This window comes from Mirounga leonina, unplaced genomic scaffold, assembly GCF_011800145.1.
Source record: "Mirounga leonina isolate KUSES-001 unplaced genomic scaffold, KU_Mleo_1.0 Mir_91, whole genome shotgun sequence".
NCBI classification, from domain to species: domain Eukaryota; kingdom Metazoa; phylum Chordata; class Mammalia; order Carnivora; family Phocidae; genus Mirounga; species Mirounga leonina.
Window position 1 is genome coordinate 10,038,874 of NW_023270839.1, and position 72,089 is coordinate 10,110,962.

The following is a 72,089-nucleotide window of genomic DNA, read 5'->3' on the forward strand; positions in this document are numbered from 1 at the left end:
GAAATGTTAAGGAGAATTCTTTTAATGGAAAGGAAAGTCCATAACTAGCAGTAAAAAAAAGTATGAAAGGAAAAAATTTCACAGGTAAATGCAAACACAGAATAAAGGTAGTAGATTAATCATGTATAAAATCAGTAAGGAGGTTAAAACACAAAAGCAGTAAAAATCAATTATATTGATGTATATTAGTATATTAGAGATTCATGAAAGGATATAAAAATTTACATTATATACATAAATGGTGGGGGAGTTAAAATTTAGTGTTTTTAGAATGTAATTAAAATTAAGCAACCATCAACTTAATACAGATGGCTGTATGCCTAAGATGATATATATAAACCTAACAGTAATCACAAATCAAAACTTGTAATAGACATACACCCAAAAAAGAGAATGAAATCCAAGCATAATAATAAAGAAAGCCATCAAACCACAAAGAAAGAGAACAAGAGAAGAAGGTACAGAGAACAATTACAAAAACAACCAGAAAACAAGTAACAAGGGCTTATGACAATAAGTACATACCTATCAATAATTCTCCAAATGTAAATGAACTAAATGCTGCATCAAAAGACAAAGGGTGACAGAATGGATAAAAAAGCAAGACCCATCTATATGCTACCTACAAGAGATTCACTGCAGACCTAAAGACACATGCAGATTAAAAGGGGATGGGCATTAAGGATGGCCCTTGAAGTAATGAGCACTGGGTGTTGTATGCAACTGATGAATCACTAAATTGTACTGCTGAAACTAATAATAAGTATATGTTAATTAAATTGAATTTAAATTAAAAATTAAAAAAAGTAAAGGGATGGAAAAACATTTATTATGCAAATGGAAGTGAAAAGAAAGCTGAGGTAGCAATACTTATAACCAACAAAACAGACTTTAAAGTAAAGACTGTAGTGAGAGACAAAGGACATGGAGACAGTGGACAAAGAGATAAAGGAAACATTCCAACAAGAGGATAGAAAAATTGTAAATATCTATGCATCCCACATGGGAGCACCTAAATACATAAAGCAACTATTAATAGAGATAAAGGGAGAAACTTATGCTAATACAATAATAGTAGAGGACTTTAACACCTTACTTACATCAATGGGATAGATCATTCAGACAGAAAATCAACAAGGAAACAAGTCTATCTAGTCTTGTGTCACCCAAAGCCAAACGGACATATACAGACCACTCCACCCCCAAACGGCATTCCATCCCCAAAAAGCATTCCAGTGCACATGGAATATTCTCCAAGATAGAGCACATGTTAGCCTATAAAACAAATCTCCATAAATTAAAAAAGATTGAAATATTAAAATCTTTTCTGACGACAGTGGTAAGAAACTAGAAATCAGTTAAAGAGAACATTTGGAAACAAAACAAATAAATGGAAGCTAAATAACATACATCTAAATAATGGATGGGTCACCCAAGAAATCAAAGAGGAAATAAAAAAAAACACATGGAGACAAATCAAAATGAAAACACAACCATCTAAATTCTTTGGCATGTGGCAAAAGCTGTTTTAAGAGGCAAGTTTACAGCAATATAGGCCTAACTCAAGAAATAAGAAAAATCTCAAACAACCTAACCTTATACCTAAAGTATCTAGAAAAAGAAGAGTAAACAAAGCCAAAGGCCAGTAGAAGGAGGGAAATAATAATGATTAGAGCAGAAATAAATGAAATAATGACTACAAAAACAACAGAAAAAAAATCAATGAAACTGGGAGATGATTCTTTGAAAGAAATAAACCAAACTGATAAACCTTTAGCCAGACTCATTAATAGAGAGAGGACTCAAAATCAGAAATGAAGGAGGAGAGATAACGAACACCATGAAAAACAAAGGGTTATAATAGAATATTATAAAAAATCATATGCCAACAAACTAGATAACCTAGAAGAAATGGACATATTCCTAGAAACATAAAACCTTCCAAAACTGAATGAGGAAGAAATAGAAAACTTGAACAGACCAATTACCAGCAATGAAATTGAATCAGTAATCAAAAAACTCCCAAGAAACAAAAGTCCAGTACCAGATGGCTTCACAGATGAATTCTAGTAAACATTTAAAGAAGAGTTAATATCCATTCTCCTGAAACTATTCCAAAAAATAGAAGAGGAAAGAAATGTTCCAAATTCATTCTATGAGGCCAGCATTATCCAATACCAAAACCTGACAAAGACACTGCAAAAAACCAAAAAGCCAAAACCAAAACCCAAAACAAAAAAACCCTGCTGGCCAATATCTCTGATGAACATAGATGCAGAAATCTTTAACAAAATATTAGCAAACTGAACCAACAGTATATCAAAAAATCATTCACCAGGATCAAGTGGGATTTATTCCCAGGAAGCAAGTATGGTTCAACATTTACAAATCAATCAACGTGATACATTGCATTAACAAGGGAAAGGATAAAAATCACATGATCATTTCAATAGACACAGAAAAAGCACTGACAAAGTACAATATCCATTCATGATAAAAACCCTCAACAAAGCAGGTTTATAGGAACATACCTCAATATAATAAAGGCCATACTGAAAAAGCCACAGCTAACCATCATAATGGTGAGAAACTGAGAGCTTTACTTCTAAGATCAGGAACAAGACAAGAATGTCCACTCTTACCACTTTTATCCAATTTATCTTGGAAATCCTAGATGCAACAATCAGATAAGAAACAAAAGGTATCCAAATTGGTAAGGAAGAGGTAAAACCGTCATTACTGGCAGATGATATGGTATTATATAGAGAAAACCCTAAAGATTCTACCAAAAAGTACTAAAACTAAAATTCAGCAAATTCTCAGGATACAAAATTAATACACAGAAATCTGTAACATTTCTATACACTAACAATGAAGTAGCAGAAAGAAACATTAAGAAAACAATCCCATTTACAATTGGACCAAAAAGAATAAAATACTTAGGAATAAACTTAACCAAGGAGGTGAAAGATCTGTACTCCAAAAACAATAAAACACTGATGAAAGAATTGAAGAACAAATGGAAAGATATTCCATGGTCATAGATTGGAAGAATTAATATTACAATATCCATACTCTGCAAAGCAATCTATAGATGCAATGCAATCTCTATCAAAATACTAAGCATTTTTCACGGAACTAAAACAAAAAATACTAAAATTTGTATTGAACCACAAAGGACCTGAAATAGCCAAAGCAGTCTTAAAAAAGAATAACATATGCTGTCTATTAGAGACTCATTTGGAAACTAAAGATACATCCAGACTGAAAGTGAAGGGATAGAGATCCATCTTTGATGCCAATGGACCTCAAAAGAAAGCTGGGGTAGCAATTCTTATATCAGACAAATTAGATTTTAAACTAAAGTCTGTAATAAGAGACACAGAAGGACACTATATCATTCTTAAAGGGTCTATCCAATAAGAAGATCCAACAATTGTAAATATCTATGCCACCAACATGGGAGCAGCCATCTACATAAGCCAACTGTTAACCAAAATAAAGAGTCATATTGATAACAATATGTTTATTGTAGGAGACCTCAATACTCCACTCTCAGCAATGGACAGATCATCTAAGCAGAAAATCAACAAGGAAACAAGAGCTTTGAATGATACATTGGACCAGATGGACCTCATAGACATTTACAGAACATTCCACCCTAAAACAACAGAATACTCATTCTTCTCAAGCGCACATGGAACTTTCTCCAGAATAGACCATATACTGGGTCACAAATCAGGTCTCAACTGATACCAAAAGATTGAGATTATTCCCTGCATATTCTCAGACCACAATGCTCTAAAACTGGAACTCAATCACAAGAAAAAATTTGGCAGAAATTCAAACACTTGGAAGCTAAGGACCACTCTGCTCAAGAATGTTTGGGTCAACCAAGAAATCAAAGAAGAACTTAAACAAGTAGAAAAATCTTGAATTCACCAACTAAATTTATATCTTAAAGAACTAGAGAAAAAGCAACAAACGATGCCCGAGGCATGCATTAGAAGAGAAATAATAAAGATCAGAGCAGAGATCAATGAATTAGAAACCAGAAACACAGTAGATCAGATCAACGAAACTAGAAGTTGGTTCCTTGAAAGAATTAATAAGTTCAATAAACCACAGGCCAGACTTATCCAAAAGAAAAGAGAAATGACCCAAATTAATAAAATTATGAATGAAAGGGGAGAGATCACCACTAACACCAAGGAAATAGAAACAATTTTTAGAAATTATTATCAACAACTATATGCCAATAAATTGAGCAACCTGTATGAAATGGATGCCTTCCTGGAAACCTATAAACTACCAAGACGGAAACAAGAAACTGACAAAACCAGTAACGAGATTGAGGCAGTGATCAAAAACCTCCCAAAAAACAAGAGTCCAGGGCCTGATGGATTCCCTGGGGAATTCTACCAAACATTCAAAGGAGAAATAATACCTATTCTACTGAAGCTGTTTCAAAAACAGAAACAGAAGGAAAGCTTCCAGACTCATTCTATGAGGCCAGCATTACCTTAATCCCCAAACCAGGCAAAGACCCCATCAAAAAGGAGGATTTCAGACCGATATCCCTGATGAATATGGATTCCAAAATTCCCAACAAAATCCTAGCTAATAGGATCCAACAATACATTAAAAGGATCATCCACCACGACCAAGTAGGATTTATCCCTGGGATGCAAGGGTGGTTCAACATTCGCAAATCAATCAATGTGATAGAACACATTAATAAGAGGAGAGAAAAGAACCATATGGTCCTCTCAATTGATGGAGGAAAAGCATTTGACAAAATACAGCATCTTTCCTGATTAAAACTCTTCAGAGTATAGGGATAGAGGGAACATTCCTCAAGTTCATAAAATCCATTTATGAAAAACCCACAGCAAATATCATCCTCAATGGGGAAAAGCTGAAAGCCTTTCCCTTAAGATCAGGAACACGACAAAGATGCCCACTCTTGCCACTATTATTCAACATAGTACTAGAAGTCTTAGCAACAGCAATCACACAACAAAAAGAAATAAAAGGAATTCAAATTGGCAAAGAAGAAGTCAAACTCCCTCTCTTCACAGATGACAGGATACTTTATGTGGAAAATCCAAAAGACTCCACCCCCAAATTACTAGAACTCATCCAGCAATTCAGTAATGTGGCAGGATACAAAATCAATGCACAGAAATCAGTTGCTTCTCTTATACACTAACAATGCAACTGTAGAAAGAGAAATTAGAGAAACAATTCCATTTAAATAGCACCAAAACCCATAAGATACCTTGGAATAAACCTAACCAGAGAGGTAAAGGATCTATACTCTAGGAACTACAGAACATTCATGGAAGAAATTGAAGAAGACACAAAGAGATGGAAAAACATTCCATGCTCATGGATCGGAAGAATAAACATTGTTAAAATATCTATGCTACCCAGAACAATCTATACCTTCAATGCCATCCCGATCAAAATTCCAATGACATTTTTCAAAGTGCTGGAACAAACAATCCTAAAATTTGTATGGAATCAGAAAAGACTCCAAATCTCCAAGGAAATGTTGAAAAAGAAAAACAAAGCCGGGGGCATCATGTTGCCCAATTTCAAGCTATATTACAAAGCTGTGATCACCAAGACAGCCTGGTACTGGCACAAAAACAGACACATAGACCAATGGAACAGAATAGAGAACCCAGATATGGACCCTCAACTCTATTGTCAACTAATCTTCGACAAAGCAGGAAAAAATATGCAATGGAAAAAAGTCTCTTCAATAAATGGTGCTGGGAAAATTGGACAGCCACATGCAGAAGAATGAAACTCAAACATTCTCTAACACCATTCACAAAGATAAACTCAAAATGGATGAAAGACCTCAACATGAGACAGGAGTCCTAGAGGAGAACATAGGCAGTAACCTCTTTGACATCGGCCACAGCAACTTCTTTCAAGATACATCTCCAAAGGCTAGTGAAACAAAAGCAAAAATGAACTTTTGGGATTTCATCAATATAAAAAGCTTCTGCACAGCAAAGGAAACAGTCAACAAAACAAAGAGGCAACCCACAGAATGGGAGAAGATATCTGCAAATGACACTACAGATAAGGGGCTGGTCTCCAAGATCTATAAAGAACTTCAAACTCAACACCCAAAAAACAAATAATCAAGTCAAAAAACGGGCAGAAGACATGAACAGACACTTCTCCAAAGAAGATATACAGATGACTAACAGACACATGAAAAAATGTTCATCATCATTAGCCTTTAGGGAAATTCAAAACAAAACCACATTGAGTTACCACCTTACACCAGTTAGAAAGGCAAAAACTGACAAGGCAAGAAACAACAAATGTTGGAGAGGTTGTGGAGAAAGGGGAACCCTCTTACACTGTTGGTGGGAATGCAAGTTGGTACAGCCACTTTGGAAAACAATGTGGAGGTGCCTCAAAAAATTAAAATTAGAGCTACCCTATGACCCAGCAATTGCACTATTGGGTATTTACCCCAAAGATACTGGTGTTGTGAAAAGAAGGGCCCTATGCACCCCAATGTTCATAGCAGCAATGTCTGCAATAGCCAAACTGTGGAAAGAGCCAAGATGCTCTTCAACAGATGAATGGATCAAGAAGATGTGGTCCATATATACAATGGAATATTACTCAGCCATCAGAAAGGATGAATACCCAACTTTTACATCAACATGGATGGGATTGGAGGAGATTTTGCTCAGTGAAGTAAGTCCAGCAGAGAAAGTCAATTATCATATGGTTTCACTTATTTGTGGAACATAAGGAATAGCATGGAGGACATTAGGAGAAGGAAGGGAAAAATGAAGGGGGGTGGAAATTGGAGGGAGAGATGAACCATGAGAGACTATGGACTCTGAGAAACAAACTGAGAGTTTTAGAGAAGAGGGGGGTGTGGGGATGGGTTAGCCCGGTGATGGGTATTAAGGAGGGTACGTACCGCATGGAGCACTGAGTGTTATACAAAAACAATGAATCGTGGACCACTACATCAAAAACTAATGATGTATTGCATGGTGACTAACATATCATAATAAAATAAAATTTAAAAAAAAATAACAAAGCTAGAGGTATTACAATCCCAGACTTCAATATATACTACAAAGTGGTAGTAATCAAAACAGTATGGTACTTGTTAGGTAGGAAGCTAGGCAAGAGCAATAGAAGATGGACTACAGATGTTCTGACCGAGAGCCCCAACAGAGGAGTGCCTGGGGAACACCCCATTCTACCCATCTAGCAGTTGATTTGCAGTTACAACATCCCAGCAGAAGCGGAGTTAAATTTGTTGTGCTTATTGCACTTGGGCAGGAAGCAGCCTCATGTCCTTATTTGACCTATGTCTCTAGAATAGAAATAAATGTAGTTTCCTACCCTGTGCAGGCATTTTGAATACATCTTGGGAAAGGAAAGGCATAGTTGGCTAATTATTATATAATCCACTCCTGTCACTCAGTTGTTGCGACCCTAAGACCCAACCAAAAGAAAAAAATTGATATAAACTCACACCCCAGAGTTTCTAGGGCCTTTGTCTCTCTTGATTGGCCTGCTCCTCCCTTGAAGTGTACTTTAATAAAACTTTGCTCCACTTTACTTTCGTTTCATTTTACTTTCATTTCTTTGCTGTGGCAGTCAAAAGAACCAAGGCTTCTATGTGGTATATACGATGGAATATTATGCAGGCATCAAAAGGAATGAAATCTTGCCATTTGCAATGACGTGGATGGAACTAGAGGGTATTATGCTGAGCGAAATAAGTCAATCAGAGAAAGACATGTATCATATGATCTCAGTGATATGAGGAATTCTTAATCTCAGGAAACAAACAGGGTTGCTGGAGTGGTGGGGGGTGGGAGGGATGGGGTGGCTGGGTGATAGACATTGGGGAGGGTATGTGCTATGGTGAGCGCTGTGAATTGTGTAAGACTGTTGAATCACAGACCTGTACCTCTGAAACAAATAATACATTATATGTTAAAAAAAAAAAAGAAGATAGTAGGAAGGATAAAATGAAGGGGGGGGAAATCGGAGGGGGAGATGAACCATGAGAGACTATGGACTCTGAGAAACAAACTGAGGGTTCTAGAGGGGAGGCGGGTGGGGGGATGGGTTAGCCTGGTGATGGGTATTAAGGAGGGTACATACTGAATGGAGCACTGGGTGTTATACGCAAACAATGAATCATGGAACACTATATCAAAAACTAATGATGTAATGTATGATGATTAACATAATAAAATTAAAAAAAAACTTTAATGCATGATTATTCCATTATATGATTCTTCCAGTAATCAAGATTTCTTTTGGTGACAAATTACCTTTGCCTACCAAGAGTAATTTTCCAACTTTGAGACATTGAACACTGGGGTATAAAGGTGGGAATATTTCCATATTCAAAGGAGCAATTTTTTGCTACTTAAATGCTCCTTCAGACTGCTCAAAGGTGTCCTTCTCCTAAGGCTAGTCCCAGTTGTGCTCTTTCTCTAATGAACACTGCTTCATCATGAGTGTGTATCCTCACTTTAAATAGCAAAGACACACTCCACAATCCTTGCAACTTTGGGAAAAGTCAGCTCAACATTTTAATAACTCGCACTGCAAGTAGACGGGAGTATCCAATCCCTCAGCTCCTAAATGTTGCTGCTTTCTAGAGGCTTTTATACCAGGACTGGGAAAAACATATATCCATACTCCTGGCTTCTGATGCTTACTAAGGACCATGGTGATTTCAGTAGGCTTCTGAATCTTGAAGGATGTAGTGTTTTTGATTCCTGATGTATAGCTGGTAGGTTAAAAGCTGGAAATAATATTAAGGATCTTGAGAAGCAGTCATGGTTTGTGTTCATCAGGTGGCAAAAACAAGTCATTTAATAATTCCATAAAGCAAATATAATGAAAGGGTAGTAAGGAAAAAATATATATAACTTGAAGACATAAAGATGGATGATTTCATTAAATAGGTATTAGAGATACCTTTCTGGAAATGAAAGGAGAAAAAACCTGGCAACTCTTTATTCACTTATAATGAATACACAATATATTCATCATATATACATATATGTGTGTGTGTGTGTGTATTAGGTATAATAGTTTGCATTCTCATTATTAATTACATTATTAAGTTAGGAAAATAGAATATTCAAATGAGTGAGGCTGAGATTTTTAAAACATCAAGGTACTCATAATTTTCATTTGGAATTAAGTAATTTAACTTCAAAAAGATGAAATGATTTTATAAGCACATATCTGTTTCTAAATCCCTGAATTAAAACTAGATTTATTTATTTTTTTTATTTATTTGACAGAGAGAGACACAGCGAGAGAGGGAACACAAGCAGGGGGAGTGGGAGAGGGAGAAGCAGGCTCCCTGCTGAGCAGGGAGCTCGATGGGGGGCTTGATCCCAGGACCCTGAGATCATGACCTGGGCTGAAGGCAGACGCTTAATGACTGAGCCACCCAGGCGCCCCTAAAACTAGATTTTAATATTTTTACTGCAATTATTATTATTATTAATGAAATAAAACAAGCTGATTATTTCTGAGCAGTATTCTTAAATCTGGATTTTGAAACCTAGAGAGTTCTTGAATGTTGTCCAGGAGATATGCTTTATACAGGCTATCTAATTTAATTCTCTCAGGTAAAGACGTCAAATCTTACAGAGGCTACTCAGGTATGATCAAGGTCACACAGCAGGTTAAGGACACCTTACCCCTTTTAACTACTTGGCCACAGTTCAGTTGTCAGATTTCTGGAATATTGTTCTCTGATAAATTTTACAAATATTTATCAATATTGACAGAACAGCAGCGCCTGGGTGGCTCAGTCATTAAGCGTCTGCCTTTGGCTCAGGTCATGATCCCAGGGTCCTGGGATAGAGCCCCACATCGGGCTCCCTGCTCAGCGGGAAGCCTGCTTCTCCCTCTCCCACTCCCCCTGCTTGTGTTCCCTCTCTCACTGTGTCTGTCAAATAAATAAATAAAAAATCTTTAAAAAAATATTGACAGAACAATTTGAGTATGTGCAAATAAATGAGGATGAAGCCAAATTTTTCTCTAATGGGAAAACAGGAGGTTGCTTAAATGAAAAACATCACAGAAGGTATTTGTAGCACTTACGATGTGCTGCAAATAAAAAACTCAATTTTCAAAAATGAATCTGAGTCCTGAAAGTGTCATTTTCTTCCCCCAGTGGCTCCTGTGTCACTATGAAATACTACCACCTAAGTGGGTTTTTTGTTTGTTTTGTCTTGAGCATCTTATATTCTGGTATTACAAGATGCCCAACACTCATCTTGTATATTTCCTAACTCAGTCCTAGAATCTATTTTTTTCCTAGTCGAAAAAAATAGCTTTGTTGGAATATCATGAGATGTAAAGGAGGGATATTCTCTCTTTTTTAAATGGTTCTTTGAGATCATAAAATAAAATCGAGAATAACTCATATGTTTCAGGTATACCTTTTAGTTATCAATAGTTTTATGGACTTAAGAAATTTATATATTACATATTAAAAATAATACTTATCAATAGTGACAATACAATTTGAAAATTTGCAAGTGAAGTAAGAATGGAACTGGATTTTTCTGTAGCTTTTAGACCACTAAAATAATCATTTATTACCCTCATAGGATATTTAATGGGTCTTCTGAAATTGTTATGTTAAACTATTAGTTACATCCAGCATTCAACAATAATGGATTTGACATAATTATATTTTTATTGTTGTTGTTTAACAGAAAGTTTGGAGATTTCAACCTTCATTTAAACTTTTATATACCTGACTTATTAAGTAGGGCACATTAACTTAGTGTAATCTTACTCTATAAACATGGATTATATAACTCCTTTAGTCAGTATTCAGAATGGGAATATTATTGTGTGGGTATATGATAAGTATAACCCAAAATGTACTGAGATGTTGGTCAAAACCAAGAAGTTGTCCATCTGAAGTGCTGATAGCAAATGTTAAGTTTGTTCCAAAAGGAAAAATATTTACTGAGATAGTTATAGTTGGCTTTTAGGTAATCAATGTTCTAGTGAATTATTAATTGATATCATAACTCCTTCATATGTAATTATAAAAGTGTCACATTTTCTATTTATGTCATTTTGTCTTATTTTGTCATTACAGAGCAGTCTGCAGAACAATGGAGGGGTTCAACCATTCTAGAGTGTCTGAATTTGTGTTACTTGGACTTACTGATTCTCCTGAGCTCCAGACTTTTTTCTTTGTGATCTTTTCTGTTTTCTATTTGATAACTATGTTGGGCAATGGCCTGATTTTGCTCACAGTTCTATCCACCCCACACCTTCACTCCCCTATGTATTTCCTCCTCAGCAACCTGTCTCTCATTGACATGTGCCTGTCCTCCTTTGCCACTCCAAAGATGATCATGGACTTCTTTGCTGAGCGTAAGACCATCTCCTTTGAGGGCTGCATTTCCCAGATCTTCTTTTTGCACCTCTTCACTGGGACTGAGATTGTCCTGCTGATCTCCATGTCTTTTGACAGGTACATTGCCATATGCAAACCTCTCCATTATTCAACAATTATGAGCCAAAGAGTGTGTGTTGGGCTTGTGGTAACCTCTTGGACAGTGGGCTTCCTGCATACAACGAGCCAGTTAGCTTTTACCCTCTGTTTACCCTTCTGTGGTCCCAATGTTGTAGACAGTTTCTTCTGTGACCTTCCTTTGGTCATCCAGCTTGCTTGTATAGATATATATGTTCTTGGAATCTTCATGATCTCTACCAGTGGTGTGATTGCTCTTGGAAGTTTTCTGCTTTTGCTCACCTCCTATATCATTGTTCTTGTCACAATCAAGGACCACTCCTCTACAGGAACATCTAAGGCTTTTTCTACCTGCACTGCACATTTCATAGTTGTGTTAATGTTCTTTGGGCCCTGCATCTTTATCTATGTGTGGCCTTTCACCAACTTCCTGGTTGACAAAGTTCTGTCTGTTTTCTATACCATCTTCACCCCCCTTCTGAATCCACTTATCTACACCTTGAGAAATCAGGAAGTGAAGACAGCTGTGAAGAAGAAACTAAATAATCAAAACTTGAATCTTGGGAAAACTATTCCACGATACCCAGTGCAATGAATCTCCTGTCTGAGATTTACATCATCAGTTTAGTCCTTATAGCAATGGAAAATTAAACTTAGAATCTTCAAGTCCTTTAGTCTAAACTCACAAAAATAAGAAACCAGGGTTGAGAGATGCGAAATCTTGCCTAAAGTTTATTGAGATGTTTGCAAGCCTTTTGAGATTATAGATACATTTGAAAATCTGTTGAAATCTAGAGGTTATTTTCATAGAAAAATGCACATATCATCAAAACATAAATTCAGGGCTTCATATATCCCTGAGTCCTATCAACATATCTCAGTCAACTTAGAGAAGCCTGAGATAAAATACTGTTCTCTTGTCTTCTAACCCAGAATATTCCCACCCAGTGGCAGCCTTGTGGTACTCTGATGGTGTCCACTTGTAGAACTTTAAGGGTGTTGGGCATAGTGAGGTTTTTTTTTCATATTTTTGTGGGGAAATTCATATTGTGAAGAGATTCTTCTGAATAAAGCTGAACAATCCTGATTTATTACATCCAACTGTTTTGAGTTCTGAGTCAACTTTGAACAAAACAGAACAGTTTGGAGGATCTGAAATTTAACAGTATGGTTTGTTAAGAAGTGTACACATCACTACCACACTTGATACTTAATATAGGAAATAACTGATTAATGGCCATTTGTGAAGTTTAAACTGTAGAAAGTAAACCACTCAAGTCTGATTAACTTTTAAAACCTGGCTGAATATCAGAGATATGATGAATTCATTTAATATCAAGACTAAATGTTTGGAAAATTAACTATTTAATTCATGACAAGTTTGTCATTTCCAAAATAAAATATTCCAAAATATTATTAGTCTTAGTATGAGTTTTGTTTCTCATTTTCAATATAATGTAGCCTATAGGAAGAAAAGATGAAACTAATTTAAAAAATATATAGCACAATTCTCTCTATTCTGGTTTATCACTGATTGTGTTAAAGATATTTTTTATTACAAGATGGTCTTTGGAAATCAGCTGACCAAATCATTTCCCTAACAGCTGATGGAGAACCTAAGATGCAGAGAATTCATACAGCTGGTTCAAGACTGAATCACTGTAAGGGGCAAAGATCATTTCTCTAAAAATACATACACCTCAGAATTAAATTTTGGATCTGTCATTTCCTAGTTGTGTTATCCTAGGATATTCACTTTATCTCTCTACCCTTTTAAATTTCTATTGTGAAGATAATAATAATACTGTTTGTTGTGACTATTTTATGGAAAGTAGATGGAATAGACTAAAAATGCACAGACTCAGACTGAAAATGCATCTTATTTGTAAGTAGTATGCCTTTACACTTGAAAGAATAACTGCATTCATGTGAAACCAGTAGCTCACAAAATTTGATATTCTAGTTTTAGGATGTCTTTTTGTGGCTTCTTAAGACATATGGCAGAAAAACAAAAGAACACTTTCCAATTTTCCATTGCTAACAGGGAGGGTAGTTGGAAAAAATTAGATTAGATTGCCAGATACTTTGTGATTTTTATGAATAACAATATACTGATAGGCTGTATCTCTTTGAACTGACTAAAGTATATGAAAATAGTTTAGGAAACAATCTGTTATGATGCATTTAGACACTTTGGCATTACTGGTATTAATAGCTTCTTACATTTATTCTGGATTTTTAAAGTTTCAACATGCTTCAACACAATCTCTAAGCCATATATTTGATATATGAAATTAAATAATGTGGCAGAAGTTTATGAAGAAATGTAGTGTTGGAGTTAGGTATAAAACCATATTCTAGTTTAAAATACTAGTTCATTTTAAACCAAATCATAAACTCTTCCTTCTTGCCTCAGGGTCAATCAGACAAATGAGAAAAATTTAAGGTAAAAATGTCCTTTTGTCTCAATTCCATTCTTCAGTAAAAATTATCATCTTTGTTTCAATTTTTTAATTTTAATTTAATTTTATTTTAGATTTTATTTAAATTCAAGTTAGTTAACATATAATGAATTATTAGTTTCAGGGGTAGAATTTAGTGATTCATCAGTTGCATATAATACCCAGTGCTCATTACATCACATGCCCTCCTTAATGCCCATTACTCAATTACCTCATTACCCCACTCACCTCCCCTCCAGCAACCCTCAGTTTGTTTCCTATAGTTAAAAGTCTCTTGCGGGGGCGCCTGGGTGGCTCAGTTGGTTAAGCGACTGCCTTCGGCTCAGGTTATGAACCTGGAGTCCCGGGATCGAGTCCCACGTCGGGCTCCCTGCTCAGCAGGGAGTCTGCCTCTCTTTCTGACCCTCCCCCCTCTCATGCTCTCTATCTCATTCTCTCTCTCAAATAAATAAATAAAATCTTTAAAAAAAAAAAGTCTCTTGTGGTTTGTCTCCCTTTCTGTTTTTATCTTATTTTCCTTCCCTTCTCCCATGTTCATCAGTTTTGTTTCCTAAATTCCACATGAGTGAAATCATATGGTATTTGTCTTTCTCTGACTTATTTCACTTAGCATAATACACTCTAGTTCCATCTACCTCGTTGCAAATGGCAAGATTTCATTTTGTGATGGCTGAATAGTATTCCATTGTATATATATATACCACATCTTCTTTATCCATTCATCTGTCAATGGACATCTGGGCTCTTTCCATATTTGGCTATTGTAGACATTGCTGCTATAAACATTGGGATGCATATGCCCCTTTGAATCACTGTGTTTGTATCCTTTGTACAAATCCCTAGTAGTGAAATTGCTAGATTATAGGGTAGTTCTATTTTTAACTTGTTGAGGAACCTCCACATGTTTGTTTTTAAATACGAACCCTACTTCTGAAAACTCTTTAGTTCAATAACTATTCATTGAGCACCTACTCTGTTTAAGGTCTTTTCTGGGTGCTTGTGATACATTAATGTACAAGATCTGTTCCTCTGTTTTTAAGAAATATATATCTAGCAATTAGATGGGACCAGTCTGTTGTAGGTGGAATTCCAGTCTCACCACTTTCTTGTTGTGCAACTTTGAGCACATATTCTTAATGTTTCTAAGACTGTTTTTTCATCTATAAAATGTGGACTTAGTATTTAACCACTAGGAATGTTGTAAAAATTAAACAAAAGGACATGTAACATAATTAGCAGTGCTTGGCACTCATTAAAGTTTTAATGGATGCTAACTAATAATATTATTATTTTGCCATTGTGTTAGACATACATAAGTGACAGGGTAAATGGAATGGAAATAGATATGCTTACCTGAACTTCAAGAACATGATTTTAAGACTATTAGGATGTGTCAATTTACCTAACATTAACTAATGTTAAAATATTTGATTAATTAATAATTGGCATTATTAATTTTTGGTGCATTGATGTAGTTAATGTCCTTTGTAGGTCTGTGTTTTTCAAAGGAAGTATTATATTTTAGAAATTTCTTATTAATTTTAGAAATATATACCAAGATGGAATGAAAGGGGAAAATAATTAATAAATTGTTTTATCACAATGTTTTTAAGTAAAATTTATGATTAAAAGTGATAAAATATTGTTCACATATTTTGTCTCTCTTTATCTTTTACCCATTCAAAAGACAGTAGTGAAATGCTTAAAATTCTTATTTAACTAGATTTATTACAAACATTAACTGGGAAATGAATGGTGACAATTACCTATTCACTTTATATTTAGCACATTAATAAAGTTACAACTACAGGCAGAAAGATTTTGTCCACATTTATGAAAATATAAGGGAATAGTTTATTTAGAGACTTGGTAGAAGTATTGTTTAAGAAACTACTGAAATTGTAACCACGCAATTATAGCATCAAGTCAGACATTTCATCTGGCAAAGATATCCCTGAAGCTGTAGGATAAATATCTAATTTCTATCTGGGCGTTTATGTGGTAAAGCACATTCCTGGGGAATCAGTTAAACCCCAAACTGTCTACATAGCACATGATAACTATAATTCAGTGTAATTGGTTTTCCTTATGCTCCTATGTATTTTAGTTTGTGTGTTTGCAATATTATTCTAATGAGGAGGCTGCGAGCTTCACTGAAGCTCAGAGGGGTCTGTGGTACACACAAGACTACGAACTCTTAGAGTGGGGACTGTGAATATCACCAGTGAAACCTGGTTGTCTAATCTGAACTCAGCTCTATACTACTTACTAGGCTTCTGGTTTGGGGCAAGTTTGGAGCAACTTCTATCCTGGTTTTCTCATCATTCTTTTTTTTTTTTTTAAGATTTTATTTATTTATTTGACAGAGAGAGACACAGTGAGAGAGGGAACACAAGCAGGGGGAGTGGGAGAGGGAGAAGCAGGCTTCCTGCCGAGCAGGGAGCCCGATGTGCGACTCGATCCCAGGACCCTGGGATAATGACCTGAGCTGAAGGCAGATGCTTAACGACTGAGCCACCCAGGCGCCTTTCTCATCATTCTTTTAGCAGAGTTTGCAAGTCAACAGACTGCATTCCCAACATGTTTTGTCTTTCCTCAAAAGTTTATAAAGAAATCAAACTAATTTAATAATATTAGATAATGGGAGATTTCATAAGAAAATACAGCTTGATAGATTTTTTTAAAAAATGAAAGAAAAACAAACCTGCCAACATTAGGCCAGAATTCTAAGCTGTAGATGAATTTTTAGATTGGGCTAATACCAGAGATCTCATCTGTTTTGTCTTGCACACTAGTACACTCCACTTATGCATATTACCCCAGCAGTTTCTGATCCTTAATAAAGAAATTAAGATGTATATTATGCCTTTTCCATCACCACATCTGTCACTTTCCTTCCAGCTCTAACCCTCACCTTGACACAATATACTTTTGTCCCTAACTTTTGATGGTTCACTCTCAACAAACATAGCATTCATTGTATCTCCTTAGATCATTGATATTCCTACAAATTATTCTTATATGAGGATTTAAGCCAAACTGGAATATTAAAAAGTCAGTTATACTTCTTCTTCTTCTTCTTCTTTCTTCTTCTTTTCTTCTTCTCTTCTCCTTCTCCTTCTTCTTTTTTAAAATGCCTTTCTTCTCCTATATCCTGATTTTTCTTTTGACTGTACTCCATTAGAAATCTGCTTTTGGTCACCTGCATTTTATTTTACATTGAAGAGCTACTTTAGCTCTTCCAAATGCATTTTTAATTGTAGGAGGATAGAACTGGCCTTTTCTTGAAATAGGTAAAGAGTTCAGTATTAGTCAGTAGAGAGATGACATTATCTTAAGTAGAATTTTCTGCCTTTGTCAAACAGGTGCCACCTTAATCTCCTCCCTCAGTATAGATATTCCCAGAAATGATTTTTTTGGTTTGTTTGTGTGTGTTTGAGGGACTATGCTCTGTCCTTTGGAAACAAAGACGTTATCCCTACCCTTAAAGAGATTCTATCTAATACAAAGAGAAGTAATCACAACACAGTGTCATATGGCCATGATGTAAGTTTGCATATGATAATACGGAGACTTAGGAAAAGGCATGTCCAAATGTGCCTGCAAAGTCAGAGAAACCTTCTCAAAGACAGTGCTGAATCTGAGACTTGAAAGCAAAGTTGGGGGCAAAGTATGCCACAGGGAAGGAACAGCATGGGCAAACATGAGAAAAACACAAATGCCTAGTGAACTCAGGACTTGCATGTGGTTTACTATTTCCAGAGAACAAGTTGTTAGGTTAGCAGTAGTAGAAAGAGACTGTACTCAAAGAAAGAAAGTGGCCAGAGTCTTGGAAAGAATGAGGAAGCACTGAATAACTGAGAGCAGACTCTAAGCAATGGGCCAGCTTTTACCCAGTTCCTGTTGTGAGAACTTTTTATAGCCTTCTCATATGATCTGACGAAAGTTTTGTCTCACTTATTTTCTCTACAGTGGATAACAGGGTACTAAACATACAGTCTGCACTTGGAAGACTACATTGGAGCTACAGAAGAAAAGTTATCCTCGTTCTTCTTATCTCTTTACAATCTTTCCTGTATGATATTGAATTTGCTTACTTAACCAGAACACTGAATCTTAGGTTATAAGGTGAGGCGACTTGGAACAGTTAGCCCAGCAATTTCTGGAAATAGGGTTCCCTTTTACCTCTTGTCTTCTTTTCCCATCACCTTGCATCTTAAAGCTATGTCCCAGAATCTCTTCTCCTCCCATACCCTGAAATAATCTTACTGGCTTTTTGATGTCAGTTCTGAATGGCATCTTGGTGTATTTTCACTGGGGGGGATGACATGCAAGTTGGTGGAAACCTTTACATTAAAGGTGACAGAGAATACCTCGAGGGAAGCAGGAAGGATTATAGAAGAGACATCCCCAGTGAGGCATTTATAGCTCAGCACTTGTCTCTCCAAGGGTGAAATATTTCTGATTTGATGCTGATTTTAACATTGCTCATTTCACTATTGATGAAGAGGATATATGTATTCATTCTCAAACATTTATTACTAAAAGCTTAAAATGTGACAGGCTTCATTCTATGTATCACAGAAAAAATACTAATGTGGTTAGGGAATATACAATAACAAATTATTACAATGTATAGTAGGACATGAATCATTTGAATCTTGCTTACCTCCTTAGCCCTATTTTGCATTCCTTTTTTTAAACACTAATTTTACTGTTCCTCCCATGTGCCACATTCCATTCTTTTGAGGCCTTTAGACAGGCTATTTTACCTACTTAAATTGTTACAACAACACTACAAAGTGTGTGTCAGGGGGGTTAAAAGTGTAGTTTTTGTATGCAATTAAAGTTAAGTTGTTATCAGTCCAAAATAGACTACTGTTATAAAAAGAAGTTTTTTGCAAGCCTCATGGTATCCACAAAGAATAAAATCTGTAGCAATACAAGAAAAGATAAAGAGAAAAAAATCAAAATACACCATTACAAAAAAGCAGCACATTGAAAATGAAGATGATGAGAAAGAGAGGAACAAAAGAAACTACAAAACAGAAAACAATGAACAAAACAGCAACAGTAAGTCCTTATCTAAAAATAATTATTTTAAATGTAAGTAGATTAAACTCACCAAACAAAAGACATAGGGTCACCGAAGGGATAAAAAGCAAGATCCAACTATATGCTGTCTATAAGGTATCTGCTTTAGATTTAAGGACACACACACAGGCTCAAAGTAAAAGCCTGGAAAAATACATTTCATTCAAATGGTAACCAAAACAGAGGAGGAATATACTTATATAAGAAAAAATAGATTTTAAGTCAACTGTCACAAAAGCAAAGAAGGTCATTATGTAATGCTAACGGGTCAATTCAACAGGAAGATATAACAATTAGAAATATATATGCACATGAGAACACCTAAATATATAAAGCTAACATTGACAGATCTGAAGGGAGAAACAGATAGCAACACAATAAAGTAGACTTCAATACCCCAAATGATAATGGACAGATGATCCAGACTAAATATCAGTAAGGAAACAGCAGGTGCGAACAACACTACAGACCAAATGGACCTAACAGACATATACAGAATATTTCACCCAACAGAACCAGAATATACATTCTTCTCAAGTGTACATGAAACACTCTCCAGAAGAGATCACATGCTAGGTCACAAAACAAGTCATTACAAATTTAAGAAGACCGAAATCATCCCAACCATCTTTTCCAACCACAATGGAATGAAACTAGAAATCAATACTAAAAGGAAATGGAAAAATTCACAAATATGTGTAAATTAGCATACTTTTGAAACCATTGTATAAAAAAAGAAAACCAGATATTAGAACATATCTCAAGACATATGAAAATGAAAACACAACATACCAAAATTTATGGGATGCACACCTTCCTGGATTTCCAGGATTATTTAAAGGATATTAAACCCGAGTCCCTTTTCCTATAGATTCTGACCTTCTCAATTTCTCTTGGCTTTTAGGAAGTTTTATACTTGAACTACCACAGGATAAAATGAATTGACAATCAAAGGCCCTACACATGATAATAGTGCTTGAAAGGACCTCATAGAAGATCTAATCAGATCAGAGGTTTGTACAAGGTCCCATAATTAATGGCAGAATTTGAAGGGGACAGAATTTGATAGGGGCAACTACTTATCTCTGAAATTCTCTCTACCTCAACATTTCTATGATTACTATGATACAGTCAAAGAATGGTGGAATAGTAACAAAGAAAACACAAAAGGACATTTAGAAAAACATAATTACTTTTTTCCCTTAATTTTATTTTACTATGTTATGTTAATCACCATACATTACATCATTAGTTTTTGATATAGGGTTCCATGAGTCATTGTTTGCATATAACACCCAGTGCTGTATCATATGATCTCACTGATATGAGGAATTCTTTTTTTTTTTTAAAGATTTTATTTATTTATTTGAGAGAGAGAGAATGAGAGACAGAGAGCCTGAGAGGGAGGAGGTTTAGAGGGAGAAGCAGACTCCCTGCCGAGCAGGGAGCCTGATGCGGGACTCGATCCTGGGACTCCAGGATCATGACCTGAGCCGAAGGCAGTCGCTTAACCAACTGAGCCACCCAGGCACCCACTGATATGAGGAATTCTTAATCTCAGGAAAAAAACTGAGGGTTGCTGTAGTGGTGGGGGGTGGGAGGGATGGCGTGGCTGGGTGATAGACATCTGGGAGGGCATGTGCCATGGTAGTGCTGTGAATTGTGTAAGACTGTTGAATCACAGACCTGTATCTCTGAAACAAATAATACATTATACATTAAAAAAAAAAGATAGTAGGGGGAAAAACATAATTACTTTAAAAATTGTACCAAATTGCTGCTTTTAACTGTGCTCTGAGTCAAATACTATGGTAGATACTAAAAACAAATTAACAAGCAAATGAATAACAACAACAAAAACAAGCAAGGGCAAAGTTTCTGTTCTTAAAATGCTTATAAATTACAAGAGGAAAAGACACAGACTTAAGAAATGGTTAAGCAACAATCTAAAGCAATGTATAAAATTAATAATGCAGGAAATATTAGCTCTGAAAAAAGTAGAGAGAAGTTAATAAAAGAATTGAAAAAGCCTCCTCTGAAGAGGTGGGGCTTAGGTTAAACCTTGAAGGGGGGTGTTATAAAACTACTATGTCTTGGTTCTAAAATCATTACAATTTTTTGAAATGCAAACTGTAACATCACCTTCTAAATAGGTTTTCTGGAACAAAAGGTGGGGGGAAGCACAAAGCGGTAACTGACCAGAAAACAATGGCACATGAAACAAATCACTTTTTGTCAAGTTTTTGATAATGAAGTGTCACAAATCCCCAGCTACATCATCAGCATCATCAAATGAAAGGCCATATTCCTGATTATCCTTGTGGCTCCTAGAATGAGTAGGGGACAGTAGTTCTTTGAGCAGGAACAATGGATTTTTTTTTTTTTTTTTTTTCTGGGAGAGAAATACATCTAAAGGGATTTTGGTACCAGGAACTCTGTTTGGGGCTGATGGCTCACTGCTCATCCAGTCTCAAACAAATCTCAATTTTATTTTGTATGTGTACATTTAATTTTTGAACAATATTAAGTATTTTGATATCCCTATATACATTTATTCCTGGTTTCATTTATTAGACTGTAATTAGAGATCAACTTGTAAAACAAGCTCAACAGAGGTAGATGGAGAACAGGGCATCTACTTACTTAAAGAATAAAAAAGAGAAGAACAAAAGTGCTCTACTGAACCACACTACACACAGTTTCAATTAGGTTTATGACTCTTCGAGGTGAAGAGATGGCATCATAAAATTAGGTTATTTCCTGAAATTGTTTGCTAGGTTTATCTTTTACAGTGAACAGTTGGGAATCAGTGTTAGCCTTCTTTTTCATGGTAATAAGAATGTTAGGTAACAAAGCATGCTCAGATAACTTACTGTCAGCAGAGAACATGAGGCAAGGAGGGAGAGGACCCTGTAGGTGGAGGGCTTAGAATGGAGAATGGGAGAGTCCTTTACTCAAATTTTCTTAGGTTGATGCTTATGCCAAACTCTAGTTTTTGTCTCTGGGGTTAATTTCCCGACGTTGTTTTCCTAATACTTGGAATCTTTGTTGTTGTTGTTGTTGTAGTGTTCCATGATTCACTGTTTGCATATAACACCCAGTGCTCCATTCAATACGTGCCCTCTTTAATACCCATCACCAGGCTAACCCATCCCCCCACCCCCTCCCCTCTAGAACCCTCAGTTTGTTTCTCAGAGTCCATAGTCTCTCACGGTTCGTCTCCCCCTCCGATTACCCCCCTTCATTTTTCCCTATTACCTTCTTCTTCTTCTTTTTTAACATATAATGTATTATTTTATTATTTTTTTTAACCAGGCTAACCCATCACCCCAACCCCCTCCCCTCTAGAACCCTCAGCTTGTTTCTCAGAGTCCATAGTCTCTCATGGTTCGTCTCCCCCCCAATATCCCCCCCTTCATTTTTCCCTTCCTACTATCTTCTTCTTTTTTTTAACATATAATGTAACATATAATGTATTATTTTAAAGCACATGTAAATTTTCATGTAATGAAACTCATGACATTTATATGGGTATAATTCTAGCAATGTGAATGTTAAGATGCATATATGTTAAGATGCATATATACTACCAAATATGTAGTCTGACAAAAAATATGTAACATTCTTTACCCTGATCAGCCAACCATATGCTATCGATCAAAATGAAATATGAAAGACTCAACTTGGAAACTTGATCTAATCAACAGAGTTGAGAAGGTGGGAGAACAGATTTATAATAGAGAGTCATAAATAAACAAAAGGTATTTAAATTATAATTTTTTTTTACTAATGTTAATTCATTGATAGATCTCTCAAGTGACCATTAAACATATTACTAAACTGAACTCGTTGTACTTCATCACAAGAAACACATTTAAGAATATCCCATTTTGACTTTACTAAATCCAATAACTTTTCAAATAATTTTAAACAAGTGACAGTTGTAATTTACAGTTGTATAGATTCAATACACAGACTATTGAGTCAATATAGTAAGATACTTATTCACTTATTTATGATTTTAAGTATTTGTCTATCTTGCTATACATCCATTCCCCATCCATCTGCTTTGCCATTTATCAGCTCATCCATTCCCCTAATGACTGGTTTATCTTTCTTTCAACTCTTTACAATGTATTTATCCCATTGGTCATCTCTATATATTCATCTGTCTTTATCTAAACCCAAGCTTGTACAATATTACAATATTATGCAAACTTTGACAATGGCAGGCAGTTGGATAATTATTTGTGGTTACAGTTAGTCCACTTATATGCATTAAACATTTCTTCTATGTGTAATTCTCAGAATGACAATGACCAAATGCTCTTGAAGATAACCTAGCCCTTGTTCAGTTGAGAGAGAGAGATGGCAAGACAGAGGGAGGGAGAGAGAGAGAGGACACGAGAGAGAGAGAGAGAAGACAGGCACATTCTAGGATAGACTCTATCATCATATAGATGTATGAACTTGGGAAAGTTACTTTATTCCCTGATTCTCAATTCTATCATCTGCAAAGTAAATAGATACTGCTAGATGATTTCTATGTTCTAAAAACTCCAGTTACTAACTATATCAAATATGTTGAGAGACCACTATTTCATAGGTCCCTTAAGTCAAATACTGTGTTTAACCAGGGGGAAAATGGCTCAGATCCTTTAGGATATTACTATTTATAAAATACCTTTTGATTATAAAAACAATACAACAAACATTATAGCACCAAAATAACTTGTTACTGCTTAGAAAATAAACATATATCTCTATTTGTAGGTGAATGACTTAGATCCTGCCTCTAATTAGCATGACCCTGAAAAAGCTGTGTCCTTGGGTCTTAGTTTCATCTTCCAGAATCGGAGTGTGGATGGAATTTGCTGTATACCACATATTAATCTTTAATATATACAAGACTACAAGAATTTTCTGGAGTTAACTATACTGTTTTAAAATTGGAAAATCCACTCTAGGGAACTTAGGGACAGAATATAAATAAGGTACATTTTTATTCTCAACAAAAACATTAAATACCAAATATTTTTACTTACCAAGAACCTTCCACTTTTTCCTGACCTTTGAACTAAAATAATCCATTCATCAGCACCTTTGTCAGCAACAAAAAATCTCATTATAACTTCAGTGTACAGGGTACTATACTAAGTGTTGGTGCTTTCACACTTGCCTCTTTTCTTAGAGGCTATTACAAGAGACTAGGAGAAAATCTACTCTTAAAACATGCATATGTCTCAGGAGAAGGAATACTCAAATAAGTGTTTATATCTGACATAAGTTGAATATTCCAAAAAGCGGGTCTCTGTGCAGTAAAATGCTGAGTATAGGTTTGATGGTGCCCTGTAGTTAATGTTATATTGTATGAGGAACAATTAACATGACCAGAACTCCGTGACTGCTGAGACTGATTATATAAGTAGTTCTTCCATGAACTGACCAGTTTCTTGCAGTAGCATCACTTTGTTGACCAACTGAATGAGGAGGATAAATGCAGAACAAGTATTTCATTTTTGTATGAGGAAATCAAGGGGTATGATCAGTCTTCCTAGACTTAAAGATATGGCTACTAAGTTTTCTCATGGAATCCTTGACATCTTTATTTCTAAGGGTATAGATCACTGGATTCAAGAGGGGAGTGAAAATGGTATAAAATAGAGAGCCCTTTGTCTATTGGGAAGTTTGTGAAAGGCCAGACATAGATGAAAATGCACGGGCCAAAGAAAAGGGTCACAACAGTGAAGTGGGCACTGTAAGTGGAGAGTGCTTTGGAGGACCCACCAGAGGAATGTTGCCAAACAGCGACCAGGATGATAGTGTAGGAAATCACCAAGAGGATGAAACACCCCAGGGCAATCATACCACTGGTTGAGATCATGAACACTCCCAGAATGTATGTGTCTACACAGGCGAGTTTGATCACCAAGGGGAGGTCACAAAAGAAGCTGTCCACTTCATTGGGTCCACAGAAGGGCAGATTCACAGTAAATGCTAACTGACTCAGATTATGGAAGATGCCAACAATCCAGGAAAGTGTTACCAGCCCAATGCACATTCTTCGGCTTATAATGGTTAAGTAACATAGAGGTTTACATATAGCCACATATCTATCAAAAGACATAGATATCAGCAGTACAATCTCAGCACCCCCTAACAGATGCAGGAAAAATATCTGGATGATGCAGCCTTCAAAAGAGATGGCTTTGTGCTCACTGAGAAAATCTGCAATCATTTTGGGGGTGGCAAATGAAGCCAGAGACATGTCAATGAAGGAGAGATTGCCCAGCAAAAAGTACATGGGGGGTGAAGGCATGGCTCTGACACGATGGTGAGCACAGTAAGGAGGTTACCCAATACAGTGGCTGCATAGACTACGGAGAAAAACAGGAAATAGAACATCTGGTGTTCCCAAGAACTGGAGAGACCCTGTAGTATGAATTCAGTTATGACTGACTGATTATTCCAGGCCATTCAGTCTGATTTCTGGAAGATCTCTGACATTTCCAGATGGGAGGAGAACTAGGAAAAAATACAGTGATCAAATTCAAAGTGAGATTTTTTCTGCATGAAAAAATTTAGTGGCAGCCCACTACCAGATAGTTCCCTGTTTTATCACTTCCCTGCTCACAGTGGTCAAATATTTCCCCATGGTCTTCCAGATATCTTAATTGATTCAAATGGAGATTAATTCTTATGACTTAGAAATTTGCTTAGAAGATGCAAATCTTCATAGAAAGAAACAAAAATTCAGCTATTTGAAGATTTACTCCTCAGTTTATAAAATACCTAAAAAAAAAATTCACAGCTAACTTCCAACAAGTTTTGAAGGGAAAGGGAATGGTAACCTTTTTCAAAAACATCATGATGACTGAAGGACTGAACAACATTTGAGAATCATGATAGATGATTAGTGGGAAACAAAAGTGGAAAGGAATGTGGGCATTTTCTCCTTACAGTGGTTAGGATAAAGGGATAGAATATAAGGGGAGAGAAAATGGCTATAGAGAAACATAATATATTCCAATTTTCTAATGGAGATTGTCCAGAATAAAAATGAAATAGCCTCTCATTTTCAGTTCTTCATTTCAGTTATGCAGATATAAATAACCCTTGTTCCACACCACCAAGGCCAAACATTTTTCAAAGGTTGGTGAACATGATGTAGCTAGAGCCTGAAGGTTTCATACATTTCCAAGTATATTTTACATAGAAAGACCATTAAGTAACATGCTGCCTGAAATCAGATATTTTTTAACTGCTAGATTTTATAGACTTTCACCAAAGCAGTTTGAAGCAGAAAACACTTCCTGTTTCAGGAGTTCACTTGGAACAAAGAGGAGACAGGTTTATATAGAGACAGAAGATGATAATGGTGAATCTAGGAGAAGTTAGATAATACTATATGCCTCAAAAGTTAAAACTAGACTTCTTAGGTAAACTAGTTCCCACTGAGATCTGAGACTTTACAAACTACATTGAAAGCCAACTGAGAGGATGTCTACTTAAAGTTCATGATGAACTCCTTTCATCTTGCCACTAAACTAAGCTTTTTCCTTTTTTCTTTCTCAAAACTTTGCCATTAGTATATTTTAAATGAACTAAGACTAAACCAATTTATACATGCCATTACCTGTACTTGCTGGCTTTTTCCCCCCTGAAGTTTGGGTACCCCTTCTTTAATCCCACACTGTTCTTCTGACTTTATCCATTCCAGAAACTTTTAGATTTGTTTCTGCACCCACATACCTGATATTAAAATGGATGTTACAACTCTCACTTAAATTGGCATAGCAGAAATAGCAGCAGCCTAAGATTCAGAAAATGTGAATTAAAATCTCATCCTAGATATGTAAGATAAGATAATATACAAAATCAACTGGTACCTTGATTCTTCATAAATAATATAAGTGGGGTGATCTGGATGATTTTAAGATCCTTTCCACACATGTATTAATATTGCAATATTCAACTAGTACTTGCAAGTAATGACAATTGCTCCAGAGTGACCTCAGATCAATACTGTGCCTAATTTCTAAGTAAGGGAGGCTCACAATCCTTGGGACCTTTGTATTTATAATGTCTGTTTGGTAAGAATCCATTCAGTAAACTACATGGCATGAAAAAGACCAGCGGCTGCTTGGGGAATAAACAGATGCTCAAGTTGCAGTGAGAGTTATTAAAACACTCAAGTTAGCTTGGTCAGAATTAAAGATGGATCACAAAATATTATGATTGTTCTTAAGTGCTTTATGTACACTGAATGGATATTGTGGGGGCAGGGAAGCCATAAGGGATAACTGTTTTCTTGGACCACAGCAAGGTCAAGTAAGATCTATTAATTTGACTTGTGGAATTACAAATGTTATCTCTCAGTTCCTCCATTAATTTTTAAGGATAAGGGCTGTGTTTCCCTGTTTGGAGAAAAATTTATACTGTAAATAATAGAATCAATGAGCGGTTGAGAGTTTACATATTATAATACTCACTGGAATCATTATAGAGTAGGGGAAGAAAACAGAAATGAAAAGCAAAGAAATATCTGACACATTCTAAATATATAAAGGATGTTAAGTGGTTATCAAGCTTTAAATATCTCTACATAATCAGAATGATAACCAATAAAATTTAAATGACTATTAAATATTTCTCTATTAACAAGAAATTTAAAAATATTTACATTGTTCTTAGCTTGTACACATAAGGTGAAAGGAAATAATTTGGTGAAACTACATTATATGCAGCTGGTATAATATCAAGAGCACTGGATGTCAGATTTGGAGGCCTGGGTTCACATCACAGGGCAATATTTTACTATATTATCTTGAATACATTACCACATTATTTTGCATTTTAATTTCCTCATTTGTAATGAGAAATATAAAACATACTCAGTTTCAGAAAAAATACTCAGTTTTTATGTAGTGAATTTTAAATGAGATAATACTAATTTCAAAGGATATGCTAATCCAGGAGGAGGAGCAAGATGGCGGCAGAGGAGGAGACCTAAATTTCATCTGGTCCCAGGATTTCAGCTAGATAGGGATCAAACCATTCTGAACACCTACGAACTCAACAGGATATCAAAGAAAAGAATAGCAGCAACTCTCTGAACAGAAAATTGACCATTTTCTGGAAGTCTATTTTTAAAAATCTTTTTTATTTTTTATTTTTAGAGTCATATTCTATCCCTTCATAGTAGTTAACCTTATTTTTGGAATATATATAAGTTGTTCTCTCTTCAAAATTTTGGGATACAGTTTCTTCTAACAGACCAAAATATACACTAAATCTCTACTGTATAGCTTTGTTCTAGTCTCCTGCCTGATCACATTCTCTCCCCCTCCTTTTGTTTTAAATTTCTCTTCTTTCTTTTTTCAACCAGCTTCTTATCAGTTCCTTTTATAAAATCTTTTATAATTTTCATCTTTACAGTCATATTCCATCCCTTCATCATATTTACCCTTATTTTTGTACATATATAACTGGTTATCAAGCTTTTAATATCTCTACATAATCAGAATAATTTTTTTCTTTAAAATTTTGTGAGGCAGTTTCTTCTAACAGACCAATATATGCCCAAAATCTAGTGTGTGGCACTGATCTATTCACCAGCCTGATCATACTTGAGCATATTCTTTTTTTTTTTTTATCTTTTTCTTTTTTTTCTTTCTTCTTTCTTTCTCTTTCTTTTCCCCCAGTTTCAGGACTCTTCTGATTTGTGTAGTGTATATTTTTCTGGGGTCATTGTTACCCTGTTAGCATTTTCTTCTCTCATTGATCTATTCTCCTCTGGACAAAATGACAAGATGGAAAAAATCACCTCAAAAAAAAGAAGAGGCAGTACCGACTGCCAGGGACATAATCAATAAGGACATTAGTAAGATGTTGGAACTAGAGTTCAGAATGATGATTTTAAAGATGCTAGCTGGGCTTGAAAAAAGCATGGAAGATATTAGAGAAACCCTTTCTAGAGAAATAAAAGAACTAAAATCTAACCAAGTCAAAATCAAAAAGGTTATTAATGAGATGCAATCAAAAATGGAGGCTCTAACTGCTAGGATAAATGAGGCAGAAGAGAGAATCAGTGATATAGAAGACCAAATGATGGAAAATAAAGAAGCTGAGAAAAAGAGAGATAAACAAGTACTGGATCACGAGAGCAGAATTCGAGAGATAAGTGATACCATAAGACGAAACAATATTAGAATAATTGGGATCCCAGAAGAAGAATGAGAGAGGGACAGAAGGTATATTGGAGCAAATTATAGCAAATTCTATGCCTGTTTCCTTCCCTAGTTTGGGGAAGGAAACAGGCATCAAAATCCAGGAGGCACAGAGAACCCCCCTCAAAATCAATATAAAGAGGTCAACACCCCAACATCTAATAGTAAAATGTACGAGTCTCAGAGACAAAGAGAAAATCCTGAAGGCAGCTTGGGACAAGAGATCTCTAACCTACTATGGTAGAAACATTAGATTGGCAACAGACCTATCCACAGAGACCTGGCAGGCCAGAAAGGACTGGCAGGATACCTTCAGAGCACTAAATGAGAAAAATATGCAGCCAAGAATACTATATCCAGCTAGGCTGTCATTGAAAATAGAAGGAGAGATTAAAAAGCTTTCAGGACAAACAAAAACTAAAGGAATGTGCAAAAAGACCTTTGAGAAAATGAATACCAGGAAAAGACATGGATAGTTCCATTATGAAACCCTATTATAAGGACTATATTAAATAAGGTAGTGTGTATGTGTGCAGATAAAATAGTATGTGTGTGTAAACACATAAAATAATAGACTACTATATACATTATATATAACGTATATACAGAAACCAGCCCTACAAGAAATCTTGAAAGGGGTCCTCTAAGCAAAGAGAGAGCCTAAAAGTAACATAGACCAGAAAGGAACAGAGACAATATACAGTAACAGTCACCTTACAGGCAATACAATGGCACTAAATTCACATCTTTCAATAGTTACCCTGAATGTAAATGGGCTCAATGCCCCAATCAAAAGACACAGGCTATCAGATTGTATAAAAAAACAAGAGCCATCAATATGCTGTCTGCAAGAGACTCATTTTAGACCCAAAGACACCTCTAGATTGAAAGTGAGGGGGTGGAAAACAATTTACCATGCTAATGGACACCAAAAGAAAGCTGGGGTGGCAATCCTTATAGCAGACAAATTTGATTTTAAACCAAAGACTATAATAAGAGATGACAAAGGACCCTATATCCTACTTAAAGGGTCTGTCCAACAAGAAGATCTAACAATTGTAAATATCTATGCCCCTAACATGGGAGCAGCCAATTATATAAGCCAATTAATAACAAAAGCAAAGAAACACATCTACAACAATACAATAATAGTAGGGGACTTTTGCTCCCTCCTCACTGAAAGGGACAGATCATCTAAGCAAAAGATCAAGAAGGAAATAAAGACTTTAAATGACACATTGGACCAAATGGACTTCACAGATATATTCAGAACATTCTATCCAAAAGCAACAGAATACATATTCTTCTTCTCCAGTGCCCATGGAACATTCTCCATAATAGATCACATCCTAGGTCACAAATCAGGTCTCAACCAGTACGAAAAGACTGGGATCATTCCCTGCATATTTTAAGACCACAATGCTTTGAAACTAGAACTCAAATCACAAGAAGAAAGTTGGAAAGAACTCAAATACATGGAGGCTAAAGAGCATCCTACTGAAGAATGAATGGGTCAACCAGGAAATTAAAGAAGAATTTAAAAAATTTATGGAAACAAATGAAAATGAAAACACAACTGTTCAAAATATTTTGGATGCAGCAAAGACTGTCCTGAGAGGAAAGTATATAGCAATACAAGCCTTTCTCAGGAAACAAGAAAGGTCTCAAATATACAACCTAACTCTACACCTAAAGGAGCTGGAGAAAGAGCAGCAAATAAAGCTAAAACCCAGCAGGAGAAGAGAAATAATAAAGATCAGAGCAGAAATCAATGAAATAGAAACCAAAAGAACAGTAGAACAGATCAACGAAACTAGGAGCTGGTTCTTTGAAAGAATTAACAAGATGGATAAACCCTGACCAGACTTATCAAAAAGAAAAGAGAAAGGACCCAAATAAATAAAATCAGGAATGAAAGAGGAGAGATCACCACCAACACCAGAGAAATACAAACAATTATAAGAACATATTATGAGCAACTATATGCCAGCATATTAGATAATCTGGATGAATTGGATGCATTCCTAGAGATGTATCAACTACCAAACCTGAACCAGGAAGAAATAGAAAACCTGAACAGACCTATAACCACTAAGGAAATTGAAGCAGTCATCAAAAATCTCCCAAGAAACAAGAGCCCATGGCCAGATGGCATCCCAGGGGAATTCTACCAAACATTTAAAGAAGAATTAATACTTATTCTTCTGAAACTGTTCCAAAAAATAGGAATGGAAGAAAGACTTCCAAACTCATTTTATGAGGCCACCATTACCTTGATCCCAAAACCAGACAAAGACCCCATCAAAAAGGAGAATTACAGACCAATATCCTTGATGAACATGGGTGCAAAAATTCTCACCAAAAAACTAGCCAATAAGATCCAGCAGTACATTAAAAGGATTATTCACCATGACCAATTGGGATTTATCCCTGGGCTGCAAGGTTGGTTCAACATCCTCAAATCAATCAATGTGATACAATACATTAATAATAGAAAGAAGAAGAACCATGTGATCCTCTCAACAGATGCAGAAAAAGAATTTGACAAAGTACAGCATCCTTTCTTGATCAAAACTCTTCAGAGGATAGGCATAGAGGGTACATACCTCAATATCATAAAAGCCATCTATGAAAAACCCACAGCGAATATCATTCTCAATGGGGAAAAACTGAGAGCTTTCCCCCTAAGGTCAGGAACATGGCAGGGATGTCCCCTATCACCACTGCTATTCAACATAGTATAGAAGTCCTAGCCACAGCAATCAGACAACAAAAAGAAATAAAAAGCATCCGAATCGGCAATGAAGAAGTCAAACTCTCACTCTTTGCAGAGGATATAATACTCTATCTGGAAAACCCAAAAGACTCCACCCCAAAACTGCTAGAACTCATACAGGAATTCAGTCAAGTGGCAGGATATAAAATCAATGCACAGAAATCAGTCGCATTCCTATACACCAACAACAAGATGGAAGAAAGAGAAATTAAGGAGTCAATCCCATTTACAATTGCACCCAAAACCATAAGATACCTAGGAATAAATCTAACCAAAGAGGCAAAGAATCTGTACTCAGAAAACTATAAAATACTCATGAAAGAAATTGAGGAAGACACAAAGAAATGGAAAAACGTTCCATGCTCATGGACTGGAAGAACAACTACTGTGAAGATGTCAATGCTACCTAGAGCAATCTACACATTTAAAGCAGTTGCTATCAAAATACCATCCACTTTTTTCAAAGAAATGGAACAAATAATCCTAAAATTTGTATGGAACCAGAAAAGACCCCGCATAGCCAGAGGAATGTTGAAAAAGAAAAGCAAAGCTGGTGGCATCACAGTTCCGGACTTCCAGCTCTATTACAAAGCTGTCATCATCAAGACAGTATGGTATTGGCACAAAAACAGACACATAGATCAATGGAACAGAATAGAGAGCCCAAAAATGGACCCTCAACTCTATGGTCAACTCATCTTCGACAAAGCAGGAAAGAATGTCCAATGGAAAAAAGACAGTCTCTTCAACAAATGGTGTTGGGAAAATTGGACAGCCACATGCAGAAGAATGAAACTGGACCATTTCCTTACACCACACACAAAAATAGACTCCAAATGGTTGAAAGACCTCAATGTGAGACAGGAGTCCATCAAAATCCTAAAGGAGAACACAGGCAGCAACCTCTTCGACTTCAGCTGCAGCAATTTCTTCCTAGAAACATCACCAAAGGCAAGGGAAACGAGGGTAAAAATGAACTATTGGGACTTCATCAAGATAAAAAGCTTTTGCACAGCAAAGGAAACAGTCAACAAAACCAAAAGACAACTGACAGAATGGGAGAAGATATTTGCAAATGACCTATCAGATAAAGGGCTAGTATCCAAAATCTATAAAGAACTTAACAAATTCAACACTGAAAGAACAAATAATCCAATCAAGAAATGGGCAGAAGACATGAACAGACATTTTTCCAAAGAAGACATCCAAATGTCCACCAGACACATGAAAAAGTGCTCAACATCATTCAGCATCAGGGAAATCCAAATCAAAACCTCAATGACATACCACCTCACACCAGTCAGAATGGCTAAAATTAACAACTGCGGAAATGACAGATGTTGGTGAAAATGCGGAGAAAGGGGAACCCTCCTATACTGTTGGTGGGAATGCAAGCTGGTGCAGCCACTCTGGAGAACAGTATGGAGGTTCCTCAAAAAGTTGAAAATAGAGATACTCTACAACCCAGCAATTGCACTACCGGGTATTTACTCCAAAGATACAAATGTAGTGATCCAAAGGGGATGTGCACCCCAATGTTTATAGCAGCATTTTCCATAATAGCCAAACTATGGAAAGAGCCAAGATGTCCATCAACAGATGAATGGATAAAGAAGATGTGGTATATGTATATGTGTATATATATATATACACACACACACACAATGGAATATTATGCAGCCATCAAAATAATTGAAATCTTGCCATTTACATCAACTTGGATGGAAGTGGAGGGTATCATGCTAAGTGAAGTAAGTCAATCAGAGAAAGACAATTATCCCATGATCTCAACTAATATGTGGAATTTGAGAAACAAGGCAGAGGATGATAGGGGAACGGAAGGAAAAATGAAACAAGATAAAACCAGAGAAGGAGACAAATCATAAGAGACTCTTAATCTCAGGAAACAAACTGAGGGTTGCTGGAGTGGAGGGGGGTTGGAGGGATGGGGTGGCTGGTTGATAGGCTTTGGGGAGGGTATGTGCTATGGTGAGCACTGTGAATTGTGTAAGACTGTTGAATCACAGACCTGTACCTCTGAAAAAAATAATACATTGTATGTTAATTAAAAAAAAATACAGTGGTCAAAAAGAGGCTAACCAAGAATCTAGTATCAACCAATGGAGATCTATCAAAGAAAAGTGGCACTTCTTGATCCCATTTCAATTATTTCACATTTCTCATCTTCCCTTTCTTTTTTTTTAAGGTCTACTCAGATTATTTATCCTCTAGTCAATTTAAGTAGTTTGTGTATTTCTAGGAATTTATTTCACCTACGTAATTTATTGGCATACAATTATTCAGAGTATTTATTATAATCTTTTTTAGTTCTGTAAGGTCAGTAGTGGTAATCCTTGCTGAGTTTATGTTTGTCATCTGACTCTTATCTCCTTTTCTCTTTGTAGTCTAGGTAATAGGTTGTCAATTATGTTGATCTTTTCAAAGAACATTTGGTTTCATTCATTTTGTCTATTAATTTAATATTTTCTATTTCATCAGTTTCTGCTCTAATCTTTGTTATTTCCTTTTGCTTGCATTAAAAGTTTTGTCTTTTTTCCAGTGTCTTAAAGTGGAAGATTAGGTTATAGATTTGAGATCTTTATTCTTTTTATAAATATAGGTGTTTACAGCTGTAAATTTCTCTGTAAACAGTGCTGCTTTAGCTGTATCCCATAAGTTTGGGTATGTTGAGTCTTCATTTTAATTCACCTCAAAGGATATTCTAATTTTCCTTTGATTGCTTCTTTGAGTTGGTTATTTAGAAGTGTATTGTTTAATTTCCACATATTTGTGAGTTTACCAAATTTCTTTTTTTTAATTGATTTCTATTATTCCATTAAGTTCAGAGACCACATTTGTTACTATTTCAATCTATTTATGGATATTTGTTTTATGGACTAGTATATGGTCTATTCTGAAGAATGAGCCATATGCACTTGAAAACATATATACTGCTGTTTGGTGAACTATTCTATTGATATTAGATCTAGTTGGTTTATACTATTGTTTGAATCTTCTATTTCCTTGATGTTCTGACTAGTTGTTCTACCCATTTTTGAAAGTGAGGTATTGAAGTCTCCAACTATGATCCAACTATTACTGTTGAATTGTCTATATCTCCCCTCATTGTTGTCACTTTTACCTTCACACACATTGGTGCTCTGATATTAGGCTCCTATAGTTTATGATTGTTCTATCTTCCTTATGGATTGACCCTTTTATCATTATAAAATGTCTCTTGTTATCTCTAGTAGATTTTTGTTTTAAAGTCTATTTTGTCTGGGACACCTGGGTAGCTCAGTGGGTTAAGCATCTGCCTTCGGCTCAGGTCATGATCTCAGGGTCCTGGGATTGAGTCCCGCGTCAGGCTCCTTGCTCAGCAGGAAGCCTGCTTCTCCCTCTGCCTGCCTCTCCCCCTGCCTGTGCTCTCTTTCTGATAATAAATAAGTAAATAAATAAATAAATAAAATAAAGTCTATTTTGTCTGATGTTAGTATACTCACTACAGCTTTTCTGTGGTTGTTGTTTGCCTGATATATCATTTTCCATTGATTAACTTGGAATCTCTATCTTTGAATCTACAATGTGTCTCTTTTAAACAGAATATATCTGTATCTTATTTTGCTTTTTATCCAGTCTGACAATTTGTCTTTTGATTGGGTTATTTAATGCATTAACATTTAAAGTTGGTATTAATATTACTGGATTTACATCTGCCATTATGCTTTTTATTTTCTCTATGTCTCATGTTTTTTTAATTCTTCTACTTCACCTTTACTATTTTCTTTTGCATTGAATATTTTTAATGTAGTTAAGCTTCTTTAATGATTTTAATTTTTTTCTTTTTGAGAGGGGGAGAGAGGGAAAGAGGTGGGAGAGGAGCAAAAGGAGAAGGAGAGAGACTCTTAGGTCCACGCCCAGTGCAGAGCCCAACACAGAGCTGGACCTCACAACCCTGAGATCATGATCTGAGCCAAAATCAAGAGTTGGATGCTTAACTGACTGAGCCACCCAGGCACCCCTATTTTTCAATTATTTCCTTAGTGGTTGTTCCAGGTCTTACTGTATATCTTAACTCATCAGCATCAGCTTCAGATTTATATCAACCTTATTACAGTGAGAACTAGAAACAGTACTTCTATATAGCTCTATTCCCTTTTCCTCTTTTTTGTGATATTATTGTTACACACATTATACCTATAAATGTTATACTGTTACAATTATTACCTTATATAATCTTTTTAATTTTTAATTTATTTTTTTTAACCTTACACCAAGGGAGGAATCTATTTATTTTTTAAAAGTTTTTATTTAAATTCCAGTTAGTTAACATACAGTCTAATATTAGTTTCAGGTGTACAGTATAGTGACTCAACACTTTCATAAACACCTGGTGCTCATCACAAGTGCCCTCCTTAATCCCTATCACCTATTTAATCCATCCCTGTACCCACTTCCCCTCTGCCTAGTGGATAAAGAATTCTTGGCTGCACATTTTTCCCATTCAACATGTTGAATATTTCCTTCCACTCCTTTCTGGCCTGCTATGTCTCTGGACAGATCTACTGTGTCTTCCCTTGTAGATTAGGGGCCTTTTTTCCCTTGCTGCTTTCAGGATTCTTTCCTAGCCTATTTCCTTGTATATTTTGTGAATTTGACTATGATATGCCTTGGTGATGGCTGGCTTTTGTTGAGTTTAATGGGAGTTCTCTGTGTTTCTTGGATTTTGATTACTGTGTCCTTCCCCAGATTAGGGAAGTTCTCAGCTATAATTTGCTTGAATAAACCTCTGCTCCTTTATCTCTCTCTTCATCTTCTGGTACTCTTATGATATCAATGTTACTATGATTTACTAAGTCACTGAGTTCTCTAAGTCTACCTTTGTGGTCCATATCCTTTCTTTCCCTCTTCTTTTCTGTTTCATTATTTTCCATAATTTTATCCTCTATATCTCTGATTTGCTCCTTTGCTTCACCCATCCTTGTTTTTAAGGTCTCCATTTATGTTTGCATCTCGGTTATGGCATTTTTAATTTGGCTTGACTTGATTTTAGTTCTTTTATCTCTGCATCAAGGTATTCTCTAGTGCATTCTATGCTTTTTTTCAAGCCCAGGTAGTATCCTTATAATCATTGTTTTAAATTCTAGTTTGGACATCTTACTTATATCTGTATTGATTAAATCCCTGGCTGTGAGTTCTACCTTGTGTTCATTTTTTGGGGGTGAATTCTTCCATCTTGTCATTTTGTCCAGAAAAGAAGAAAGAGAAAAAAGAACAACAAAACCAAAAAGAAACAAACAAAAAACCAAGACAAAGCAAAAAGAAAAAGAAAACAAAAACACAAAACAAGAAAACAAACAAAATCTAGATCCTGGGTGTGTTTTGGTTTGCTTGTTAAAAAGAATCTAGATTCACCCCCCCCAAAAAAAAACAAAACCAAAATATATGAAAAGAATATATAAAAAAATCTAAAAAATTAATAAAAAATTTAAAAAGGTACTGGAAAATATAAGAAAATAAATGAAAAAAATAATAAAAATAAAAGAAATAGGGGCACCTGTGTGGCTCAGTCAGTTAAGCCTCTGACTCTTGATTTTGGCTCAGGTCATGATCTCAGAGTCCTGGATCTAGCCCCACATCAGGCTCTGCACTCAGTGCAGAGTCTGCTTGTCCCTCTCTCCCAACTCTCTTTCTCTCTCTCAAATAAAATCTTAAAAAAAAAAAAAAAAAAGGAAGAAAGAATAAAGGTAAAAAGGAAGCTCAATCCTATTTCCCCTAGCACTGAAGCTTTGCCAGCACTCTATGATCAATAAACTTGGTGTGAGTGAGTTGTTTATGCTGGTCCTCTCTCGGAGGGGTCTGGGGCTGATTCTCAGGTGGACTTCTTTCAATGGAAATGCTCCTCCAGGGCACAGCTGGGGCGGGGCTTGGTGTAAGTGCCTCCCACCACGACTAGGTGGTGCTGTTTTCCTCCTTGAAGGCTTTCAGCACTGATGGGCAGGATGAAAATGGCTGAGCCCTGCTCTCTAGCCTGGGAGGTGAAAGTTTACGCCCCCTACTCTTCAGTGAGCCCTCACAGAAAAGCAATCAATCACCCTATTTGTTTTTTCTGGTTTCCCTATGAACCCTATGTTCACCTTGGCCATGTCTGAGCCTTTTTATCTTAGGCGCATGAATGAGTTTCAAAATTCCAATTTTTAGGGACATCTGTGGCACGGACCTGCACTGTTTCTCTGGAGTAGGGGCTTGCCAGGCTTGCCAACTGGTCCAAGGAAAGCAGTTGCACAACTGTGTTGTGGTTCGCAGTTTATACCAAAAAGTTGGCACAAAGATCCACTCCCCTCAGCCAGCTTCCCAGCTCCTATGCCTGGGAACACCACAGCGCCTTGGTGTCACCTGTTCTTCCTGCAACCCAGGGGATCCTCAGACCACCCTGTCACTCCTGGGATTTTGCCCCACTTCACCATGTGAGCACCTTTAATCCAGGCATGTCCCCCAAGGCAACCAACTAAAAAGTTCAGATTTTGTGCTCCGCTGCTTCTAAAGTTTGTGGTAGCCTCCATAAGCAGGCTCTCTCCCCACCACTGCATCCATAGCTATACTCCCAAGTGAACTTCCACACCTCCTTCCTTCCAAAAGGTGGTTGCTTTTCTACTTACAGACTTGCAGTTTTTGTTCTCTCAGACCTCCAATTGACTTCTTGGGTGTTCAGAATAATTTGATAACTAAGCTGTGTTTGAGGGACAAACTCGGGATCCTCCTACTCCTCCACCAGCTTAACTCCTCCACCTGTGTAATATAGACATTGTAAAAAAATTTGTTCTTCTAATCCATGAGCATGAAATGTCTTTTCATTTCTTTGTGTCATCTTGGATTTCTTTCATCAGTGTTTTATAGTTTTCAGAGTACAGGTCTTTCACCTTTTTGGTTAGGTTTATTCCTAGGTATTTTATTATTTTTGCTGCAATTGTAAATGGGGTTGTTTTCTTAATTTCTCTTTCTGCTGCTTTATTATTACTGTATAAAATGCAACAGATTTCTGACATTGGTTTTGTATCATGCAACCTTACTGAATTCATTTATCAGTCCTAGGTGGGTTTTTTGGTGGAGTCTTTAAGATTTTCTATAAACAGTATCATGTCATCTGCAAATAGTGAAAGTTTTATATCTTCCATATCAATTTGGATGCCTTTATATTTATTTGTTGTTGTTGTCTGACTGCTGTGGCTAGGACTTCCATTACTATGTTGAATAAAAGTGGTGGGAGTGGACATCCTTGTCTTGTTCCTGACCTTAATTGAGTTAGATGTTACTTGTGGGTTTTCCATATATGGCCTTTATTCTGTTGAGGTATGTTCTTCTAAACCCACTTTTTTGAGGGCTTTTATTATGAATGAATGTTGTACTTCGTCAAATGCTTTTTCTACATCTATTGAAATGATCATATGGTTTTTATCCCTTCTCTTATTGATATGATTGTTGTATCACATTGGTTGATTTGCAAATAGTGAACTACCCTTGCAATCCTGTAAATAAATCCCACTTGATGGTGGTGAATGATTTTTTTTTTAATGTATTGTTGGATTTGGTTTGCTAATATTTTGTGGAGGATTTTTTGCATCTATGTTCATCAGAGATATTGGCCTGTAGTTCTCTTTTTTTGTGGTGTCTTTATCTGGTTTTGGTATCAGGTTGATACTAGCCTCATAGAATGAATTTGGAAATTTTCCTTCCTCTTTGATTTTTTTGGAATAGTTTGAGAAGAAATATGTATTAACTGTTCTTTAAATATTTGGTAGAATTTGTCTATGAAGCCATCTGGTCCTGAACTCTAGTTTGTTGGAAGTTTTTTGAATACTGATTCAATCTCCTTGCTAGTAATCACTCTTCAAATTTTTTTTTAAAGATTTTATTTATTTATTTGAGAGAGAGAGAACGAGAGACAGAGAGCAGGAGAGGGAGGAGGGTCAGAGGGAGGAGAAGCAGACTCCTCGCTGAGCAGGGAGCCCGATGCGGGACTCGATCCTGGGACTCCAGGATCATGACCTGAGCTGAAGGCAGACGCTTAACCATCTGAGCCACCCATGCACCCCCAGTCTTCAAATTTTTTATTTCTTCCTGCTTCAGTTTTGGGAGGTTATATGTTTCTAGGAATTAATCTGTTTCTTCTACGTTGTTTAATTTGTTGGCATATGATTTTTCATAATATTCTCTTACAGTTTATATTTCTGTTGTGTTGATTGTTAGCTTTCCTCTGTCATTTGTGATTGTGTTTATTTGGGCACTTTCTCTTTCTTTCTTGATGAGTCTTGCTAGAGGTTTATCAATTTTTTTAAAGATTTTATTTATTTATTTGAGAGAGAGAGCATGAACTGAGAGAGGGGCAGAGGGAGAGGGAGAAGCAGACTCCCTGCTGAGCAAGAAGCCCAACGCAGGGCTTGATCCCAGGACCCTGAGGTCAGGACCTGAGCCAAAGGCAGATGCTTAACCAACTGAGCCACCCAGGCACCCTGAGGTTTATCAATTTTATTAATTTTTTCAAAGAACCAGCTCCTGGTTTCATTGATTTGTTCCTTTTTTTTTTTAAGTTTCTATATCATTTATTTCTGCTCTAATCTTTATTTCCTTCCTTCTCCTGGTTTTAGGTTTTATTTGTTGTTCTTTTTCCAGCTCCTTTTGGTGTCAGGTTAGGTTGTTTATTTGAGATTTTTCTTGGTCTTTGAGGTAGGCCTGTAATGCTATAAACTTCCCCCTTAGAACCGCTTTGCTGTGTCCCAAAGGTTTTGGACCACTGTATTTTCATTTTCATTTGTTTCCATGTGCTTTTTGAGTTCTATGATTTCTTGGTTGACCCATTTATTGTTTAGTAGCATATTATTTAACCTCCATGTATTTGTGGTCCTTCCAGATTTTTTCTTGTGGTTGATTTCTACTTTCATAGCACTGTGGTTAGAAAAGATGGATGGAAAAAAAATGCATGGTATGATTTCCATCTTTCTGAATTTGTTGAGACTTTGTTTTGTGGCCTACTATGTGATCCACTCTGGAGAATGTTCTGTGTACCCTTGAAAAGAATGTTTATTCTGCTGTTTTAGGATGAATATTTTGAATATATCTGTTAAATCCATCTGGCCCAATGTATCATTCAAAGCTACTGTTTCTTTGTTGATTTTGTTTGGATAATCTGTCCATTGATATAAGTAGAGTGTTAAAGTTCCCTACTATTAATGTATTACTATCAATTAGTTTATCTTTGTTATTAACTGTTTTATGTATTTGGGTGCTGTCATTTTGGGTTACATAAATATTTACAATTATTATATCTTCTTATTGCATTGTCCTCTTAATGATGATATAGTATCCTTCTTTGTCTCTTGTTACAGTGTTTGTTTTAAAGTCTCTTTTGTCTGATAGAAGTATTGCTACTCCAGCTTTCTTTTCATATCCATTTGAATGATAAATGTTTCTACATCCCTTCACTTTCAATCTGCATGTGTCTTTTGGTCTGAAATTAGTCTCTGTAGGCAGTATATGGATGGGTCTTGTTTTTATTTTATTTTTTTATGTTTCATCTTTCGACTGCAGGACTTAGTCCATTTGCCATTTTAATGATTATGTTCCTTGGTGTGGACCTCCTTGGGTTGATTTTGTTGGTGGCTGTCTGTGCCTCCTGGATCTGGATGTCTGCTTCCTTCCCCATATTAGGGAAGTTTTCAGCTATTATTTCTTCAAATAAATTTTCTGTCCCTTTTTCTCTTTCTTCTCCCTCTGGAATCCCCATAATGTGAATGTTATTTTGCTTGATAATGTTGTTGAATTACCTTGACCTACTCTCATTTTTTATTATACTTTTTCTTTTTGCTGTTCTCCTTGGTTGCGTTCCGTTACTCTACCAGCTCACTGATTCATTCTTCTGTTTCCTCTCACCTAGTATTTATTCCCTTTAGTGTATTTTTTTTTTTAAGATTAATTCATTTGAAAGAGAGCACATGCATGAGTGGGGGGGAGGGGCAGAGGGAGAGAGAATTCTCAAACAGACTCCCTGCTGAGTGTAGAGCCCAGTGAGGGGCTCAATCCCAGGACCCTGAGATCATGATCTGAGCCAAAATCAAGAGCCAGCCTCTTTAACCAACTGAGTCACCAAGTGCCCCACTCTAGTGTATTTTTTTTTTAAAGACTTTATTTATTTCAGAGAGAGAATGAGATAGAGAGAGAGCGCGCAGGAGAGGGGGAGGGTCAGAGGGAGAAGCAGACTCCCTGCTGAGCAAGGAGCCCCATACGGGACTTGATCCTGGGACTGCAGGATCATGACCTGAGCCGAAGGCAGTCACTTAACCAACAGAGCCACCCAGGCGCCCAACTCTAGTGTATTTTTAATTTCAGTTATTGAGTTCTTCATCTCTGATTGTTCTTTTTTATATTTCCTTTCTCTTTGTTGAAGATTTTTCTGAGATTCTCCACTCTTTTCTCAAGTCCAGTGAGAATATTTATGACCATTACTTTGAAACCTTTATCAGGCATATTGCTTTTCTCCATTTATAATTAAGCTCTTTTGCTGTGATTTTGTTCTGTTCTTTCACACTCACACACCCACACATATATTAAAAGACTTTTTTTACTGAGGATATTTTTAAGATTCATCCATGCTATAGTATGTATCACTCTTCATACTTCATTTCATTTTATGGCTAAGTAGTAATCCATTGCAATCATGGCTGTACCACATTTGTTCATTCATTTATCAGTTGATAGATGTTTCCACCTTTTGGCTATTGTGAATAGTACTGCTATGAATACTTGTGTATAAGTTTTTGACACAAAAAGAGTACAAAATAGAAAGAAGTGAAAAATATTCAAATACATATAAATAAGAAAATGCATCATCTCCCTACCCTCCATTCTCTTTGTGAGGTAACAAATTTTTAATAGCCTAGTTTGCTTTGTTATTGTTTGATTTTACAAAATCAAGATCATATAATACACATTATTCTTCAGTTTGCTTTTCACTTGAGATTACATTGTGGACATATTTATTTACATTAGTATATTCTTTTTTTTTTAAGATTTTATTTATTTATTTGTGAGAGAGAGAGAGCACATGAGAGGGGGGGAGGGTCAGAGGGAGAAGCAGACCCCCCGCTGAGCAGGGAGCCCGATGCGGGACTCGATCCTGGGACTCCAGGATCATGACCTGAGCCGAAGGCAGTCGCTTAACCAACTGAGCCACCCAGGCGCCCTACATTAGTATATTCTAATTAAGCTTTTCTTTTTAGGACAACTGCATTTTTTTTTCTTTCAACATGCTAATCAGTTATCTTGCTCCGGCAAATAACTTGCACTGTTTTATTCCACATGTGCATTTTTTTCTCTTACCAATCAAGATTTTAGTTTTCATTCTAGGTCAAGCTCATGATATTTCTTCTGCAAGAACATTTTCTTGATTAATTAAGCACATTATAAATTTTCCTTTACCTAAAATTCCATTCACTCATGATCTCCGAGAATTGTGTGAACATTAGATTTATTTGTCTGTATTTTTTCATTAATTATTTTACTGATGGGTATTCAGTATCTCCAAACAAATAATAAATTACTTGAAGCAGAGGTGAATATTTTTGGATTTTATTCTCTGCTGCCTCTAGAATGGGGTTAGATAATCAGAAGTGCTTATCAAAACTCATTGATTTGATATTTCTGGCTACCTCTTAAATGGTGGCTTTTCCAACTTCCAATCCCTGAATCTCTCTGGTCCAGGTGAAAATAATCATTGTAAATTCCCAAAAGACTCTTAATATATATTCCTGTTGTGAACCAAATAACACCAACTTTGCTATTTAATGAATCCCATTGCAAGATGTTTTCTTGGTCAATCCCCAAGTTCCTACAACATACATTTTATCTAGAGCTGCTAAACAACTAATGATTCAACTAGGTCATTTCTTTATATTTAAAATTACCTCCTATATGCTATCAGAGCCTACTTAACACTGAATAACCTAAAGCCCTGATTCTACTGTAGATCTGGTAAGCTTAAGTGTTTTACAAATGATTTCTACTGAAAGATTTTAAATCTCTGCCATTCCTACTTCCAATCTCCTAACCCTATTCCTTGGAGCTGAGATAAATAAAACAGTTTATATATGTTGGCAGATACGAAGGGAGAATTCAAACAGGGAGAGACTAAAGAACTTAATCTTTGAGCTCTTTCCATTAAAAATGATGTGATATAGTCTTTAGGGGACAAAGGTAAAATTTTAAGTCATAGGATTATAAATATTTGTAAGAGGAACAAACTCATACTTTAACAAAAGGAAACCATGAAGAAAAGTTAAATGCCTTTCCCTGGGCTATATGACTATATAGTAGTAAACTTGGTAATAAAGCAGTCTTTTTACATTGGATTCTTACTTATTTTCTCTGTTTCTGATGGGTTCAACGAGATAATTTATCTGTGAATATATTAAAAATCTTCTCTGGAAATTTACAAGCTCTGCAACCGTTCATTGAAATCTTTCTATAACGTCACTTATATGTGATATAACTTTTTTTAAAAAGACTTTTTATTTATTAATTTGAGAGAGAGAATGAGATAGAGAGAGAGAGCATGAGAGGGGGGAGGGTCAGAGGGAGGAGCAGATTCCCTGCTGAGCAGGGAGCCTGATGCGGGACTCGACCCTGGGACTCCAGGATCATGACCTGAGCCGAAGGCAGTTGCTTAACCAACTGAGCCACCCAGGTGCCCTGTGATATAACTTTTATATGTTCTTTCAGTAAGGATATTCTTAGGGATGAGTTCTAAATGACTAAATTGTGTGTGTGTGTGTGTGTGTGTGTGTATGTGTGTTTAACACATCGTCATCCCAGAGTAAGTGCTTACTTAATGTTAGCTATATCTTTAAGATTATATAGATGAACAGATGGACAAATACGTAGGTAAGTAGATCCTTCTGGATGATATAATCTCAGTTTGATTGCTATTTAATACCAAAAAAGAAAGTGTTATTTTCAACACCTATGACTTCAGGGGTATTTTGCTATGATCTCTAATATCCAAAATTATCTTTCAAACCAACATACCAATGAAGATGGAAAGAATAGTAAAGATAAGTTTTCATAGAGAAACCAAAGTCTATGAAAGTGGATTCTTGTACCTTTTGTTTAAATAGAATCATACTTTCTCTCTTTTTTTTTTTTTTTTATATAGGTTTTCACCTATCTATCAGGACAATGGATGTGGCCAATAAGTCTGTTTCTGAATTTGTTTTGCTGGGACTCTCTAATTCCTGGGAACTGCAGCTGTTTTTCTTCATGGTGTTTTCCTTGTTTTATGTAGCAACAATGGTTGGTAATAGCCTCATAGTCATCACGGTTATAGCTGACTCTCACCTACACTCTCCTATGTATTTCCTGCTTACTAACCTTTCCATCATTGATATGTCACTTGCTTCCTTTGCCACCCCTAAGATGATTACAGACTACCTCACTGGACACAAAACCATCTCCTTTGATGGCTGTATCACCCAGATATTTTTTCTACACCTTTTTACTGGTACTGAAATAATTTTACTTATGGCCATGTCCCTTGATAGGTATATTGCAATATGCAAGCCTCTCCGCTATGCTTCAATCATAAGTCCCTGGGTGTGTGTTGCCCTCATGGTGGCTTCCTGGGTTGTGGGAGTCATGCATTCAATGAGCCAGGTCATATTTGCTCTCACACTACCATTCTGTGGTCCCAATGAAGTAGACAGCTTTTTCTGTGACCTTCCTGTGGTGTTCCAGCTGGCTTGTGTGGATACTTATGTTCTGGGCCTCTTTATGATCTCATCTAGTGGCATAATTGCCTTATCCTGCTTTATGCTTTTATTCAATTCTTATGTTATTGTCCTGGTTACTATCAAGCATCATTTTTCAAAAGGATCTTATAAGGCCCTTTCTACCTGCACAGCTCATTTCATTGTCGTCGTCATGTTCTTTGGGCCATGTATCTTCATCTATATGTGGCCACTAAACAGTTTCCTTATAGATAAGATCCTGTCTGTGTTTTATACCATCTTTACTCCTATTCTGAACCCAATAATTTATACCTTAAGGAATCAAGAAGTGAGGACAGCTATGAGGAAACTGAAAAATAGGCTTCTAAGTCCCAACAAGACAACTCCTTTGCATTATTTTTAGTCTTAAATTCTAGCTCTAGTTAACTTCCTAGGCATTGTATACCACAGTTTTTGTGTACACAGCATTGTGACTAGGCTTTTACTTCTGGAGTTCTCACCAAATCGTAATTGAATCAAATTGCAATCAAATTGTAAATATTAAAACTACTCTCATATATTTAAAATACATGTTAGATTTTGGAAAAGCAAATTGACAGAAACAATTTCTTCCAGAAGCAAAGACTCTCTATAAAAATGCCAAGAGTCCCTGTTCCAGGTAGGAGATTCAATATTAATAATCTAGTCACTGGAAAAGATGAACAAAAAGTATGAAGAGGAAGTATTAAAGGGAAACTAGAAGATAATAGCATTTATATACAACTTGTCACTGAGAGGCACCTTGCTGGCTCAGTTAGTTAAGCGGTTAAGCCTCCAACTCTTGCTTTCTGCTCAGGTCATGATCTCAGGGTCATGAGATAGAGCCCCGTGTTTGGCTCCATGCTCAGCACGGAGTGTGCTTAGGATTATCTCTCTCCCACTCCCTCTCTTCACCAACCCCCTCACCCCAGCTCTCTCTCTCCCTCCCTCTCTCTCTAAAAACAAAACAAAACAAAAAACAAAACAAAGCAACTAATCACTGAGTTACTTAGGGAGTTGTCCCTAAAGTATGGCAAATTAGTAAGATTTCTATAAGCCTTAGAAACTCTATACTGCTATAGGAGTATCTTCTGACAGGCAGTGATTTCCTACATCTGTCCCTGAATCATTCCTACTTAACATTTAAAACAATGTGTAATCTTTTTTATTGAAGAAAACCCTAGACATATTTCATTACGAATGATGATGATGTCCAAAGCCAATGCATAAGTAGAAGAGTCTCCACCACTCACTTCTATCTAGTAAGCCAAGAAATACAGCCATGACAACTTCTGATAATGCATTATGAATACATAGGCTGAAGAATTCTGTAAATTAGAAAATATTATGAAATGAGTTTCAAAGCACTGCATTTTGTTTCATACAGGTGCTATGTCAGCTTAATGTCTGGGAAGTTAAAACTGGAATTAAATTAAAAGAACAATTTATGGAGAGCCTGTGGTTTCATTTTAAAGTATTGCACTGATTTACAGCTTGGTTAAATTATTTTTCCTTTTAATATTTGGTTGTAAAAATAAGAAATCTGTGCTTAGTAATACACTGCCAATGTGATAAGTATATTTCTTTATACAAATAGGTTTTTTTTAGTTTTAAAAAGGTTAAAAATTAGCTTTAAGGTACACAAGCTATCACTTCCACATGCTGGTAGTTACTGGAATTGCAAGTGTGAAAGTCGAGAAATAATTTTCCTCTGTGCCTTGCTTTTATGCTTAAATCATCTTTAAATGATGCAAACATGAAAGAACTATTATTTGAAATTGACTAAATGATACTTACAGTGTTCAGTATATTATCCAACTTTTATGAACAAGCAAATATCTGTTACAGCCACAGTATTTGATAAATACCAAGTTGTTCTTTGGCATTATTGAGTAAATAGAAAACACCAAGAATTATATATGCTCTAATTATCAATGATGAGAGAGAAGTCAAGAAAAGGAAATTCATAACTGTTCATTTTAAGCCAAATGATAGGAGAAATGTGTTTTTTCTTCATCAGTGTGTTTTTTTATTAATGTGTTAAATAAGGAAACCCATTTACAGTTACTAATGTGTGATATTATTGTGTTAAAAACATAGGAATGGTTGAAATCGTTGGGTAAAAATGTCTACAGTATTAACACTAGCCTGAAATGTGTTTATATCCACAAGATAATAGCATAATTCTACTTGAAATAGGGATACAAAGGGACCAATTCAGGATGTGTGTGTGTGTGCTTGCATGCGTTGTTTGTGTGAGAGAGAGAGAGAGAGAAAGAGAGTGACTTTTCAGCTACATGTGCAAATATGTTTAGGATCAAGAAATTCATTTATGTAGAAATTTTCTAACCTGTGTTTTATAAATTCCATAAATAATTCTTTCAAATAATACATTTACTTGAACAGGGAATATGTTTTTTTAATGAACCACTTTTTGCAAGATAAAACTGTCAAGGCTTTTCAAAGGAATGTCATCAATCTTCAGTACTTGTGTGGAGAATGATAAAACTCAAGGACATTTGCCAAAACCCTCAAAGGTGCAACTGATCAGCAGACAACTCTGCAAGGGAAGTCAATAATGAGATTGATTAATTAGAATTATAGTAAGACTGCAGCTGAGAATGAAAAGGATCATAGATAGCCTCTGGAGGACTTCCATATGTAAAGGGAACTACCTACTATCTTGTCTGGTGGCTCAGCATGAACAGTAAATGTACAACCAATCTCTATGTATTACATAAAACTTAAATCTCAATTAGGAGCTCCAGGTAGATTATTTTATCACCATATGTCCTCATCACCCTGCTGACACTCTTTTATACAAGGGTAAGTAAGTACAGTGACAGGGCATGGGCTCCCTATGCAGTAGTAAAGATGGTGCCATTTGCCACTAAGGCATCCAAAGCCAGAACTAATGTTTTCAAAGTATTCTAGATGAACAGAAACCAGCTAATAGAAACATACCAGGTTGAGGATGGCTTTAAATGGTCTAAATTTCCAGTGACACAATTGAGAGAGTATTGCAATTAGGATAACCTATAAGAAGACTTTGTTGACAAACAATTCCCTCCTTCTTTAGGTGTTTGGGAAGCTTCACAATGACAAACATAGGAGCTTTCAAAATTTAAAAAAAAAAATGTCTTGTAAAATTAAGCAGAATAATCAAATGCAGGTGAAAAATATTAAAAATCAGGTCTAGATGAAATGATAAAATGTAACTAGTAATATATGAAGGAACTGGATATATGCAATGGCAATAAGAACTGTTCATGATGTATACCTCCAAAAATATTTGAGGAAAATTTCAGAATACGATAGAGTGTAATGGTGGATTTATACTGAAGCCTGTTTTAGACCCCCTTCTTTGCATGTGTTTCCTCCAAGGTCTTGGAATGGACCCTAACAACCATTTACTCACAATTTTGACTTTTTATTTTCTTAAAGAAGTCCCCTGAGACTAGACAGACTTTAGATTCTACAGAACCTGGACCCACCCTGAGTGTAGGGGGGTAAAAGTCTTAGACTCAGGTGTATTTTTATCAGCGCTAAATGCCAATTCTACTATTTGTTAGTGGTGTAAACTTGAGCAAGATACTTAATATCCCTTAGCCTCAGTTTCTTCATCTGTAAAAGGAGATGATTATAGTACTAACACAGCAGTTATTTGAAAGTCATTCATATAAAGCATGTATGTTCAACAAATGTTATTGTACTATTGTTCTGATCAACTTTGGCTATCTTTGTTTAAGGGCCTTGATACTCTCCCTTAGGAGAGTAAATCTGAAATTTGAAAGGTAAATTTTTATTTTATAAATTTTCAGTATTTGTGTGTATGTACATATAAAATTAGTGTGTATCAGGATTAATTTGGAAAATTAAAAGTAACTTCTATTTTCTGTTTTTCACCTTATCATTTGAAAAATTTAAAAGAGATTTTTTAAAAAGCAACTTCCATTAGAAAACCACATTGATTTTTATATTTATTCAAGTCTCCAGGGATTGTTTTCCTCACTGCTCATAATTTTTATGAATCTAGAAAAATTCTGAATTATTTTTTAGTTAGTGTGTGATGGCTTCTTTAAAATGAGTAATTATTAAATTGATTTACTGATTTTAGAATGGATTTTCACCACAATTTTGGTCAGAATGAGAATGATGATGTTTGACCCTTCATATTATTAAGGTAAAGACATAGATGCATAGATTAGTAAATAGTTTCTTAGACAAGTAAAACTTTGTATGATATAGTGTTATGTGAAGTATTTTTCTACTGATAAGAGCTTGGGATAATGTGATCACTGGACTGTACTGCCAACGGGAAAAATTTCTTGGTAGATGGTATCATTTGAACATCTTCAGACTCTTCATAAAAGTGTTTCAGACTTAAACAATGACCAATGAAACCTTGTTTTCAAATGAGTTTTTGGAAAAAAACAGTTAAAGTTAAGAGAAATGAATAAACTCTCTTCTCTCCCTGTTTATTCCCATTTACTATTTTGCATGGAGATTTTTGGATGCATGTTTCCAGACTGAAAACCAGGGGGGGAAAAAACCACCATGGAAACCTAACTCATCTGAACTTTTTGCATGTACTTTCAGACTGCAGTGAAATATACTGAGCAATTTGACAGTCTTTCAATTTATATGCCTCTGTAAGAATGATTAAATTTATAAAGATGGGAGTTTTTTGTTGTGATTTATTAAATTTAATTAAATTAGCCAACATATAGAATATCATTAGTTTCAGATGTAGATGTATAACACCCAGTGCTCATCACATCATGTGCCCTACTTAATGCCCAAAACCCAATTACTCCATCCCCCCACCTGCCTCCCCTCCAGCAACCCTCAAGTTTTTTTCCTGTAGTTAGGAGTCTCTCATGGTTTTTCACCCATTCTGATTACTTCCCCTTCAGTAAGCCTATGATCCTCTGCACAGTTTCTTATATTCCACATATGAGTGAAACCGTATGATAACTGTATTTCTCTTATTGACTTATTTCCCTCAGCATAATACCCTCCACTTCCATCCACGTTGATGTAAATGGTAAATATTCATCCTTTCATGGATGGCTGAGTAACATTCCATCATATATCTATATATATGTTGATCCATTCATCTGTCAATGGACATCTTGGCTCTTTCCACAGTTTGGCTATTGTGGACATTGCTGCTATGAACACTGGGGTGCAGGTGCCCCTTAGGATCATTACATTTCTATCTTTTGGGTAAATAGCTAGTAGTGCAATTGCTGGGTCCTAGGGTAGCTCTATTTTTAACTTCTTTTTTTTTTTTAAGATTTTATTTATTTATTTGACAGAGAGAGAGACACAGTGAGAGAGGGAACACAAGCAGGGGGAGTAGGAGAGGGAGAAGCAGGCCTCCCACAGAGCAGGGAGCCCGATGCGGGGCTCGATCCCAGGACCTGAAATCATGACCTGAGCCGAAGGCAGACGCCCAACGACTGAGCCACCCAGGCGCCCCTCTATTTTTAACTTCTTGAGGAACCTTCATACTGTTTTCCAGAGTGGCTGCACCGGCTTGCATCCCCACCAACAGTGTAAGAGGGTTCCCCTGTCTCCGCATCTTTGTCAACCTCTGTTGTTTCCTGTCTTATTAATTTTAGCCATTTTGATTGGTGTCAGACTCATTGTGGTCTTGATTTGTATTTTCCTGATGCCAAGTGATGTGGAGCATTTTTTTCATGTGTCTGTTGGCCATCTGTATGTCTTCTTTGGAGAAATGTCAGTTCATGTCTCCTGCCCATTTCTTGACTGGATTCTTTGTTTTCTGGGTGTTTTGAGTTCTTTATAGATCTTGGATACTAGCCCTTTATCTGATATGTCATTTGCAAGTATCTTCTCCCATTCTGTAGGTCGCCTTTTAGTTTTGTCAACTGTTCCCATTGTTGTGCAGCTTTTTACCTTGATGAAGTCCTAATAGTTCAATTTGCTTTTGTGTCCCTTGCCTTTAGAGAAGTGTCTAGCAAGAAGCTGCTGTGGCCGAGGTCACAGAGTTTGCTACTGTGTTCTCCTCTAGGATTTGGATGGATTCCTGTCTCACATTTAGGTCTTTCATCCATTTTGAGTTTTTGTGTATGGTGTAAGAAAATGGTCCAGTTTCATTCTTCTTCATGTGGCTGTCCAGTTTTCCCAACACCATTTGTTGAAGAGACTCTTTTTCCATTGGATATTCTTTCCTGCTTTGTCAAAGATTAGTTGACCATAGAGTTGAAGGTCCATTTCTGGGCTCTCTATTCTCTTCCACTGATCTATGTGTTTGTTTTTATGCCAGTACCATACTGTCTTGACAATTACAGCTTTGTCAATAGAGCCTGATGACCAGCATTGTGATGACACCACCTTTGGGTTTTTTGTCAACATTCCTCTGCCTATTAGGGGTCTCTTCTGGTTCCATACAAATTTTAGGATTATTTGTTCAAGCTCTGTGAAAAATGTCGATGGCATTTAATAGGGATTGCTCAATGTGTACATTGCTCTGGGTAGCACAGACATTTTAACAATATTTATTTATCTACTTTTTCATAATGCCAGATTTATACTGACTTTCTTTTCTTTTTTTTTTTTAAGACTGCCGGGTTCATTTTTTTACTGTGTATTTGCCTTTCATTTATTTTTTTTTATTAAGTTCAGTTAGCCAACATATAGTACATCATTAGTTTTTGATGTAGAGTTCAACAATTCATTAGTTGCATATAACACCCAGTGCTCATCACAACACCTGTCCTCCTTAATACATCACCCCCCATCCCCTCACCCCCTCCCTTCTGAAAACCTCAGTTTGTTTCCCAGAGTCGAGAGTCTTTCATGGTTTGTATCCCTTTCTGATTTCTTCCCCTTCAGTTTATATCTTTCAAATTCTCCGGAGTATCAGGAATCTTAATAGAGAACTATTCCCAGGCTGTTTCCTTCACCTAGAATGATCTTCCATTACTTCTTCACCCAGAACCCACATCCAATATTACATTTTAGAACACCTTTCCTATATGTCCTTGGCCAGTTTAGATTTCTTTATTTTACTCATCTACGGATGCTGCAATTTCCATCCTTTGCATAAAATATGGCAATAATTATTTGCACACTTATAAGTTAATGTCAGCTTTGTCTTTAGCAATAAATTCTATGTATCTCCAATATCTAGCATACATATTGGCACCCATCAGTTCATACATATTTATTGAATGAAGAAAGAAAACATGAAATAGCTGTATTCTAGCAGAATATTATTCAATTTGACCTACAACTAAGAAATACATGCACTTCTACCGTGAGGTATGTTATAAATTAGAGTACATAAGGGTTTATATTGCTCATATATTTTAGTAATTGAATTATATGGATTAGAGCCTTGTTATTAAAGAAAAGGAATGTGGAAGAAATTAAAAATTTTAGGCAAATGGAAGAAAATAAATAAAGCAAGTTCAGAATATTTGCTGTGAAAATTATATTCAACTCTATCTCTACACAGTAAATATAAAATGTCAGTCTTACATTATAACACACCCTATATTAAATAAATGATAACCATTTATAAGGTAAAATATGCATCCAGTGGTGGATGGGATTACACTCCAAATGATAAAATGTTACATAAGATTTTTGTGTCTCTCAGTTTAGTACACTCAAAATCCTAAACCACTCTGCTGACCAAACACCTAAAACTGCTAGAATCATCTAAAATAACCTTTAAAATCAATTACAGATTTTAAGAGAAAGTAAACAAGTCACATGTGCGGCGCTGTTTGAAGCTTCAGCTCCATTCTAGGAGGGTAAGCCAGCACTGAACCATTGCCCATTCTGAGAACACCTACAGAATATTGTTGCCTAGGGATCATACAAATTTGGGAGAGTACTGTGGATTGGGCTTTGGGCCCTAACAGGGATAGAGAGTGACTGGAGGCCATGCTCTGTGCACATATTTTCTGGAAAAAGAGACAGAGAGAGAGAGAGAATATTAGAAGAAAGCCTGGCTAGCAGAAGCAGACAGCAAGAAAAAAAATGTTAACCAAACTTGATTCTGGATGTAGATGAAAATCAATGGGTCATTCCCAAAGGTTGGGCTTATCATCATATTCTTTGTATGTTCCCAAACATCAGTGTGAGAATTTTCTTTTAACTTGCTACTTAAGAGTGTAGGCTCAGGCATTTGACAAAATTAAATGAATACTCACTGAAAAAAAAATGTTCCTTGAAAATAGGCTACATTGAACTCTCACAGAAAGGTTTTACAAAAAAACTCACAATCAAAAAAAATCACAAGACAAACAAATAAAAACATCCCAGCAAATATGACAGTCAGGAGAAAGTGAAAAGACAATGCATGAAATGGGAGAAAAAAATACTTGTAAGTCATGAATCTGATAAGAGACAGGGGTCCAGAATACATAAAGAACACATTTAAAAAAATGGGCAAGGGATCTAAGTAAAAAAGTCTCCAAGGAAGATATATAAATGGGCAATAAGCACATGAAAAGATGCTTAACATCATTAGTCAGTAGGGCTATACAAATGAAAATCACAGTAAGATACCACTTCGTATCCACTAGGATGGCTATAATCAAAAAGGATGAGAACACAGAGCAGTTGGAACCTCATATATTAATGGTGGAATGTAAAATGGTGCAATCATTTTGGAGAAAATTCTAGCAGTTCCTCAAAATGTTAAACATACAGGGGCGCCTGGGTGCTCAGTCATTAAGCGTCTGCCTTCGGCTCAGGTCATGATCCTAGGGTCCTGGGATCAAGCCCCGCATCGGGCTCCCTGCTCTGCAGGAAGCCTGCTTCTCCCTCTCCCACTCCCCCTGCTTGTGTTCCCTCTTTCGCTGTGTGTCTCTCTGTCAAATATAAATAAAATCTTTTTTAAAAAAATGTTAAACATACTGTTACCATGTGACCTAGCAATTTCACTCCAAATATGTATGCAACAGAAATGAAAACACATGCCCACACAAAAGATTGAACATGAATGGTTACAGCAGCTTTATTCACAAAAGTAAAAAATTTAAAAAACCCCAGCATTCATCAACTGATGAATGGATAAACCAAAGGTGGTATATCTATACAATGGAATATTATTTGGCAATAAAAAGGAATCAAGTACTGACAGATGCTATAACATGCATGACTGTTGAAAAATTAGTCAGTGTACAAGAAAGGAGGCACAAAAGACCACATATTGCATGACTCCATTTGTATAAAGTGTCCACAATAAGCAAATCTTTAGAGGCACAAAGTAGATTAATGGTTACCTAGGTGTGGGGGGAGGGGAATAAGGATGTGGTCTTTTGTGACTGAATTCTCTCCTTTAGCCTAATGTTTTCAAGATTCAACCACGTAGCAGCATGCATCAATACTTAATGCTAGGAGCCACATCAGCAATGTGGCAGAGTAGGAAATCCCTCCTTACCCCCCCACAAACACACCAATTCATCCACAATTCATGGGAAAATTCCTTTTGAGAACAATCAGAAACTAAATGAAAGTCTCCTGCACCCCCAGGAGAACGCAAAACCAGGCTCACTGAAGCATTTAAGGAGATTCAGGATACCCTTTCACCAGAGACCCTGCCTCTGTCACAGTGTCGTAGGAGCAGGAAGCGACCCCCTAGCTCCCAGTTTCACCAAGGGGAGGAAAGGAGTTTGTTCACATGTCTAGTGTCCCAGCTTTTCAGAAGGGGCTTCCTGAAGACTAGATTCTGTCTTATGAGTTTTGGAGCTCTGACATGTTTGGCACCTTCTAGCTGCCTGAGGGAGAACAGAGGCAGTAGTCTGGGCTAGTAGATACCACTGAGCTTCCTCACTGCTCAGCACAGAGTGGGTACATTAAAAAAATCCCAGCTCTCACCTTCTCCCTGGGGAGTATAAGAATTGATCCATGCATCCAACACCCTAACTTCTCTGGAGCTTCCTAAAGAACTAGTTTCTCTCTCACCAATACTGAAGCTCTGATGCTTCTCACATAATCTAAGCAGCTGGGAGAGAATGGAGATACAGCTTGGTCTGACAGATGCCAGAGCTTCCCCTACACCCTACCCCAAGCTCAGCCCAGAGCGAGAAAACAAAAACCACTGACAAGAAGCTGCCTGCTTCTTCCTGGGGAGAGAAAAATTTGCAGGACCTCCCCCACCTCTGCCCAGAATCCCTGGCCAGGCTTATTGGTGGTGATCTCTTCCTGTACTAGACCAATCTGTGAAGACTGGGAGAGGTACCTGCATTGTCCAATGTACAAACACCAACACAGAGAATTGAAGAAAATGGAGAACCAGGCCAAATGTTCCAAAAAAGGAACAAGATAAATCTTCAGAAAATTACCCTAATAAAATGAACTTATATGATTTACCTGACAGAGAATTAAAACAAATATCATAAAGATGCTTACTGAGGTCAAGAGAACAATGTGTAAAGGAGACTTCAATACTCCCTTTCAATAATAGTCCCCTGGCTTCTGCTGATACATGAAAGCTCATTCTTGAAATTGTGTCAATCTCTTTCCTCTTTTATCAGGCCCAGTGTGTCCCAAGGATCATGCTGGGACTTTAGTTATCTCACTGGAGAGGAACTTAGGCCAGGCCTAAAGAGTCATCTGCTGCCTGACAGGAAAAAAGGCTCTGAAGCTTCTTGAGCAGGAGGAAGTTCTAGCTCTTACTAAAATCAAGGAGTTTGCAGAGCCAAAGTATTCAGGGGCATTTATCCAGATGTACCTATCCTAGATTTTAGGGTCCTAGATTTTTCCTTCCACTGCCTTGACCTTACCATAACACACATGCCTTGCCTGAGTATTTATATTTTGTTGGAGCTGTGTAACTCTGTGAGATCTTCAGTCTACTCCTGTCTATGGCACTTCTACTACAGGAGATAAGGACATCTTTGTAAACTATAAAAGAGTTCCTTAGGTCCCTATGCTTAAATTATAATTGCTTGTTATGGTCTTCCGTTTCTTATTCCAAGGCACCAATACAACTTAGCAATAAGCAAATAACTCCACTATTCGTAGGAATTTTTCTCACCTTAAATTTCAAATGACTGGATCATTCACTTGTAATAGTACTGCTTTCCCACAAGATGTTTCCCCAGGTCACCATCACTGAAATCTTTAGGGTTTTTGTCTGTTTGCTTTTTGTTTTTAAGTAGGCTCTACTCCCAACGTGGGGCTTGAACTCATGACACTGAGATCAAGAGATCAAGAGTTGCATGCTCCACTGACTGAGCCAGCCAGGCACCCCACCACCACTGAAGTCTTAAGTAATCAGGCATTTATATTATGGCAGGACTTGTCTGTGTCCCATCTACCACTTCTAATGGAATCCTATTCCCAAACCAGGTAGTGAGTAAACCCACCACAATCCCCATTTATCACCTGTTTTCTCAGATCACTCCCCAGTACCACCTATGTTAGTTTAGGTCATCTGAGAATCTGTCATCCTAAAGAGGATTAGAGTACATTCATAGTAGAATACCATTCGGTAATAAAATTTAAAAATATTTTTAAACTAGTATATGCAACAACATAGATACATCTCTAAAACATTAGAAGACATTCAAAACAAAACAGTACATATTGTGAGATTTTATTTAAATGAAATTTAAAAATAGACAAAACTGGTATTTAGTGACAGAAATGAGAATAGTCATTAGCTCTGATAGTGAATAGTTACTGCAAAGGGGCCCAAGGGAAATTTTTGTGTGATAAATGTTTTATAATTTGGTAAGTGTAGTAGTTTCATAGATGCATGCATAGGAAAAAAAATTTCAATCTATACATTTAAGATAAGTTCATCTTAATATCTATAAGATATTTCTCATATCATAAAGGGAATTAAAAACAGGTTAGTAAAAAAAAGAACAACAGAAACAATAAATAGAGGGGTTTATAGTAGTATTTGGGATGGTATCCTTTCAACAGTACTGGCAATAAAAGAAAACGTTTTGACACATTGTGGAATAATATTAATTATTATAGAGCAAAATCTTGCTTTGTTTCTTTACCAGGAACCTTTTTTTTTTCCTCCCTTGAGTGATCTCTAGCCAGCTGTAAGTTCTTACAGCCAATGTCTAATTACATGCTCCAAGGTAAAAGTAGGCCTGAGAGACAGGAATTCTAGGTTGGCTGGGCTTAACAGATATCTTGCTATTTGTTCACTGTTGTTGTTTTCTAAATTTCAAATTTGTCTTTTGAATTTTTGTGGCCTATTTGTCTCTAATTTTACCTCATGTGTTAAAATTAAACTAGCAATACCCTATAATTAACAGTATCTTCCAGTTTATATGTTCCTTCCAGCAAAATAATCTGATTTACTAGTAAATTATTTATTACCTAATTTCTTTTTCCCTGGCAATAACACCTGAATAGATGACATATTTTACAAATAGAAACATAGTTTAGAACATTTGACTTTTAGTCTACATTTTTCTATTAAGTGTATATATCATCTTCTCAGTTCAAACTCAGAAACATAGTCATCAAAGTTATAGGTCATTTCACATGACTAGATAGAGCTTTAATCTTCTTATTTGACAAGGTAACGTGTCAAGTTTTTGAGGAAAACAGATTCCTATCATAGTTTCATTAGAAATAAAGTTGAATGACTAATAAGAAGTATTCCAGAGGTTCTATTCATCTAAAAATATTCTAATTTTTAATTGAGAAGTTAGTTTGCCTCTCAAGGTGGTGGAATGCAAAGCGTTCTTCCTTTTATATTGAATTATCTCCAATGATGATCTGTTCTTTTTGTTAATAGTAATGTGGCTTTTGTTTCAAGAATTTGAAGGCTGATTTTGAGTTATGATTTCTGAATGCTGAATTGACTCCTCTTTGCCTAGAAATGATAAAATAATTGACTTCTCCATAGGATCAAACATCCATCTAATAAGAAGGAAAGAAAGAAAGAAAAGAGAGAAAGAAGAAAAAATATATATACATGAATAATAAAATGATGGTATCTATTTTTGTCCTGTACCTTAACATCAAATCTCTGTACTGAAGCAAGTTGACTTCTATTTTATCACCCTATATTTCATATAACTAGGGTTAAAGTTACTAGAAAGAGACCATTGCCTGAAATAATTTTTGAAAGCAGTGCACTGGTATTACACAGGGATATTTTCTTAAAACTTTTCATTTGGACTAAACAAGAACATACATAACTAAAAGTAATTAAGTATTACTAAGTTCAAAATAACATGGATTTAGGAGCTAAAAGAGAAGGAAACTCCTGGAATGTTAGAAAGCAGCGAGCAAGTCTGAATCATGGAGACATGGCTGGAGTAGAAGCTTTAATAAGGCAGGGTAGCCCAGGGGAAATAGGTATCAGAGAACAACCTCAAGCTATTCCTGTAATATTCCTGTAAAAGCCTCCACTGCAGCCACTAAACCTGCCAGTGAAATACCAAACGTACCAACCAACTCTTTTGCTTCCTTTGTCGCCTCTTTAAATCTTTTTGGATTTCTTCTCTCCCTTTCTCTTTTTCTTTTTTCCAAGCTACTGATTTCCTCAGCTTTCATTATCAGCAATTTATGATTAAATTAAAAAAAAGGATTTTAAGTCACAGGTTGTGATACAGTACCAAGACCTCTATGACTTGCCTAAAATATTAAAATCTCATTATCTAGTCATTCCTTCTTTGTTAACCTGAATATAAAAGATAGTGTGCTATCACATCTTGTAAAATTGAGATAGTTTATTTTTCAAAACAGATACGATTTTTCTTTAAATTTCAAACTTAAATAGCTCATTTTACTGAAGTTGAAAACATGAAAAAAGATAAATAAGAAAATAAAACCATCCTAGAGAAAAGGCTTTTTCATTATTAGGATTTGGACAGATATAACCTATACAGTTCCCAGTGGGTAGCAATCTAGTTGGTCTCTCATGCATTGCTCCAGAAAACCAATTACCCACTATTAAACAGATGGAAGTGGAACAAAACCTAAAATAATCCATTAGGCAAGAAAACATAACCCAAAGATTTCATATCTGGGAAAACTGCTACCGAAATGAAAAGTCTTCAGACAAATAATTATAAATAAAGTGGAATAGCTTAGTTACATATTCTTTCTAAGGAATATTTTAGAAGAAATCAAGAATAAACTATATTTAACTGCAGTAGGTTGGAAAAAATGGCTACATTTCTTTGAAGCTATTTCCATAAAGGTAGAGTCCATTTCCCCTACCTTGTATCTGGTCTGGTTTTACCTTTTCATTAGAAGAATGGAATGCAACAAAAATGCTTTGTATTATAAATTTCTCTCTTGTCTATATGAATGCTTCTTTGCAATGGGGTATATATTCAAAAGGAGCATTCTATTTCTCCCTTCCCTTGAAGTTTGGCTGCCTTTGGGACTGCTTTGATTAATAGAATGTGGTGGAACCACCATTATGGAATTTCTAAGCTTAAGGTCACTGAAACTTGTTCTCATGTCCTCAGACATCCAAGAACACCAAGCTGTACAGAAGCCCATGGCAGCCTTCATTAAAATGAGAGGTCAAAATGAAAAGAGAGGTCCTGAAGTTTGAAAGAGCACATGGAATAAGAAGCCCAGTCATACACGAGCTGCCGTGTGAGACATGGCTGAAATCATCTTAGATCATTTGCGCCCAGTTGACCAACCTAGTCAACACCACATGGAGAAGACTTGGCTATCACTGCTGAAACACTGCCTGAATTCCAGAATCATGAATAAACAACAAATTATCATTGTTTTAAGCTACTAGGTTACAGGCTAGTCTTTATACAGTTGTAACAAATGGAGATAGGTACCTGTATTGGGATACTGCAAACCAAAAACATGTGGCAGCAGCTTTGGGACCAGCAAAGGCAGAGTTTGGAATGTCAGCCAGGAGACAGTTAGAGGGGCCAGAGTAGCAAGTGAGGAACTTGACATTGGAGGATGGAAAGAGAAGGGCCTCGCATATCATAGTGACATGTTTGGTGAAGTATCTTCAGAATAAATATGGAATATGGAAAATGTATAAACTTCCTTAAAGACATGGCTCAAGAATATTGTAGACAGAATATTGACAGCACCAGATGATTATTTTAATCCTGTGTGTGATAAAATCTAGGAACAGAGAGAACCTAAGAAGAAATACTTATATCTGTTTTCAAAAGATTTTAGAGAAAACATGGATGGCCTAGGACAGTCCCTCCAACTGGCAAAAACAAACAGAAAGAAACTTCATGAAAGAAATAACTTCAGAATAAAGAATAATCAATGCTGTGGCTCCGAGCCCCTTTGATAAGTCTTCAGAAACACTAGAGACAATGCCTAGTAGAATCTTGGCTGGAAAATAGGATCTCCAAGAATCTTACTACAGGTTTTGTCCACCTTAGCTAAGAACACTTAGCTGCCAGAGAGCATTTGAATTGTGTCCCTTTTCTATTTTTCTTTCATATTCATTAGAATATTTTAGAAGAGAACTGCAAACAATATTATCTCCATCCCTTTACCTCTTTTCTCCACTTTTCATCATCTCCTGCTACACCTCTGGCTGAACTGGACATATTTGAATGGAAGTATATTTGACTGTATATTGTATTTCTTTTGTAAAATTTAAGTTTGTTACCTTAATTTTAATATGACTCAAATTGACCCCAGCTTCCCTTTTAATGTATAACAAAGAAACTAAGTGAAATGGATTTTTGTATGATTAAGTATTCTTCTCTTTATGTAATATTCCTTAGTTGAAAAAGAGAAAGACCTTCATTTTGCTATGGCAGAACACAGGAATTACATATCAAAAAAAGTAAGTAACTATAAATACCAAGATCAAATAGAGTAATTCTTCTTTGACAGGGCACTTCCCTAAAAGAAACAGTCTCTAAGACACCCTAAAGTTTCCTTATTGAAGGTGAATTATCCCTGAAAAATCTTTTTTGAGCATAATATGCTCTCTTTCTACCTCTTTTGCATCCAAAATATTCAGATGCTAACATATACCATTGACTTAGTCACACTACTTAACCTCTTATTAAACATCAATACCGGGGCGCCTGGGTGGCTCAGTTGGTTAAGCGACTGCCTTCGGCTCAGGTCATGATCCTGGAGTCCCGGGATCGAGTCCCGCATCAGGCTCCCTGCTCAGCGGGGAGTCTGCCTCTCCCTCTGACTCTCCCCCTCTCATGCTCTCTATCACTATCTCTCTCGATAAATAAATAAAAATCTTAAAAACAAACAAACAAACATCAATACCTTCTCATCACTTACATGAATTATGTGAGAAAGATCTAAAATAACCTCCCTAGTGGGCACCTGGCTGGCTCAGCCAGTAGAGCAACAACTCTTGATCTCAGGGTTTTTAAGTTTAAGCTCCATGTTGGGTGCAGAGATTACTTAAAAATAAAATCTTTTAAAAAATGAAATGAAATAACCTCTCCAGGCTATTTTCATTATGCTTGGTAAATATGTGTGTCATTCCATTATCACCATCAATGTTAAAATGTCAAATTTAAAATGCTGACATGAGGGGCACCATGAGCTCAGGTCATGATCCCAGGGTCCTTGGATTGAGCCCCGCATCCAGCTTCCTGCTCCACAGAGAGCCTACATCTCTCTCTCCCTCTGCCTGCCACTTCCCCTGCTTGTGCTCTCTGTCAAATAAATAAATTAAAAAATGCTGACATGAGTTTGTGGGGCCTTAGCTGGCACACATTTTGAATATTTTTAATCCTTAAAATGTTCTTGTCTTTTCCAGCACTTTGAAAAATGTCATTGGAATTTTGATCAGGATGGCATTGAAGGTATAGATTGCTCTGGGTAGCATAGACATTTTAACAATGTTTATTCTTCCGATCCATGAGCATGGAATATTTTTCTATCTTTTTGTGTCTTCTCCAATTTCTTTCATGAGCATTGTGTAGTTCCTAGAGTATAGACCCTTTACCTCTTTGGTTAGGATTATTCCGAGGTATCTTATGGTTTTTGGTGCTATTGTAAATGGAATTGTTTCTCTAATTTCTCTTTCTACAGTTGCATTGTTAATGTATAAGAAAGCAACTGATTTCTGTGCTTTGATTTTGTATCCTGCCACATTACTGAATTGCTGGATGAGTTCTAGTAATTTGGGGGTGGAGTCTTTTGGGGTTTCCACATAAAGTATCATGTCGTCTGCAAAAAGAGAGAGTTTGACTTCTTTGCCAATTTGAATACCTTTTATTTCTTTTTGTTGTCTGATTGCTGTTGCTAGGGCTTCTAGTACTATGTTGAACAACAGTGGTGAGAGTGGGCACCCTTGACGTGTTCCTGATCTTAAGGGAAAGACTCTCAGCTTTTCCCCACTGAGGATGATATTCGCTGTGGGTTTTTCATAGATGGATTTTATGAACTTGAGGAATGTTCCCTCTATCCCTATACTCTGAAGAGTTTTAATCAGGAAAGGATGCTGTATTTTGTCAAATGCTTTTCCTGCATCAACTGAGAGGACCATATGGTTCTCTCTCCTCTTATTAATCTGTTCTATCACATTGATTGATTTGCGAATGTTGAACCACCCTTGCATCCTGGGGATAAATCTCACTTGGTCATGAATCCTAAAATTTGTATGGAATCAGAAAAGACCCCGAATCGCCAAGGAAATGTTGAAAAAGAAAAACAAAGCTGGGGGCATCACGCTGCCCGATTTCAAGCTATATTACAAAGCTGTGATCACCAAGACAGCCTGGTACTGGCACAAAAACAGACACATAGACCAATGGAACAGAACAGAGAACCAAGATATGGACCCTCAACTCTATGGTCAAATAATCTTCGACAAAGCAGGGAAAAACATGCAATGGAAAAAAGTCTCTTCAATAAATGGTGCTGGGAAAATTGGACAGCCACATGCAGAAGAATGAAACTCGACCATTCTCTAACACCATTCACAAAGATAAACTCAAAGTGGATGAAAGACTTCAATGTGAGACAGGAATCCATCAAAATCCTAGAGGAGAACATAGGCAGTAACCTCTTTGACATCGGCCACAGCAACTTCTTTCAAGATACATCTCCAAAGGCTAGTGAAACAAAAGCAAAAATGAACTTTTGGGACTTCATCAAGATAAAAAGCTTCTGCACAGCAAAAGAAACAGTCAACAAAACAAAGAGGCAACCCACAGAATGGGAGAAGATATCTGCAAATGACACTACAGATAAGGGGCTGGTATCCAAGATCTATAAAGAACTTCAAACTCAATACCCAAAAAACAAATAATCAAATCAAAAAGTGGGCAGAAGACATGAAAAGACACTTCTCTGAAGAAAACATACAAAAGGCTAACAGACACATGAAAAAATGTTCATCATCATTAGCCATCAGGGAAATTCAAATCAAAACCACATTGAGATACCACCTTACACCAGTTAGAATGGCAAAAATGGACAGGGAAAGAAACAACAAATGTTGGAGAGGTTGTGGAGAAAGGGGAACCCTCTTACACTGTTGGTGGGAATGCAAGTTGGTACAGCCACTTTGGAAAACAATGTGGAGGTGCCTCAAAAAATTAAAAATAGAGCTACCCTATGACCCAGCAATTGCACTATTGGGTATTTACCCAAAGACACAGATGTAGTGAAAAGAAGGGCCCTATGCACCCCAATGTTCATAGCAGCAATGTCCGCAATAGCCAAACTGTGGAAAGAGCTGAGATGCCCTTCAACAGATGAATGGATAAAGAAGATGTGGCCCATATATACAATGGAATATTACTCAGCCATCAGAAAAAATGAATTCCCAACTTTTACATCAACATGGATGGGACTGGAGGAGATTATGCTAAGTGAAGTAAGTCAAGCAGAGAAAGTCGATTATCATATGGTTTCACTTATTTGTGGAACATAAGGAATAGCATGGAGGACATTAAGAGAAGGAAGGGAAAAATGAAGGGGGGTGGAAATCGGAGGGAGAGATGAACCATGAGAGACTATGGACTCTGAGAAACAACAGGGTTTTAGAGGGGAGGGGGGTGCGGGGATGGGTTAGCCCAGTGATGGGTATTAAGGAGGGCACGTATTGCATGGAGCACTGGGTATTATACAAAAATAATGGATCGTGGATCACCACATCAAAAACTAATGATGTATGGTGACTAACAACATAATAAAATTAAAAAAATTTATGTTCTTATTCTTTATCTAATTCTACTTGATATTCTAATAATTCCTATTGGAAGCACTCTGCACGCTTAAGGTAGCTGTAAAACCCCAAAGCATATTCCCTATTGCATCACGAATTAGAGAGCAGATTTCAGAACTTACGATGTCCCACCATAAAGACATATTTAAAGAATAATTCAGGAATGACCAATTAATCTCTTTTTCACCAAAAGGAAGAGGACAGCCCCTTCTTTGAGAGTAGCACTGGAGCCCTAAGGAGGTGAAATTTTTGGCCACTCTTCATATTTAAGAGAAATTGAGGGCGCCTGGGTGGCTCAGTTGGTTAAGTGACTGCCTTCGGCTCAGGTCATGATCCTGGAGTCCCGGGATCGAGTCCCCCATCAGGCTCCCTTCTCAGCAGGGAGTCTGCTTCTCCTTCTGATCCTCCCCCCTCTCATGCTCTCTCTCTATCTCGTTCTCTCTCTCAAATAAATAAATAAAATCTTTAAAAAAAAGAGAGAAATTGAGAGGACGAATAGAAAAAAAAGTCACACTATCTGTCTGGGACTTCTGCTACCTTAAAATGCATGAGAATAGAATCATCCTGCAGAAAAAGAAAGAGTAAGATCTAAATTCAGACATAGAGCACTTTCTACCTTATCCCTCAAATATACCACCCACCAGCCCTCCTCATGAATAGTATTAAGGGAACTAAAGTCTTTAATTGCATTATTATAAAAAAGTGACAAACTTCGCTGACTTCACAAGCTTGCAAACCTCTTGGTTTCCACACTCAGCTGGCATGAGTTTCTTCTCCTGCATATGGTCCCAGCATACACTAACATAAGGATCAGAGTTAAAGATCTTAAAACAAGAAAAATTTGTTTCACAAATCCTAGCTGAATTAGGTAAGAAAACTACATTCTTCCTTGAAACAACACAAATTTTTACCCTGAAGTGACTCAGATTTAAGCAGTCACCATCTCTGGGATTAACTCCAGCACAGTGACAAAAAAAAAAATCTACTGACACTGGGTCCACCTAGCATTTTTTTACTAGAATCTGTCTTATCACTAAGTGCCTTCTTAGTTTAGTTTGCATAGATGTGATCTGGCTACTATCTCATTTGAGCTTCATTTATATTATTTATTATTTACAGATTTTAAAAATTCAGATTTTAAAAGACTAAATGACTTGCCTAAAATCATAGTTACCAAATTGCAGAAATAGTGATTTTAATAAGATAGAATAATCCCCAAAGCAGGGTTCTTCCTGTAACATTCATGATACTGTCCAAAATCATAAAATATAAAAGGACAACAGAGGTTCCCACCATCCAATTTAGCTATCCCATTGAATTGATACCTAGTTGTCTGGGTGAAAATTTGTGCAACTGAATAAAGTTTTATATGATCCTCCACTATATTATCAGTTAAATATTCTTTATGTTCTTCAGCTTAATCCACATTTTTCAAAATTCACAGTAATGGGCAAGAATGTATTTTAATAATTTAAAAAGGAGAATCAATACCATATCAGAAACCACACTGTTATTTTCAAAATTTCATTAAATAGATTTAGTGTCAGGGGTGGTTTTAAGATTTACTTTAGAGCACAAAGATAAGTCATTTTATTTTTATCAGTATGAGTTAGACAAAATATTTGAGAGAATGTGAATTAACTAATGAATGGGTGAGATTAAGTAAATTTCAAAGAGGATAATGTTCAGGAAGAAATTCTTAGCAATGAAGGGCAAGCCAAGCTTTCCAATCTGTAGAAAAATCCACTGGCACTGGGTGTTATATGCAACTGATGAATTATTGAACTCTACATCTGAAATTAATGATGTACTATAAGTTGGCTAATTGAATTTAAAAAATCCTTTGGAATGGAACACTTAGGAATCATGTACCATGCTCCCTTTACCTTGGAGAAAAACAATCTATTGTCTCAGAATTAGTGGAAAGACAGGCATTGAATATAATGAAGTAGAACACAAGCACAAAACAGAGTGAAAGTGAATTAAGACTCAAAGAATGTGGGCAAATGAGAGAAGGAAAGAATGATAAGAAAGAGCAATGAGGAAGGAAAAGCAAAAGGTCAATGGAGAGAAATTGCAAGAAAAATAAAGGAATAAAAGATAAGGCAAATGTAAAAAGAATAACTGAGAAAATGAGTGTGTAAAATAGAATTAGCAGGAAGAGAATGGGCAAATGGGAAAAATTTTTTTAAAAAAGGAGAAAGAGGAAATGAACGGGGAAAGATGAAGGAGGAGATGCTAGGAAGGTGATCAGTCCCTAAACTCCTGGTTCCAGGAGCTGATCTCATAGCAGTTGGAATCTAGGCATGCTCAGTGTGGCCTGTGGATGCTGTGTGTCTGCACTCTGAAAAAGAGAGGAGGATATGAACCCCTCTCCACCTGCACATCTTCAATGCCAGATATGTTTTTGTATCACTTGAAATAACAAGGAGGGTTAGGGATGATGAAAACATTCAGGTCTCTATCCTAGCCTACACTGACAATACTTCTTTGCCCATCCGACTAGAGCAAAACGCTGGTCTCTGTGAGAGTCATTGTTTTGGGCTTCTTCTCCCCAGGAATTCATTTTATGCAGAGTAATGTTCATCTGATGCAAGTCTGTCCTCAGTCTTTGTGATGAGCACAATTTGAGAATCAAAGGAACAGAAAGTATGTAAATGAGAACTGGAGAAGAAAGTGGATTGAAGAGGGGAAGTAGTATGCAATTCCATCTGTTAGTAACAGGGAATAGAAGTGGATCTGGAAAAATAAAAGCAGAGGAAGAGTGGGAGACTGTAACTCTCAGAATGCTCCCCAGGCTTGGAATTGTCAACCCCCAAAAGCATGAAATAACTGTAAGTGAGTCCCTGAAATGTGCAAAACCTAAGATTAGGCGGAAGGAGCTACTGACACTTTCCTAAGAGCAGGTTTCTACAGGGAGAGTAAGAAAGGAATGTGGAGGCCAATTGGTATCTAGATGGATAAAAGACAGAAGGAAACTCCAAAGCTAATTTGAAGGACATCCAAGATATTTTTTTCCTATTTCAATTTGCTTAGATGCACTATCTGTTTATACATATATGAATAAGTATCTCTGTGCACAAATATGTGCCCATGTGTTATAAATTCCTTTTCCATAACATTTCGGTGCTAGTTACAAATGTTACTAACCACATAGAACATATGTTCTGATGTTTCTTAATAAGTGTGCCCTAAAACACCAGCATATTGCCTAAATTTTCCATGAGTTTCTTTATAGACTTTTTAAGGTTGATTTTTCTTTAGTCTTTCCATTTTTTTCTTCTCTTCCTACCTTCCCCTCCTAGTGATGCTATCAAAAATTTCTACCAAATGTCTATTGGGAAGTTTTTTTCTCCAGTCTTCCACATCACTTTTTTTAAAATTTAAATTAAATTAGCCAACATATAGTAAGTGTCAGATGTAGTGCTCAATAATTTATCAGTTGCATATAATAACCAGTGTTCATCACATCACATGCCCTCCTTAATGCCCATCACCCAATTACTCAACCCCCCAACTCCCCTCCAGCAAGCCTCATTTTTTTTTTTTTACAAAAGTTAAGAATCTCTCATGGTTAGTCTCCCTCTGATGACTTCCCCTTCAGTTTTCCCGCCCTTACCCTATGATCCTCTGTGCTGTGTCTTATGCTCCACATATGAGTGAAACCATATAATTGTCTTTCTCTGATTGACTTATTTTGCTCAAAATACCCTCCAGTTCCATCCACGTCAGTGTAAATGGTAAGTATTCATCCTTTCTGATGGCTGCGTAGTATTCCATTTCATATATACATATATATATATATATATATATACCACATCTTCTTTATCCATTCATCTGTCAATGGACATCCCGGCTCTTTCCACAGTTTGGCTATTATGGACATTGCTGCTACAAACACTGGGGTGCAGGTGCCCCTTTGAATCACTACATTCGTATCTTTGGGGTAAATACCTAGTAGTGCAATTGCTTGGTCATAGGGTAGCTCTATTTTTAACTTCTTGGGGAACCTACATACCATTTTCCAGAGTGGCTGTACCACATAACTCTTAAGATTTATTTATTTATGAGAGAGAGAGAGAGAGAGCACGAGCAGGGAGAGGGGCAGAGGGAAAGCAAGACAAGCAGACTCCCTGCTGAGCAGGGAGCCCAACTTAGGGCTCGATCCCAAGACCCTGAGATTATGACCTGACCTGAAATCAAGAGTCAGATGCTTAACCAACTCAGCCACCCAGTTACACCTTTCCAAATCACTCTTTTTTTTTTTTTAAAGGTTTTATTTATTTATTTATTTGAGAGAGAGAGAATGAGAGACAGAGAGCATGAGAGGGAGGAGGGTCAGAGGAAGAAGCAGACTCCCTGCTGAGCAGGGAGCCCGATGCGGGACTCGATCCCGGGACTCCAGGATCATGACCCGAGCCGAAGGCAGTCGCCCAACCAACTGAGCCACCCAGGCGCCCTCCATATCACTTTTAATGGCACTTAAAAAAAAAAGATTCGGGGTCCTGGGTGGCTCAGTCTGTTAAGTGTCTGCCTCTTGATTTCAGCTCAGGTCATGATCTCAGGGTTGTGAGATGGAGCCCCACATTGGGCTCCACACTCAGCACAGAGTCTGCTTGAGATTCTCCCTCTCCTTCTGCCCCTCCCCCTGCTCTTTCTAATAAATAAATTTTTTAAAAAGATTTATTGAAATATAATCAACATATAAAATTTACCATTTTAAATACATAGCTCAAGGGTTTTAAGTGTATGTACAGGCATATGCAAACATTACCATGATAAATTTTAAAGCATTTTCATATTCATATTCCCCAAAAGAAAACTCGTATTACAGTCATATTATAGTCATTCCCCATTCTACCCACAGCCCTAGGCACCCACTCTTTTACTTACTGTATCTATCAATTTGCCTTGTTTGCAGATTTTCATAAACTGAATTGTACAGGATACGGTCCTTTGTGACTGGCTTCTTTCACACAAAATAATGTTTTTGAGTTCATTTATGTTGTAGCATGTCACAATACGTCATTCCTTTTTATTGTCAAACTGCATTCCATTGTATCCACAGTACTTTTGAAAAGCAACTATTGTATGTAATTCAAAATCAAGAGAAATATTGTTATATGTCACATTACAGTACTGTGTTACAATTAGCAATCTTTCATTTTTTAAATCATTCATGTCAACAAACAGATATCACAATATATGAGTATTTATAAAATATGTTTCTACAATTATAGCAATATACAAATACATATAGAGCAATATAGTAATATAAAAGAAAATAACCACAAATATAATTCTAAACAGAATTCATAGACTAGATTACAGCCTGAAAAGGGGCAATATTTATGCAAGGAATATTATTATTTTTATTTATTTATTTATTTTTATTCTTATGTTAATCCCCATACATTACATTATTAGTTTTAGATGTAGTGTTCCATGATTCATTGTTTGTGCATAACACCCAGTGCTCCATGCAAAATGTGCCCTCCTCAATACCCACCACCAGGCTAACCCATCCTCCCACCCCCCTCCCCTCTAGAACCCTCAGTTTGTTTTTCAGAGTCCATTGTCTCTCATGGTTCGTCTACCCCTCCGATTTCCCCTGCTTCATTCTTCCCTCCCGCTACCTTCTTCTTCTTCTTTTTTTTTTCTTAACATATATTGCATTATTTGTTTCAGAGGTACAGATCTGAGATTCAACAGTCTTATGCAAGGAATATTATGACTATTTAAGCACCTAAATAAAATAACACCAATAGATGGACACTGATTATTAATATCCTAATTGGTTTAAAATGAGGAATACACACCTCTTATTTTTCTTACCACTTGTGAATGATAATAAAAAAGAAAAATCATTGCAAAACTAAGAATCTGAAATGCAATTGCTTTATTTTTCTCATCTGTCAAATGAGTATGTCATACTGTATGTTCTACATGATCATTCCAGCTCTAGCATGCTTTGATTATACTGAGATATTCAAAATATTTTATATATTCTGATAAGTTTATATGAAAATATTTGTGGGCAGGATATCATTTGGCTATCATTCTGAGATCTGAGGGTAAAGTAGCTTATGGATACATGGCAAGCAAATAAACATGGATTAGTATTCATTAGTATTTAAGAACACGGTGTGTAGCAGATTCAGGATTGGGATCCAACCAAAGGTGTACCTAGGGGAATACCTCTGTGTTAGGAGAATGCAGGATTCTTGTTTGAAACCCTAAACCAGTTTGGAACAAAGGTGCACAAGGGCACCAAAGCAGAATAGTGTAAGAGAAATAAGTAAGGCACACATTTAGAAAACAAGACATAGAGATACCAACCAGGAAATAGGGATTCTACAGGAGCCAAAGGAAAGAAGCACTTGGCAAAAACACTTTGCTTTGTGGGAATAAAGAGAAGCGATGAAAACCCAGCAACAAATCTAAACATTAGAGACAGTGCACCACAGCTAACTGAGAAAACAACACACCTGACAAATTTAATAATGGTTAAGTTTTGTTTTAATCAGGAAATTTCAACTATTCTTCAAGCAAAGTACCCCAGACTCCTAGAGGAGCACAATTATATAGAAGCACATGGTAAAATGGGAATGAGAGTATGGTTATGAGAACAATGTCTTAGGGAGGGATCAAGAAATGGAGGGTAGAAGGGTCAACTCAAAACATAAGACACTTATGGGACATGCATTTTTTTTCAGCTAGGCAAGTTTTGGATGTGGTAAATAAATGTTTTTATCTGGAGAAGAGCTATGGAGACGATAAAAAGGTGGTTATAACAGATAATACTTTGTTATTCTGCAGACAGAGGAGAGATGGAGAGGGAGAACAGAACAGTGGTGACAGAATTCATCCTCCTTGGTCTAACCCAGTCTCAACACGCTCAACTCCTGGTCTTTGTGCTAGTCTTAGTTTTCTATCTCATCATCCTCCCTGGAAACTTCCTCATCATCCTCACCATCAGATCAGACCCTGGCCTCACAGCCCCCCTCTACTTCTTTCTGGGCAACTTGGCCTTCCTAGATGCATCCTATTCCTTCATTGTGGCTCCCAGG

General features: G+C 36.4%; 4 protein-coding genes across 4 annotated transcripts in view; 3 read left to right on the plus strand and 1 right to left on the minus strand.

The window, feature by feature from the left end:
• Positions 1-11,162: 11,162 nt before the first annotated feature.
• LOC118003525 (olfactory receptor 4K2-like) lies at positions 11,163-12,131 on the plus strand. Its single transcript, XM_034994586.1, has one exon. It carries the CDS (start codon positions 11,172-11,174, stop codon positions 12,129-12,131), a length of 960 nt encoding a protein of 319 aa, XP_034850477.1. The 5' UTR covers positions 11,163-11,171.
• A 12,493-nt stretch (positions 12,132-24,624) lies between these two features.
• LOC118003329 (olfactory receptor 4K3-like) lies at positions 24,625-25,569 on the minus strand. Its single transcript, XM_034994223.1, is given in 3 exon segments — positions 24,625-24,754; positions 24,756-25,401; positions 25,404-25,569. Coding segments are annotated over 3 exon segments (942 nt in total).
• Positions 25,570-45,324: 19,755 nt separating this feature from the next.
• Positions 45,325-46,275, plus strand: LOC118003247 (olfactory receptor 4K2). Its single transcript, XM_034994085.1, has one exon. The coding sequence runs from the start codon at positions 45,325-45,327 to the stop codon at positions 46,273-46,275; it is 951 nt and encodes a 316-aa protein (XP_034849976.1).
• A 25,574-nt stretch (positions 46,276-71,849) lies between these two features.
• The window catches only part of LOC118003314 (olfactory receptor 4N5), a 936-nt gene continuing 696 nt past the window's right edge, over positions 71,850-72,089 (plus strand). Inside the window, exon 1 of the mRNA XM_034994210.1 lies at positions 71,850-72,089. This exon is cut by the window's right edge and continues 696 nt beyond it. Within this exon, the coding sequence (XP_034850101.1) occupies positions 71,850-72,089 (240 nt within the window).

Coding starts and splice junctions, on each gene's coding strand:
- LOC118003247 (XM_034994085.1), top strand. CDS start 45,325: ATGGATGTGGCCAATAAGTCTGTTTCTGAATTTGTTTTGCTGGGACTC.
- LOC118003525 (XM_034994586.1), top strand. CDS start 11,172: ATGGAGGGGTTCAACCATTCTAGAGTGTCTGAATTTGTGTTACTTGGA.